The 72,089-nt window shown below is 42.7% G+C and overlaps 1 protein-coding gene across 1 annotated transcript; it reads left to right on the forward strand.

Moving 5' to 3' along the window:
* The first annotated feature begins 293 nt into the window (after positions 1-293).
* On the forward strand, positions 294-30,572 carry LOC311102815 (calpain-1 catalytic subunit-like). The gene is made up of 22 exons (XM_084144240.1): positions 294-373; positions 1,311-1,567; positions 1,695-1,764; positions 1,855-1,973; positions 2,198-2,331; positions 2,414-2,588; positions 2,899-2,973; positions 3,806-3,891; positions 7,580-7,654; positions 8,230-8,390; positions 8,504-8,670; positions 8,998-9,009; positions 9,246-9,454; positions 9,971-10,010; positions 10,112-10,180; positions 10,376-10,433; positions 10,637-10,701; positions 19,616-19,684; positions 19,788-19,866; positions 27,857-27,973; positions 28,229-28,281; positions 30,435-30,572. Exons 2-22 carry the CDS (start codon positions 1,331-1,333, stop codon positions 30,459-30,461), a joined length of 2,097 nt encoding a protein of 698 aa, XP_084000366.1. The 5' UTR covers positions 294-373; positions 1,311-1,330; the 3' UTR covers positions 30,462-30,572.
* Positions 30,573-72,089: the final 41,517 nt, after the last annotated feature.

A 72,089-nucleotide genomic window follows, 5' to 3' on the forward strand; every position in this document is an offset into this window, starting at 1 on the left:
CTATTGTTAAGCGTATCAATTGTTAACCATTAATATTAAACAAATCAGGTAAATACATGATCTTTCTCTCACAGCATAATATAATATATATTCCCCATCACAGAGAACACCGATTAGAGCCAATGGCATTTAACCAGAATTACACTTTCCATTAGAATAGCCTAACAAATGGAAAGCTGTGGTGAAAAGGGAAATGGCTCACAGCCAAAGCAATGTGTGTGCTGCGGGTGGTGCTTGTGCACATATTACATCATAGCTTACTGTACAGTACAATTGGTCAGCAATCTTGGCAGCTTTCAGGTATATAAGAAGACCATTACATTATTTGTTTTACAGAAGCTGAAAACCCTGGTTAAAATAGTGATATTCTGAGGTAAGAAACTTTAACCAACTCTGATAGCTTAAGTCCCCGGTGCGGTAAGATTAGAGTACCCTGGTCTTATCTTATTGCTGCTTTGTTATGGTTTTTGCACCAGCGCATCAGACATGATCATGTTTCCATTTGCAATTATTGAATCAATTGTAATTGATGAAAGACCAATTTACTTAATCTAGCATGATAAAGGATCATGTGGGTAGAATTACCTAGTTAGTATGATAGACGATCTTGTGGGTAACATTACCTAGTTAGTATGACAGAGGGTCATGTGGGTAGAATTACCTAGTTAGTATGATAGAGGATCTTGTGGGTAACATTACCTAGTTAGTATGACAGAGGGTCATGTGGGTAGAATTACCTAGTTAGTATGACAGAGGATCTTGTGGGTAACATTACCTAGTTAGTATGACAGAGGATCATGTGGGTAGCATTACCTAGTTAGTATGGTAGAGGTTCAGGTGGGTAGCATTGACTTAACCTGTATGATAGAGGTTCATGTGGGTAGCATTACCTAGTTAGTATGATAAAGGATGATGTGGGTAACATTTGGAATCATGAAATAGCCAAACATGTCAGGTTGTGTAATTTGTGCAGGAGCACTGAACTTTTAATTACACTGGTGAACTTGCAGCACCCACCCTTACATATTTTCTACATGTGTTGCCGTGTTTCATCATTTTCAATTACATTTTTGATTTGGATGTTAACATTTATTACATGAATAAGACATTTAAATAATATAAAGCAATTTCTGGAAAGACACATTTGCAACACTATGGAAAGTAGCCTACAATATGCTGAAGGATGTGCTTTTTATAAATTTGCATAGTAGTTTTGCATATCTGTTATGTTGTCAGCACTTAATAATGCACTATGCTATTTATATTTCGGCTCCACCTATTAGTATTTCATAATTTCACCCTGCTAACAGATCCTGCAAACAGTACAACAATGCCTCCTCCCGGTGTGTGCGTGAGTATAATGCAGGAGCGCCACAAGAAAGAGGGTGTTGGGAGCCTTGCCAACCCAGAGAAACACAGCAACCAAGACTTCCAGCAGCTGAAGCAATACTGTTTGGTCAGGGGGGTAAGGTATATCGATGAGATGTTCCCCCCAGACCACAACTCCATTGGTGATGGGCTACTTTCCCCTGATGACATGGGCAGGGTGGTGTGGTTGAGACCAGCGGTATGTTCAAGTCTTCATTCAGATCTGCACACATTACAACACAGGGTATTAACTGATTTTATTTGTAATTATGAATAGAAATTATAAATATTATTAATAGTTTTAACGTGTGTATTCACTCTTCCAGAAAATGGTACGGAATCCAGATTTTATTGTTGATGGAATTTCAAGGTTTGACTTTGGGCAAGGAATAGTTGGTAAGTGGATTTGGTTGTAAACAAGCGTCAACATATACCACACCGTGCCCCTTGCATTATAAATGTCATGATGTACAACATTTCTTTTAGGAGATTGCTGGTTTCTTGCTTCCATTGGGGCTTTGACGTTCCAGAAGCACATCCTGGAGCAAGTAGTGCCCCTAAAGCAGAGCTTTAAAGATGACTACTGCGGAATATTCCACTTCCGGGTAAATAACCTCAGCCTCAGTACATTATCTTTGTGAGAAATGCATTGACCTATTGCAATAACTGTCATTCTTAAAGGATTATTAATACATTGAAAAGGTTCTCAGTGGTATTGAGAATTATTAAATGACCATGAATTACGCTCTACACTTATGCTGCACCTTTCTCAAGCCCCATAGAGAATAGTCTGTTTTAGGAATCATTGTCCTCTCCTCCTATCTTTCAGTTCTGGAGGTTTGGGAGGTGGGTGGACGTTGTGATCGATGACAAGCTACCAACAGTTGACGGCAGGCTCATTTTCGTTCATTCAAAAACTCCCAATGAGTTTTGGCCCGCCTTGCTGGAGAAAGCCTACGCCAAGTATGTGAGCCACATCAGTTGGTTATAAGACAGTTAAACAACTCCTCAATGTAGGACTTAATGACCTGTCTTCTTCTGGCAGGGTGTGTGGCTCCTACGCAGACATGAATTTAGGGACCCCTTCAGAGGCTATGATGGACTTCACTGGAGGTGTTCACATCACGTTCAAGCTCACTGACGCTCCACCAAATCTGTGGGACCTCCTGTTCAGAGCTGCCAAGTCAAAATCTCTGATGGGGTGTAACACACCTCAAGGGGTGAGCGGCACTACCACCCTCCGAAACACCATGTTGAACCTTTAAACAAACCAGTTGGTAGAGAGCGCCATATTAGTGTCAGTAATGCATGTGTAACGCACTGATGTCAAGATCTAAGGGAATATGAGTTATTAGGGCGAAGTTGAAGTTAAGATTCATCCTTTAACTGTGTAAAACACAAAAGAGATGAAGGTTGTGTTCATATTGTTCATATTCAGCCATGTCCTATTTTGTGACTGAAACCTCTGTTATGTTATGGTCCGATTAGTTTACTTATGATACCTAATAACCTGTGTCTGTTGTAATGTAGGAAACATCAGCGAACACGGTGGCACCCAACGGATTAGTGAGGGGACATGCCTACACCGTCACAGGAGTTAGCCAGGTACTGTATGGAACTAACTATCTGAGGGAAAAGGTTTGCAATACAGGTTTGTACTCCTGAGTGGCGCAGTGGTCTAAGGCACTGCATCGCAGTGCTAACTGTGCCACTAGAGATCCTGGTTCGAATCCAGGATCTGTCGCAGCCGGCCGCTCATGAGCCGGGAGACTCATGGGCGGCGCACAATTGGCCCAGCGTCGTCCAGGGTAGGGGAGGGAATGGCCGGCAGGGATATAGCTCAGTTGATAGAGCATGGCGTTTGCAACGCCAGGGTTGTGGGTTCGATTCCCACGGGGGGCCAGTATAAATATATATGTATTCACTAACTGTAAGTCGCTCTGGATAAGAGCGTCTGCTAAATGACGTAAATGTAAATGTTTGGAGCTAATATCTTTTGGCAGTATGCTCTCTATTCTTTACTGCCAAGAAAAAAACATTGTTCGGTTCGTCAGAATAGAGCCAAATATTTACTGTAGTTCCACCCGGAGGGAAATGGGAGAGGATGTGTGGGATAGCTTCTGCAATGATGGAAAATGAACCCAGTCTTGAGTTGGTCTCGTGGTCTTGTGATGAGGCAGCCTTGCCTGAGACTTCAAAATCAGTGTCAGCCTTCGGTCCACCATGGAATTCCTCTTGGATCTAATGGTTAAGATGCTGGTTGGTTCCATCGGGGACCCCGGGTTCATTTCCTGCTGTGAGATTACAAGCTGGTGTCTCGTGTGAAAAAAGTGTGAAAATGTATGCACTCACTAACTGTAAGTCGCTCTGGATAAGAGCGTCTGCTAAATAACTAAAATGTCAAATGTAAAATGTGTCATTCTGGTTTCTTCCACAGATCATGAGACAAGGCAGGCCAGTGAATCTGATACGCCTCTTCAACCCCTGGGGCCAGGGAGAGTGGAAGGGAGGCTGGAGTGATACGTAAGAACTCAATATTCACAACAGATAACTTTGTTTATTAGATTCTTCCTCAGTATATGTAATTGTTCTGTTTTGCTGTATCCACAGTACAGTCCACATATTTTGTTTATATATATATATATATATATATATATATATATATATATATATATATATATATATATATATATATATATATATATATACACTACTGGTAAAAAGTTTTAGAACACCTACTCATTCAAAGGTTTTTCTTTATTTGTACTATTTTCTACATTGTAGAATAATAGTGAAGATATCAAAACTATTTCCTTCTTAATGCGTTTGAGCCAATCAGTTGTGTTGTGACAAGGTAGGGGGGTATACAGAATGTCACGCCCTGGCTCTGGGGACTCTTAAATGTTGAGCCAGGGTGTGGACTTGTTATGTGTAGTTTTCTATGTTTGTTTTCTAGATCGTTTATATCTATGTTGGCCAGGGTGGTTCCCAATCAGAGACAGTTGTAGCTCGTTGTCTCTGATTGGGGACCATACTTAGGCAGCCCGTGTGCACTAGTTTATTGTGGGATCTTGTTCCGTTAAGGTTTGTGTTTAACCTAGGACTTCACGTATCGTTTTGTTGTTTTGTTCTAGTGTTGTGTACGTAATAAATAATGTACGCTTATCACGCTGCGCCTTTGTCCACCTCTTGTAACGATCGTGACAGAAGATCCCACCAAAAGAGGACCAAGCAACGTGCCGAACTGGAGAAGTTGGCGATGTCCCAGGTGGGCGAATGGTGGTCTTGGGAGGACATGTTCGCGGTCAGAGGGCCATGGGCAAAAGTTAATGCCCTGGCAAGAGAGGAGAAACGGCGCCAACCGGGTTGACGACAGACACGCGAGAGGCAACCCCAAGACATTTTTTGGGGGGGGCACACGGCGTGGACGACGGGGCTGCTGGAGGCAGCTACAGGACGGATCGGCGGACTAGGAGAGGAGGCCACCAGATTTGGGGGGCTGGAAGGGTGGTTGGCGGAGCCTAGAGGTAGAGCAGAGCCAACTCCCCGTACTCAGGCTAGGCAGCGTGAGACTGGGCAGGTTCCGAGTTATGCGGAGCTAAGTACTGTGCCGCGAGTGTTCCGGCACAGTCCTGTAAGTCCTGTGCTTGCACCACGCACGTGTCGTGCTAAGGTGGGCATGCAGCCAGGACGGAGTGTGCCGGCTCAACGCTCGTGGCCTCCAGTACCCCTCCTCGGTCCCGGATATCCTGCGCCAGTGCCACGTGCTGTAGTGCCAGTACGAGTGCACAGCCCTGTACGTCCTGTGCTGATGCCTCACACAGAGTGTGTGGAGATAGGCATTCAGCCAGGACGGGTTGTGTCAGCTCTTCGCTCCAGACCTCCAGTCCGTCTCCACAGTCCAGCCCGGCCTGTTCCTGTCCCTCGCACCATGCCTGTGGTGCGCGTCGCCAGCCCGGTCCGGCCTGTTCCTGCCCCTCGCACCAAGCCTGTGGTGCGCGTCGCCAGCCCGGCCCGGCCTGTCCCTGTCCCTCGCACCAAGCCTGTGGTGCGCGTCGCCAGCCCGGCCCGGCCTGTTCCTGTCCCTCGCACCAAGCCTGTGGTGCGCGTCGCCAGCCCGGCCCGGCCTGTTCCTGCTTCTCGCACCAAGCCAGTGGTACGCGTCATCAGCCCGGTACGGCCCGTTCCTGCTCCCCGCACCAAGCCAGTGTTGCGCGTCGTAAGCCCGGTCCGGCCCGTTCCTGCTCCCCGCACCAAGCCAGTGGTGCACGTCGTCAGTCCGGCACGGCCCGTGCCTGTTCCCCGCACCAAGGCAGTGGTGCGCGTCGTCAGCCCGGTCTGGCCCGTTCCTGCTCCCCACACCAAGCCAGTGGTGCGCGTCGTCAGCCCGGTCCGGCCCGTTCCTGCTCCCCGCACCAAGCCAGTGGTGCACGTCGTCAGTCCGGCACGGCCCGTGCCTGTTCCACCGGTGTCCAGTCCAGCTCCGGCCAGCGGGACCAGACCAGGGGCGCTACGGGGGGGTAGAAAGAGAGTGGTGGTCACGCCCGGAGCCGGATCCGCCTCCGAGGCGGAATGCCCACCCGGCCCCTCCCCAGTTGTGTTTGGTTGGCGCGGTCGCAGTCCGCGCCTTTGGGGGGAGGTACTGTCACGCCCTGGCTCTGGGGACTCTTAAATATTGAGCCAGGGTGTGGACTTGTTATGTGTAGTTTTCTATGTTTGTTTTCTAGATCGTTTATATCTATGTTGGCCAGGGTGGTTCCCAATCAGAGACTGCTGTAGCTCGTTGTCTCTGATTCGGGACCATACTTAGGCAGCCTGTGTGCACTAGTTTATTGTGGGATCTTGTTCCGTTAAGGTTTGTGTTTAACCTAGGACTTCAAGTATCGTTTTGTTGTTTTGTTCTAGTGTTGTGTACGTAATAAATAATGTATGCTTATCACGCTGCGCCTTGGTCCACCTCTTGTAACGATCGTGACACAGAAGATAGCCCTATTTGGTAAAATACCATTTTATGGCAAGAACTGCTCAAATAAGCAAAGAGAAACGACAGTCCATCATTACTTTGAGACATGAAGGTCAGTCAATATGGACAATTTCAAGAACTTTGAAAGTTTCTTCATGAGTACTCACAAAAACCATCAAGCACTATGATGAAACTGGCTCTCATGTGGACCGCTACAGGAATGGAAGACCCAGAGTTACCTCTGCTGCAGAGGATTAGTTCATTAGAGTTACCAGCCTCAGAAAATGCAGCACAAATAATTGCTTCACAGAGTTCAAGTAACAGACACATCTCAACATCAACTGTTCAGAGGAGACTATATGAATCAGGCCTTCATGGTCGAACTGCTGCAAAGAAACCACTACTAAAGGACACCATTAAGAAGAAGAGACCTTCTTGGGCCAAGAAACACGAGAAATGGACATTAGACTGTTGGAAATCTGTCATTTGGTCTGGAGTTGAAATTTGAGATTTTTGGTTCCGACCGCTGTGTCTTTGTGAGACGCGGTGTGGGTGAACGGATTATCTCTGCATGTGTATTTCCCACCGTAAAGCATGGAGGAGGAGGTGTTATGGTGTGGAGGTGCTTTGCTGGTGACACTGTCTGTGATTCATTTAGAATTCAACACTTAACCAGCATGGCTACCACAGCATTCTGCAGCGACACGCCATCCTATCTGGTTTGGGCTTAGTGGGACTATCATTTGTTTTTCAACAGGACAGTGACCCAACACACCTCCAGGCTGTGTAAGGGCTATTTTACCAAGAAGGAGAGTGATGGAGTGCTGCATAAGATGACCTGGCCTCCACAGTCCCCAGACCTCAACCCAATTGAGATTGTTTGGGATGAGTCGGACCGCAGAGTGAAGCAAAAGCAGCCAACAAGTGCTCAGCATATGTGGGAACTCCTTCAAGACTGTTGGAAAAGCATTCCAGGTGAAGCTGGTTGAGAGAATGCCGAGAGTGTGCAAAGCTGTCATCAAGGCAAAGGGTGGCTATTTGAAGAATCAAAAAAATAAAATATATTTTGATTTGTTTAACACTTTTTTGGTTGCTACATGATTCCATATGTGTTTTTTCATAGTTTGGATGTTTTCACTATTATTCTACAACGTAGAAAATAGTAAAAATAAAGAAAAACTCTGGATTACTACCACTAACTAACATTACAGTGTCTGACTATTGACATGATGTCTGTACTTCAATCAGGTCCTCCATGTGGCAAACAGTGAGTCCTGACGAACGGAAGATGTGTCTGTCAGCGAAAGAGGATGGGGAATTCTGGTAAGCAATATAGTGCAGAAATGTGTTCGCAGACCATGTCAATATTTTATTGTAAGCGATTAACACATTCAATACAGTGTCATTACACAGCTATACTGATGTTTCAATACCAGTACCAATTACAGTGTCAGTACACAACTATACTGATGTTTCAATACCAGTCCCAATTACAGTGTCAGTACACAGCTATACTGATGTTTCAATACCAGTCCCAATTACAGTGTCAGTACACAGCTATACTGATGTTTCAATACCAGTACCAATTACAGTGTCAGTACACAGCTATACTGATGTTTCAATACCAGTACCAATTACAGTGTCAGTACACAGCTATACTGATGTTTCAATACCAGTACCAATTACAGTGTCAGTACACAGCTATACTGATGTTTCAATACCAGTACCAATTACAGTGTCAGTACACAGCTATACTGATGTTTCAATACCAGTACCAATTACAGTGTCAGTACACAGCTATACTGATGTTTCAATACCAGTACCAATTACAGTGTCAGTACACAGCTATACTGATGTTTCAATACCAGTACCAATTCACAATTTAGTTGTCTTCTCAGGATGACAATGGAAGACTTCTGTCAGCACTTCACCGATGTGACTATCTGCTGTCTGTGTCCTGATTTTCTTGACGGCAACTCTGAAGGTCATTGGACGCCCTCCTTCCATGATGGCAGATGGGTTGCAGGAACCACTGCTGGTGGTTGCATGAATTTCCCAGGTACATTACATCTTGATTGATAGGTTTTGCTTTCAACAAGGAATAATTAGCAGTTGATGACTATACATTTCCAGAATTTACCGTCAACATATCCATATTTTTTTGTCTCTCAGACAGTTTCTGGACAAATCCCCAGTATCGGGTGAAGATTGAGGGATTAGACAGGGACTGCTCTGAGACACAGGGGGACAACAACATGTTGGTGTCTCTGATGCAGAAGCCTGACAAGAGAAACAGACGCCTGGTCAAAAGTCTCCACATTGGCATCAACATCTTCGAGGTCAGTGCCCTTCTTTGGTTCCTTTCATTATTCTGTATACAGTTTATCTCAACATTTACAGATTGAAGCAAAGCTAAGTGCTTCCTCTGAGGCCTTTGTCACAGGTAGGACTGTTATGTTGCCATCAACTGTCATATCAGTAATGTAAGTTACACTGGAGATCTCTTTGTAAGTTCCCCTTACGTATGTTGTCACTGTGCAGTTCTCAATGCAAATATGCCTCTTTGTGAACCTACATGTATGATGTCATCCCAGAGGAAGAAATTCAACAGCCCAGATATGCTATTGTTTCTGCTATTGAATTGTATTTGTTTTACTTTCTAACAGGTGCCTGCCCAAGTAAGTAACTTTTATACATCATTTTCACAATTAATAATAATAATATAATAATAATAATATAATAATATAATATAATAATATAATAATAATAAGGTTATACTAGTTAGAGAGGCCACTAGAGTATCTGGCCAATATAACGGATCCTCACATGTGGTGGAACTGGCTTCAAGGTCTGGATTTGAATTTGAAATGGCCCACAGCCTTATGTAAATCATTATATATTATTGTGATCTCAGTTCAAAGGCCAGAGGGGGAAGTTTCCTGCCTCCTTCTTCAACACCAATGTGCCTGTCGCCCAATCCAAGAAATACCTGAACGCTCGGACAGTGGTGCTATTCTCCAGGCTGAAACCTGGTGAATACCTGATTGTGCCATCATCCTTCCAACCAAATGAAACCGCCTCCTTCATCCTGTCCATCCTCTCCAAAGTGAAGTCCCAAATCCAGTAAGGACAGCCCCCCCCCCCCATTAATAGTAGAGGGATTGTTCATCCAAGTTACAACATTTCATATTGGTTTCGTACCAATTAAGTTAGTTTAAGATGATTTGGACATGAAGCGTGAATAATATATCCAAAGCATGGATTGCTGTCCTAGTTCGTCAATAGACGGCTTACAGGGAAGCCAATACAGAATTTTGTAACTTGGGTGAACTATGTCCTTAATTAATGTCACAGGTAAGAAATTACATTTAGATTTTTGACAGTCAGTGATCATAGCCAACATTAGGACCGGGATTCAATTCCCATCGCGCCTGTAAACAATGAACCATTTAAAGGTAATTTTCAATTGAACCGAGATCTGCAATGTTTTACTGTGAATGCAATCTCTGCGAACGCGGTAACTTTGCCTTTAAAATCCGCATTATCAACAACCCGCGATGAGATTGAATCCTGGCCTGAGTTTCACTATAATTTATGTTTTCCTGACAGAAACAAAACAGTCTTCACTTTTTTCCTCAGTGAAAATTCGAATGACCAAGATATGGAGGAAATCCCAAAGGTATTTAAGGCAAACGGTATTTCAGCTCTCATATGTATTTCTGTTAATCTTTAGCTATTTCTCTTCATTTTTTTCTTATTGCAATATATTTAAATTTTTAGCCCACGCCTACTCACAATAAAGAAGATATGGACAACAAACAAACTCTGTTTCGGCAATATTCTGATCAGGCAAGTTACCAATATTTTTCATTTGAACACAAAACGAGGCAATGTGAAATTAAAACACATAACCTGAAAAAAGGGATAGCATTTGAGAATATTACAATTTTTTAACAATTGTTAAACTATATACAGTATATATATATATATATATATATATATATATAAAAAATCAATAACACTAATTTTATTTTCACTGAAAAGTTTGAGGAGGTGGATGCCGAACAACTTCAAAGGACTCTGAATGAAACTCTCCTCCAGGGTATGTAGAGAGAAAATCAATCATCATGGAGATTTCCAGACATTTATGACCAAAAGCTGGACTTTGAACAGACTGACAGTAGTTGTGATGAGATTAGAATCACTCACAAGTATATGGTGGGTGTTTGGTGAGCAATGTGTTGCTTGGTGGGATCTGTACGTTTTTTTTTTTTTTATGTGTCAACCTTTTCACATTTTACACAGGAAATGCAAAGAAAACACAAGGCTTCAGCTTGGAGTCCTGTCGAAGCATGGTGGCCTTGATGGATGTATCCTTCATGAGCTTAGTGACACTCTACCGTGTCTTCTGTTGTAAAACACCTTGAACAGTACTTTACAAGAGTAAAGCGTTAAACACTCCCACATAACAGTAAAATCTGTGAATGAATGTAGGAGTTTTGGCAAGGACTCTTAGGCCCTGTTTATACCTGGCGCTAACATGCACCCTTTGTCCTGATTGTTTCTACATCCTGATTGTGCCCACATTTGTAGACTGGTGTATGCTATTAAAATACACATTGTGATCTGACAGCGATCAGATCTTCCTGACCACCTCCGGAGGTAGTCAGACATGCATTGTGTCTGGATATCCTACAAATTTAGACGGATCTGGACAGTGAAACCATTTAAATTATAATTATCCTGCCTTCTTAAATCATTGACAGGTGGCACGATTGACTTATGACATCAATGTGTCTTAAAATAAATAACTGCATAACATTTTGAAAGAATATCCGTCAAATGATTTGCATACAGGGAGGGACCAGGAAATGTGGTCACAATGCAGACATAGTGGACGGATATGAGACAATACCATACAAACTGGTTAAATCAACGTCATTTGTCCATGTACTGTGACGTGAAATCTACGTGGAAAATACGTTGGATTTGAAAAAGGTCTGTTGCACTGTTGTTTTGAGGGTCAAATTTCCACAGGATTATCAATCAATCAATTACATTTGATTTGTAAAGACCTTTTTACATCAGCAGATGTCAAAAAGTGCTATACAGAAACCCAGCCTAAAACCCCAAACAGCAAGCAATGCAGATGTAGAAGCACGGTGGCTAGGAAAAACTCCCTAGAAAGGCAGAAACCTAGGAAGAATATGTCATTACGGTAACCAATTTTCAACATAGACAAACCTTGTATACAATATGTTGAATTTGTACCATTTAAACAACGTCAGATCTTCAGCGTAATATCCACTATAGGAAAAAAAACAATAGACTGGGCAGCGCCTCCTACTGGGGAGTTGATCTATTTACAGCACCTCCTACTGGGGAGTTGATCCTTCTACAGCACCTCCTACTGGGGAGCTAATCCAGCTACAGCACCTCCTACTGGGGAGTTGATCCATCTACAGCACCTCCTACTGGGGAGTTGATCCATCTACAGCACCTCCTCCTGGGGAGTTGATCCATCTACAGCACCTCCTACTGGGGAGTTGATCCATCTACAGCACCTCCTACTGGGGAGTTGATCCATCTACAGCACCTCCTCCTGGGGAGTTGATCCATCTACAGCACCTCCTCCTGGGGAGTTGATCCATCTACAGCACCTCCTCCTGGGGAGTTGATATATCTACAGCACCTCCTCCTGGGGAGTTGATCCATCTACAGCACCTCCTCCTGGGGAGTTGATCTATCTACAGCTACCATTTGGTCTACCAGTCAGGGCTATAACGAAGCCCCAGCCCTGCTTATCAAATAACATCTAATTTTATTGGTTGCATATACATATTTTGCAGATGTTATCCTAGCGCCAACAGGGCAGCAATACCTAGCTAAATGCTTGTGTTCCTAGCTCCAAAAGGGCAGTAATACCTAACAATACACAACAATACACGAAGACCCCACAACATAAAGAAATTAGTCCAGAATACAAATATATACAGTGAGGGAAAAAAGTATTTGAGCACCTGCTGATTTTGTACGTTTGCCCACTGACAAAGAAATGAGCAGTCTATAATTTTAATGGTAGGTTTATTTGAACAGTGAGAGACATAATGGTCCTCTGTAGCTCAATTGGTAGAGCACGGCGCTTGTAACGCCAGGGTAGTGGGTTCGATCCCCGGGACCACCCATACGTAAAAATGTATGCACACATGACTGTAAGTCGCTTTGGATAAAAGCGTCTGCTAAATGGCATATTATTATTATTATTATTATTATAATAACAACTAAAAAATCCAGAAAAAAAAATGTCAAAAATGTTATAAATTGATTTGCATTTTAATGAGGGAAATAAGTATTTGAACCCTCTGCAAAACATGACTTAGTACTTGGTGGCAAAACCCTTGTTGGCAATCACAGAGGTCAGAAGTTTCTTGTAGTTGGCCACCAGGTTTGCACACATCTCAGGAGGGATTTTGTCCCACTCCTCTTTGCAGATCTTCTCCAAGTCATTAAGGGTTTGAGGCTGACATTTGGCAACTCTAACCTTCAGCTCCCGCCACAGATTTTCTATGGGATTAAGGTCTAGTGACTGGCTAGGCCACTCCAGGACCTTAATGTTATTCTTCTTGAGCCACTCCTTTGTTGCCTTGGCCGTGTGTTTTGGGTCATTGTCATGCTGGAATACCCATCCACGTCCTATTTTCAATGCCCTGGCTGAGGGAAGGAGGTTCTCACCCAAGATTTGACGGTACATGGCCCCGTCCATCGTCCCTTTGATGCAGTGAAATTGTCCTGTCCCCTTAGCAGAAAAACACCCCCAAAGCATAATGTTTCCACCTCCATGTTTGACGGTGGGGATTGTGTTCTTGGGGTCATAGGCAGCATTCCTCCTCCTCCAAACACAGTGAGTTGAGTTGATGCCAAAGAGCTCCATTTTGGTCTCATCTGACCACAAAACTTTCACCCAGTTCTCCTCTGAATCATTCAGATGTTCATTGGCAAACTTCAGACAGGCATGTATATGTGCTTTCTTGAGCAGGGGGACCTTGCGGGCGCTGCATGATTTCAGTCCTTCACGGCGTAGTGTGTTACCAATTGTTTTCTTGGTGACTATGGTCCCAGCTGCCTTGAGATTGTCGTAGAAATATTTGACTCAAAAAGTAGTCAACTTAAAATATTTCTCAAGAGACTGGAACTTGTGAATTTAGACTTTTATTATTTGCATAACAAATCATAGCATATACAGTCCCTCCCCTTAGGGCAAATGATTAACTTATTTTAGTGCCACTCTACCCTTATCTTTCAACGTCCAGATGTCACATGTAATTCACTCCAAAAGGTCATGGGTGCTTTTCCACAGGAAGCCTCTTCCCTAATCTCATTATATTGGTAGCAGACCCTTTCCATAATCTCATTATATGGTTGCAGACCCTTTCTTTACAAATAATACACGTACATACATTAAGGCATTTATCATTTACCATCCTCCCTGGCCCTTGAGATTATGTGCATGTGGCCATGTGTCAGGTCATAGGGACATAAGCAAAACAAATGATAACACTAGGTCCATTGTTACTCCAATCTCCACACAGCCATCACATGTCATTGACATACCCAGACCAGCTGCAGGGAGTTTATGAAAAACACATAAATGTCTCTGCTCTGTATTAACCCTTCAACTGGTTCTCAATCCATAAACATTTTAAGGCATATAGGTGTTTAATTCTACAACATATGTACTTGAAAATCATCCATAAGATCATTGACAAGATCCTCCCGTGTAGTTCTGGGCTGATTCCTCACCGTTCTCATGATCATTGCAACTCCACGAGGTGAGATCTTGCATGGAGCCCCAAGCCGAGGGAGATTGACAGTTATTTTGTGTTTCTTCCATTTGCGAATAATCGCACCAACTGTTGTCACCTTCTCACCAAGCTGCTTGGCGATGGTCTTGTAGCCCATTCCAGCCTTGTGTAGGTCTACGATCTTGTCCCTGACATCCTTGGAGAGCTCTTTGGTCTTGGCCATGGTGGAGAGTTTGGAATCTGAATGATTGATTGCTTCTGTGGACAGGTGTCTTGTATACAGGTAACAAGCTGAGATTAGGAGCACTCCCTTTAAGAGTGTGCTCCTAATCTCAGCTCGTTACCTGTATAAAAGACACCTGGGAGCCAGAAATCTTTCTGATTGAGAGGGGGTCAAATACTTATTTCCCTCATTAAAATGCAAATCAATTTATAACATTTTTGACATGCATTTTTCTGAATTTTTATTGTTGTTAATCTGTCTCTCACTGTTCAAATCAACCTTCCATTCAAATTATAGACTGATCATTTCTTTGTCAGTGGGCAAACATACAACATTAGCAGGGGATCAAATACTTTTTTCCCTCACTTGCGAAAGTATTCACCCCACTTGGCATTTTTCCTGTTTTGTTGCCTTACAACCTGGAATTAAAATTATTTTTTTAGGGTGGTTTGTATCATTTCATTTACAGAACATGCCTACCACTTTGAAGATGCAAAATATTTTATATTGTGAAACAAACAAGAAATACGACAAAAAACTAAAAACTTGAGCGCGCATAACTATTCACACCTCCAAAGTCAATACTTTGTAGAGCCACCTTTTGCAGCAATTACAGCTGCAAGTCTCTTGGGGTATGTCTCTATAAACTTGGCACATCTAGCCACTGGGATTTTTGCCCATTCTTCAAGGCAAAACTGCTCCAGCTCCTTCAAATTGGATGGGTTCCACTGGTGTACAGCAATCATTAAGTCATACCACAAAATCTCAATAGGATTGAGGTCTGGGCTTTGACTAGGCCATTCCAAGACATTTAAATGTTTCCCCTTAAACCACTTGAGTGTTGCTTTAGCAGTATGCTTAGGGTCATTGTCCTGCTGGAAGGGGAACCTCCGTCCCAGTCTCAAATCTCTGGAAGACTGAAACAGGTTTCCCTCAAGAATTACCCTGTATTTAGCCCCATCCATCATTTCTTCAATTCTGACCAGTTTCCCAGTCCCTGCCGATGAAAAAAACATCCCCACAGCCTCGGGGTGATGAGATGTGTTGGGTTTGCGCCAGATGTAGCGTTTTCCTTGATGGCCAAAAAGCTCAATTTTAGTTTCATCTGACCAGAGTACCTTCTCCATATGTTTGGGGAGTCTCCCACATGCCTTTTGAGGAACACCAAACGTGTTTGCTTATTTTTTTCTTTAAGCAATGGCTTTTTTCTGGCCACTCTTCCATAAAGCCCAGCTCTGTGGAGTATACGGCTTAAAGTGGTCCTATGGACAGATACTCCAATCTCCGCTGTGGAGCTTTGCAGCTCCTTCAGTGTTATCTTTGGTCTCTTTGTTGCCTCTCTGATTAATGCCCTCCTTGCCTGGTCCGTGAGTTTTGGTGGGTAGCCCTCTCTTGGCAGGTTTGTTGTGGTGCCATATTCATTCAATTTTTTTATAATGGATTTAATGGTGCTCCGTGGGATGTTCAAAGTTTCAGATATTTTTGTATAACACAACCCTGGTCTGTACTTCTCCAAAACTTTGTCCTTGACCTGTTTGGAGAGCTCCTTGGTCTTCATGGTGCTGCTTGCTTGGTGGTGCACCTTGCTTAGTGGTGTTTCAGACTCTGGGGCCTTTCAGAACAGGTGTATATATACTGAGATCATGTGACACGTAGATTGCACACAGGTGGACTTTATTTAACTAAGTATGTGACTTCTGAAGGTAATTGGTTGCACCAGATCTTATTTAGAGGTTTATAGCAAAGGGGGTGAATACGTATGCACTCACCACTTTTCCGTTATTTATTTTGAGAATTTTTTTTAACAAGTTATATTTTTTATTTCACTTCATCAATTTGGACTACTTTGTGTATGTCCATTACATGAAATCAAAATCAAAATCTATTTAAATTTCAGGTTGTAATGTAACAAAATAGGAAAAACGCCAAAGGGTATGAATACTTTTGCAAGGAACTGAATGTATATGATGGAGTGTATAGACATTATGGACAGTATATGAATAGAAAAGGTGTGTACAGCAATAGTTATATAGGAAGAGCCTTGACTAGAATACAGCAGGTGTAGACCTTTCCGTGAAATGCTTACTTACAAGCCCTTAACCAACAATGCAGTTTTAAGAAAAATAAGAGTTAAGAAAATATTTACTAAATAAACTAAAGTAAAAAAGAAAGTAACACAATAAAATAACGAGGCTATATACAGTTGAAATCGGAAGTTTACATACTTAGGTTGGAGTCATTAAAACAAGTTTTTCAACCACTCCACACATTTCTTGTTAACAAACTATAGTTGTGGCAAGTCGGTTAGGACATCTATATTGTGCATGACACAAGTAATTGTTCCAACAATTGTTTACAGACAGATTATTTCACTTATAATTCACTGTATCACAATTCCAGTGGGTCAGAAGTTTACATACACTAAGTTGACTGTGCCTTTAAACAGCTTGGAAAATGATGTAATGGCTTTAGAAGCTTCCGATAGGCTAATTGACATAATTTGAGTCAATTGGAGGTGTACCTGTGGATGTATTTCAAGGCCTACTTTCAAACTCAGTGCCTCTTTGCTTGACATCATGGGAAAATCAAAAGAAATCAGCCAAGACCTAAGAAAAAAAATTGTAGACTTCCACAAGTCTGGTTCATCCTTGGGAGCAATTTCCAAACGCCTGAAGGTACCACGTTCATCTGTACAAACAATAGTACGCAAGTAAAAACACCATGGGACCACACAGCCGTCATACCGCTCAGGAAGGAGACACGATCTGTCTCCTAGAGATGAACGTACTTTGGTGCGAAAAGAGCAAATCAATCCCAGAACAACAGCAAAGGACCTTGTGAAGATACTGGAGGAAACAGGTACAAAAGTATCTATATCCACAGTAAAACGAGTCCTATATCGACATAACCTGAAAGGCCGCTCAGCAAGGAAGAAGCCACTGCTCCAAAACCGCCATAGAAAAGCCAGTCTACGGTTTGCAATTGCACATGGGGACAAAGATTGTACTTTTTGGAGAAATGTCCTCTGGTGTGATGAAACAAAAATAGAACTGTTTGGCCATAATGACCATTGTTATGTTTGGAGGAAAAAGGAGGATGGCTTGCAAGCCAAAGAACATCATCCCAACCGTGAAGCACGGGGGTGGCAGCATCATGCTGTGGGGGTGCTTTGCTGCAGGAGGGACTGGTGCATTTCACAAAATAGATGGCATCATGAGGAAAGAAAATTATGTGGATGTATTGAAGCAACATCTCAAGACATCAGTCAGGAAGTTAAAGCTTGGTCGCAAATGGGTCTTCCAAATGGACAATGACCCTAAGCATACTTCCAAAGTTGTGGCAAAATTGCTTAAGGACAACAAAGTCAAGGTATTGGAGTGCCATCACAAAGCCCTTACCTCAATCCTATAGAAAATGTGTGGGCAGAACTGAAAAAGCGTGTGCGAGCAAGGAGGCCTGCAAACCTGACTCAGTTACACCAGCTCTGTCAGGAGGAATGGGCCAAAATTCACCCAACTTATTGTGGGAAGCTTGTGGAAGGCTACCCGAAACGTTTGACCCAAGTTAAACAATTTAAAGGCAATGCTACCAAATACTAATTGAGTGTATGTGAACTTCTGACCCACTGGGAATGTGATGAAAGAAATAAAAGCTTAAATAAATAATTATCTCTACTAATATTCTAACATTTCACATACTGAAAATAAAGTGGTGATCCTAACTGACCTAAAACAGGGAATTGTTATTAGGATTAAATGTCAGGAATTGTGAAAAACTGAGTTTAAATGTATTTGGCTAAGGTGTATGTAAACTTCCGACTTCAACTGTATGAAGTAGGTATAAACAGTATGTTAACATTGTTAAAGTGTTCAATGACTATGTACATAGGGCAGCAGTCTCTAAGGTGCAGGGTAGAGTGCTGGCTAGTGGTGACTATTTAACAGTCTGATGGCCTTGAGATAGAAGCTGTTTTTCAGTCTCTCTGTCTCAGCTTTGATTCACCTGTACTGTCTCAGCCTTCTGGATGGTAGTGAGGTGAACAGACCGTGACTCTGGTGGCTGAGTTGCTTGATATTTGCCACTGATTATTACCAATGTGCTGTTGTGAGAATGATAGTTGAGAAAACTCCACTTACTGGTGTAATGTTGCTATTGAAGTCATTACAAATGGTAGGTTCAACAGAGCAAATAAAATGTAACCATTCTTTATCAATCATATATCATCAATGATGCTATTTAGGCCTATGTAGTATTTGGGAAGTCAACAGCCATTGTTTAAATTCATCCCAGGATTCAACAGAAAATAGACAATACTTTTAGGCCTAAAGTTTCAAGGTTCGGTTGATTTCAAATGGAATCTACAAGTTAATAATAAATATGTTTGATTCACGTCTCCATCTAGATCAAAAATAAAAGAATATAATTAAATCAAATCAAATTGTATTTAAAGTGCATTTAAAGTTTGATTAGATTTAGTCCTATTCTTTGACTTAGATTTCTGGTTTTAATGGAGATGCCCAACGTATCAATTATTAATTTGTAGAGAAACTGGAATTAAAGCCAGATTCAGTGGCGTAGATGGAACTATCCAAGCAGAAGATACAGCTCCTTCAAAAGTTATTTGGTTCACAATTCAATATGACTTTTGCAATATGGTAAATTGCCAACAGGTTAACAAATTATATATTGGATTCACGTTTCTATCTCAACCAAAAAGAAAAGTTAAACAATAGGATGAATGAAGCCAGGGGCTCAGCTGGAACTGCCCAAGCAGAAGACACATCTCCTTTAAATGTTGATATTTTGTCAACCAACTTTTTATGTAATCAATGTTCAGGTAGCAGTTCTGTGGAAATATTCACAATTGCCATAATAATCTGCAGAGAATCTCAAATGGCATTGATCACTTGCACCATGTACTTTAATGAAATCTTAACTAACTGTAATCCATGTCATTTGGTTGTGCTATTAGATGAAGCACAGTGATAACACATTACGTTTTTGTTTAAAAAAACAAAAATCTGACATTGCTTTTCCATTAGAATTTGGTTTTTGCTTTTAGATGGTTGAAAGCATAGTGATAACACATTGGGAATTTAACAAATTTGTTGGCTGTCTTTTTGAGTGGTTGAAAATAGGTTTAAATCTCATTGATCAACATATCTACCAAATCAATGGAGGCTACGGAGGGGAGGATGGCTCATGTACAGACTTTTTATATTCTGCCTTTATAGATTTCCTTAACCTTTCCTTCTCCAGACATCAATCACTGGAAAACTGAACTGTGCTGAATTTATGTGTCTGTGGAGAAAAGTTACCATGTACAAGGTAAATTCATTTGCAAGTGTGGTAAAAGGATATTAAAGAACTCATTACTAGTTCGAATTTTTCAAGAATATAAATTACCTGAAAATATTCTTACATCTTCCAGGATATCTTCTTCCGTTCAGATGTGGACCGTTCTGGAATGTTGTCATTGAGTCAACTGAGGAACTCAATCATGGCTACAGGTAACTTTTGCCTAGACCAACAAACATGGCCTGCCACTGACCTTAGATAACCGTACCTGCTTACAGGGCCTAAAATATGATCACCTAACTAGCACTCTCCCACTGACATCAATGCACGATTGAAGAGTTAGGATTGTCAAATTAGGATGAGCAGATGGGATTAGAGTAACCTCTGCCATTACGACTAAACAGCAGTCTGTTTTATTAGTCAGATGTATGGGATACACATGGTAACACCGTCTAACGAGATGCTTACTTGCAGGTTCCTTCTCCTCAATGCAACAACAATAAGAAATAATAAAAATATATAAAACTAGGAACATAAAGTAAATGGCTCAGTAGAATAGAATAAACATTTAAGCATCAGTATAATACAGGAAGGCACAATTTATAGTCCAATATTTACATGTGGTTTGGGGAAGGAGGAATTGGGGACAAGTGTTTAAATTGTGCAGTATTTAGCAATCATAATAAGAGAGTCTGGTGTTAAGGTGAGGAGAATCAGAGCAGGTGGTCAGTCCAGTTGGAGTGTTCAGCAGTCTGATGGCTTGTACATAGAAACTGTCTCTGAGCCTGTTGGTATCAGACCTCATGCTCCGATACCATCTAACGGACTGTAAGGGAGAGAACGGCTCGTGGCTGGGGTGTGTGGGGTCCTTGATGATGCTGCGGGCCTTCCTCAGGCACCGTTTCATGTAGATGTCCTAGATGGGGTGGAAGCACGGTCCCAGTGATGTACTGGGCCGTCACCACCCGCTGGAGGGCCTTGCAGTCATGGACGGAGCAATTCCCGCACCAGGCCACGATGCAACCGGTCACGACACTGTCAGTTGTGCAGCGGTGGAATTTGGAGAGAAGCCAAGGAGTCATTCCAAATTTCTTCAGCAGCCTTTGAAGTAGAGACGCTGTTGCGACCTCTTGACAAGAGTGGTGGTGTTGTTGGTCCATGTCAAGTCCTCGGTGATGTAGACGACGAGGAACTTAAAACTGCTGACTCTCTCTACTGCAGTCCCGTTGATGTGGATCGGGGCATGTTCCCTCGTTTGATTCCTGAAGTCAACAATCAACTCCTTTGTTTTTCTGACATTGAGGGAGAGGTTGTTGACCTGGCACCACAATGCCAGTTCACTTACCTCCTCCCTATAGGCTGACTCGTTGTTGTTGGTTATCCGGCCTACAACCGTGATGTCGTCAGCAAACTTCATGACGGAGTTGGTGTCGTGCCAACCCACACAGTCGTGGGTGAACAGGGAGAGTCAGTGTGGAGGAGGTGTTGTTTCCAATCCTCACAGCCTGTGGTCTGCCCATCAGGAAGTCCAGGATCCAGTTGCATTGGGTGTTGTCCAGACCCAGGGCTCTGAGCTTGGTGTCGAGTTTGGAGGTAACAATAGTGTTGAATGCTGAACTACAGTCTATGAACAGCATTCTCACATAGGTGTTCCTCTTGTCCAGATGTGTTACGGCCGTGTGAATAGCGATGGACATGGAATCTTCCGTGGATCTGCTGGAGCGGTAGCAGATTGGAGTGGGTCCAGTGTGCCTGGCATGATGGCCTTGATGTGGGTCATGACCAGCATCTCGAATCACTTCTTTATGACCAGGGTGAGAGCGACGGGGTGATAGTCATTGTGTACCTTGTTTTTCTTGGGCACTGGGACGATGGTGGTCTCCTAAAAGTAGGTGGGGACTAGAGCCTGGGACAGGGACAGGTTGAAGATGTCCGAGAGGATGCCCGCCAGCTGGTCAGCACACAGTCTGAGGACGCGGCAGGGATGCCTTCTGGGCCGGAGGCTTTGTTGAGTATTCACTCTTTTGAGAGTTTTCCTCACGTCAGTCTTGGTGAGAGAAAGACCCTGGTTGTCCGGAGCAGCCAGAGCCTTCCTGGATGGCTCGGTATCGTCTGCCTCGAAGCGAGCATATCATGTGTTAAGCTCGTCTGGGAGGGAGGCTTTGGTGGGCACCGCACAGCTGGATTTGCCTTTGTAGTTCTGTGATCCTTGCCAAATTGGTCGCGAGTCAAGTTCAATTCAAATTTGAGTCTTATTGTCTTTTTTTTTTCCCCTAATGGATTTGCAGAGCTCGTACCTGCTTGCCTTGTACTCGCCGCGCGCCATCGAGTCATCAGGGTTTGTTCTGCTGACATTGAATACTGCAGTACGGGACCTCAGCATGGTACGGATATCTCCGTTCATCCAGGGTTTTTGGTTGGGGTATGTCCGGATTGTTATTGTGGCTACAACATCATCAACACATTTCCTAATGACTGACAATGTATATTCCCCAATGTTGATGAATGAGACCTTGGTGGATGAATCTTTGAACATATTCCAGTCAGTATTCTCGAAACAGTTCTACAGCATTTGTTCTTGTGGGGCAGGACACATTTTGGTGATTTTTTGGGGAAAAATGTGTTTTAAACGTGCTTGGTTAAAATCATCTGCGACAATAAATACTGCTTCCGGGGGAGAGGACTTTGCTGGGTAATGATCTTGTATAGTTCGCTGAGTGCCGACTTGGTGTTTGCGTGTGGCAGTGTGTGGCAGTATGTACACAGCTTTGATAACACACGTGAATTCCCTCGGCATATAGTGGGGGCGGTATTTTAACATCAGAAACTCCAGATTGGATGAACATGAGCTCGAGATCTTTTCAACTTCGGTACACCAGGAATTGTTGATGAGGAAACATACCCCTCCCCCCTACTCTTAACAGAAGCCGCCACACGATCCATACAGAAAATGGAAAAGCCATCTTGTTGAATGTTGTGGCAAATTCGTCCTTATACTAATCAAAGAACCAAAGTATTTCAGAGTTTTTGTAGAATTAAGATAGACTTTATCACATACGTAATAGAGCCGAGGTGGTTTGCAAAACATCTCCTTCTACCTCTCAGCTCTTAGTTTATATAGTCCTATTTACATACATTTAAGCTTAAAATCCTCCCTCTTGGGTTCCCCCACCACTGTTGGTGGTGTGACCAATCAAGCTTTGTCATGCACAAATAACAGCCCTGTCATATAAAAATAATAATGTTCAGTTTGAACTTTGTTCAACCCTGGCTCAATCTGGCTTGACCTGGAGATTGATTGTGTACAACATGGCAGGCCCACAATCAATCTCTCAAACATACCCAAGCCAAACCCCTCTGTCCCAGCCCGTCATGCTATAATTGAATCAGGAAGACGCTCAAGGAGAGACAAACCGTTCAGCCTGGTTTCAGTCACTGATAAGATAAGACAACCAAAGACAGGTCAGCAGACCAGAGAACAAACACATGAACCCAGTCAGAGAAACCAATTACGTTCTTGCCTAGAAACAGAGATGTATCAATATTTAACCCTGGCTCTGTGTTTGTTGATTAACCATGTCTATCCCATAGACCACTGAAAAATCATATCATATATGGTTAAAATCTAACAGAGCTATTTCCTGGCTCTGTTTGACAATTCCCTGAGCTATTTCCTTGCTCTGTTTCAGGCCTATTCTTGTCATGTTGTGATTAACTATTTAACCATACATTGTTAGCTTGTCATGATGTAATTAACAATGCTTACTATGCTTAACTGGAAAAAACCACATCAATCCCTCCTCTGGGACTTAATAGATACATCAACATACTTCACATGTATATAGTGACTAATATATGAATACTGTGACATAAAAATCAACATGTTCATGATATAAGGCACAATCCTTGCATTAAGATCATATTTTTCAAACAGTAAGATTCTAAAGTTTCTAATTGAAATAAACCATGTAAGTGTATCCTAACACATTAAAACTAATGTAGCGTTGTTTAAACCATAATATCTATTTAAGGAAATTATCTTATGATTGTATAAGCAATACCAGGGCATGCTGAGAATAGTGTCAACATCTTTAGCTCACATAATTTCTTTACCCATGTCACACGTAGTATAACAATGAAAATAATCAATATCAATATCTAGTACATTAACTGCAGTGTCAACATCTTTAGTTATTAACATACAGTATAATTATCCATAATTCTAGTATAAGCTTCCTCATAAGGAGAATAACTACAGATCAGTATCTCAATGCATTCTTAGTCTAAATTACTATAAATGTAGCAGTGTGTAGGCCTCCTTAATCAACCTGATACCCCAAATAAGAAACCCTTCCTTCCCCGGCACTCAATCTTCTGGCGTCTCTTCATTATGTTCTTCAGATAGCTTCATAGTTCAACTTGGATTGGCCATGACAATGTCCCAATTTCAATGTCTCACCTGAGCCGCCACCACCTCTACCCCCCATTATGTTTTGTCCATTTGCCAACCAGTATAACAGCATCATGAGATATGTTTTATTTGAGCAGATCTGTCTTCATGAGAGAAAAGGCAGTTGATAGCTTTGATTGGATGCTGGTTCTGATTCAGGTCTCTTGGTAGAAGTGGTGCTGGACAGGACCCTATTCAACGGCTTTGTTGCTCCTCTTCAGCCGGTTAGAGGTTTTTATTTATTTATTGAGGTTCACACCGTTCTTGACCGAATGATCACTGTTATGCATGAAGACACCATCTGTAGTAACCTCGAGAGAGGACAGATCATAACAGTTTAGTTGAGTTCATTTCCAATCCCAAAAATTCCATATAAGCATTGACTATATGACAAATTATTTTACCAATTATTCTTAATACCAATTTCTAATATACTCCCCTTATCACGCTGTCGACTCCACCACAGAGTCACAGGATCAGCAAGTTAGATCTCAATTTCTGTTAGGGGAACTAGACAAAGACAGAGAAATCAATGGTGGGGAAGTCAGGTGATTCTTGAAGGTCTGGAAGATGTTGAAATTCTTGAATGTTCTTGGAGGTCTGTCCCTCCTGTGCCTCCCTCGAGGGAATCAGCCAGCGCACGTAGCTCATCAGTAGCATTCCCATTGCCATCCTCCCCCATTTCCTGATCCTTGTCAGCTCCAGCATCCTCAGCTCCCTCATCTCTAGGTCGTCGGTTTCCTCGTGGTACTCTGGTGCAATGGTTTAGATGATACCAGGTCGAGCTCCCCTCTATCCGTACAGCCATCGGTGCAGCCTGGGTGATGACGTATGGTCTCTTTGGCTCGGGACCTTCTTCCGTCACTAGGGTCTCCGGATCAGGCAGAGTCCCTCTCAATCCATCGACATCAGTTTGCGGAGAGTGTCCTTCTGGCAGCGTATCAATAGGGAAGCTCGTAATCACTACTGCAAAGACACACAGACACAGACAGACACAAAAGAAAACCATGCTACCCAATGGCGGGGCCATGTTCCTCTTCTGGGGTTGGAACTCTCCTACAGTGGGACACATGGATCTAAGTATCTGTCTCTGCCACTTTCACCGTCATTGAGGTAGCCAGCAATACATGGTATGGGCCTCTCCACCTAGGGTCTTTCCAGCTCTTTCTTCTGTAGTATTTTACCGCCACAAAGTCTCCAGGGTGCAGACAATGCTCAGATTCTCCTGCTCGGTTGGGCAAAGAAGCCTTCACCCGTGGGAAGAAAGTCTTAAGAACATTGTTAGGTGAGACACAGTATGCTACTTTACCATGTCTTCTCATCAGTCAGGAGAAGCCTTGCAATTTTGAAGTGCACATTCTTGCAGCTTGTTGCAGTCCACTAGTTTCAGAGACAGGTCCCCTTTGTACTTTGTCTCTGGCCACAAATATATTTGCACATAACACATTCCATCTAACCCATAACACATTAATTACTACTGCTGATATTCTTAATACAATTTTCGTATTTACCAAAAGGCCCCAGGGGACCAGTAATTCCCCCCTTTGGACACGACTCACATCGTGATTCATGCGGTCACAACATTGCCTGTTAAACCAAAATAATAAATTAGATAATAAATTAGAATGACAACCTTTGATAATATCTTAACTTAATTGTATCCCATAAGGTAATTCAAGTAAATAGTAAAATTGACAAATTTCCCTCATTCAAGGCTAGCGCTCTTTCTCTGTCCTTGTCAAGGCTATGAACTATAACCTCCTTCTTAATTATCAGTGTTTACATATTACATTAAATCTCACTCAATGTTTTAGAGTCTCTAGTGAGGGTGATCAGGCCTCACCAGAAAGTCAGAACAGAGGTCTGAGGTCATTCAAATCCTTCAAATAAGTGTTTCATTCTATAGTAGACTAATCATTAACAACAGTCAAAACATTTCATAAATGTTGTATCCGAAGTTGTACAGTAAGTCTTCAGTACAGTTATTTTCAAAATAAATCATGTGTTTACTTAAAACTCACTCAGAAAAACCTCCATGTGTGTGCCCCTTTAAGATACAGTTGAAGTTGGACGTTTACATACACCTTAGCCAAATACATTTAAACTCAGTTTTTCACAAATCCTGATATTTAGTCCTAGTAAAAATTCCCTGTCTTAGGTCAGTTAGGATCACCACTTAATTTTAAGAATGTGAAATGTCAGAATAATAGTAATGATTTATTTAAGCTTTTATTTATTTCATCACATTCCCAGTGGGTCAGAAGTTTACATACACTCAATTAGTATTTGGTAGCATTGCCTTTAAATTGTTTAACTTGGGTCAAACGTTTCAGGTAGCCTTCCACAAGCTTCCCACAATAAGTTGGGTGAATGTTGGCCCATTCCTCCTGACAGAGCTGGTGTAACTGAGTCAGGCTTGTAGGTCTCCTTGCTCGCACACACTTTTTCAGTTCTGCCCACAAATGTTCTATAGGATTGAGGTCAGGGCTTTGTGATGGCCACTCCAATACCTTGACTTTGTTGTCCTTAAGCAATTTGCTTGGGGTCATTGTCCATTTGGAAGACCCATTTGCGACCAAGCTTTAACTTCCTGACTGATGTCTTGAGATGTTGCTTCAACATATCCACATAATTTTCCTTCCTCATGATGCCATCTATTTTGTGAAGTGCACCAGTCCCTCCTGCAGCAAAGCACCCCAAAGCATGATGCTGTCACCCCCGTGCTTCATGGTTGGGAAGGTGTTCTTCGGCTTGCAACTAGCACCCTTTTTCCTCCAAACATAACGACGGTCATTATGGCCAAACAGTTCTATTTTTGTTTCATCAGACCAGAGGACATTTCTCCAAAAAGTACGATCTATGTCCCCATGTGCAGTTGCAAACCGTAGTCTGGCTTTTTTATGGCGGTTTTGGAGCAGTGGCTTCTTCCTTGCTGAGCGGCCTTTCAGGTTATGACGATATAGGACTCGTTTTACTGTGGATATAGATACTTTTGTACCTGTTTCCTCCAGTATCTTCACAAGGTCCTTTGCTGTTGTTCTGGGATTGATTTGCACTTTTCGCACCAAAGTCCGTTCATCTCTAGGAGACAGAACGCGTCTCCTTGTTTGGAAATTGCTCCCAAGGATGAACCAGACTTGGGGAGGTCTACAATTTATTGAGGTCTTGGCTGATTTCTTTTGATTTTACCATGATGTCAAGCAAAGAGGCACTGAGTTTGAAGGTAGGCCTTGAAATACATCCACAGGTACACCTCCAATTGACTCAAATGATGTCAATTAGCCTATCAGAAGCTTCTAAAGCCATGACATCATTTTCTGGAATTTTCCAAGCTGATTAAAGGGACAGTCAACTTATTGTATTTAAACTTCTGACCCACTGGAATTGTGATACAGTGAATTATAGCCTAGTCTTTTTAGCCTAGCTTTGAGTCCCCCTCTTCCTTGTTCGCCGCAAGCAACCGATAAGCCCATGTGCGGGGAACAAAGGAGCGAATAGAATATTTCAGATCTGGGAGGCTGAGAGATAAAAGTGTGTAGCTTTGGATTCATGATCCAGAAGTGTTTCTCAGTCCTAGGAGATTATTGCACAAACATTCTGAGCCCAAAACATTTATAATTAATGCAAGAATAGCCATAAAAAAGCAAAGTTGAGCAGGAACCGTCAAGACACGCTCCCTCCTGAGGGCCTCCATCTTAATACCTGTGAAATAACTGTGGAATAAAGGTGTGAGGCATGTCTGTCCTCCACAGGGATCAGGCTGAGTGATAATCTGCTGAACCTCATTGCTCTGCGCTACGGTGGATCTTCCGGAAACATCAGCCTGGAGAGTTTCATCAGCCTCGTCCTACGCATGGACCGCATGGCCAGTAAGTACACAACTAAAATTAAAGGGGACCAATTTTATTTCACTGGGATTTTTCATTTTCCATCTGTCGCATTTTAATGAGCATTTACAGTTTACAGTTAGAGAAATAGTTGAAAAGACAACACATATTTCGCCTTTTTGAATGGCTTTCATGGCACTCACAGGCTGATGATAGCTAGTTTGCTTGATGATGGTTTGAGGCCTTTGTACTGTTCACCTAAATTCCAAATAGTGTCATTCATGCCCCGTTCAACAGAAATATTCAGACAACTCAACGATGGAGGGACCATATCTCTTCGAGACAATGAGGTAATGAACTGTTAATAATACACCAAGGATTTTCAACTCTGTTCCTGCAGTCCTAGGTGTGCAGGCTTTCGCTCTAGCCTTGCCTTGCAGTAACACACCTGATTCAGTTAATCATGGTCCAGGCTGAAGACCATGATTGGCTGAGCATTTGCGTCAGGTGTGGGCTGTGCTGGGCTGGAACAAAAGCCTAAAGCCCTAAAGCCTTGCTTCGATTGGTCTAAATCGCAGCAAACCTTCCAATGATTGTAAACAACATAAACATTTGCCTTTACTAAAGGTCAAGTGTGTGCAGGCAGCATAATCTTATCTGAGAGATACACTATATTTACAGTACCAGTCAAAAGTTTGGACACGCCTACTCATTCAAGTGTTTTTCTTTATTTTTTACTATTTTCTACATTCTAGAATAATAGTGAAGACATCAAAAGATGTAGTAACCAAAATAGTGTTAAACAAATTAAAATATATTTTAGATTTTAGATTCTTCAAAGTAGCCACCCTTTGCACACTCTTGGCATTCTCTCAACCAGCTTCACCTGGAATGCTTTTCCAACAGTCTTGAAGGAGTTCCCACATATGCTGAGCACATATGCTGTTTTTCCTTCACTCTGCTGTCCAACTCATCCCAAACCATCTCAATTGGGTTGAGGTCTGGTGATTTTGGAGACCGGGTCATCTGATGCAGCACTCCATCACTCTCCTTCTTGGTTAAATAGCCCTTACACAGCCTGGAGGTGTGTTGGGTCATTGTACTGTTGTAAAACAAATTATAGTCCCACTAAGCGCAAACCAAATGGCATGGTGAATCGCTGCAGAATGCAGTGATAGCCATGCTGGTTAACTGTGCCTTGAATTGTAAATAAATCATAGACAGTGTCACCAGCAAAGCACCCCCACATCATACAGCTCCTCCTCCATGCTTCACAGTGGGAACCACACATATGGAGATCATCGGTTCACCTAATCTGCATCTCACTAAGACACAGATGTTACTTGAACTCTGTGAAGCATTTATTAGGGCTGCAATTTCTGAGGCTGGTAACTCTAATGAACTTATCCTCTGCAGCAGAGGTAACTCTGTGTCTTCCTTTCTTGTGGCGGTCCTCATGATAGCCAGTTTAATCATAGCGCTTTATGGTTTTTGCGACTGCACTTGAAGAAACGTTCAAAGTTATTGAAATGTTCCGGATTGACTGACCTTAATGTCTTCAAGTAATGATGGACTGTTGTTTCTCTTTGCTTATTTGAGCTGTTCTTGCCATAATATTGACTTGGTCTTTTACTAAATAGGGCTATCTTCTGTATAGCCCTACCCCCCCCCCCCTACCTTGTAACAACACAACTGATTGGCTCAAACGCATTAAGACATAAATAAATTCCACAAATTAACTTTTAAGAACAGGAAGCAAGCAATGCATTGCATCTAGCAAGTCCGACGGTCGAATCAGAGTTCGGCGGATGCCAGTAGAACGCTTCCTGCCCCAATGCATAGCGGCAACTGTAAAGTTTGGTGGAGGAGGAATAATGGTCTGGGGGCTGTTTTTCATGGTTCGGGCTAGGCCCCTTAGTTCCAATGAAGGGAAACCTTAACGCTACAGCATACAATTACATTCTAGACGATAATGTGCTTCCAACTTTGTGGCAACAGTTTGGGAAGGCCCTTTCCTGTTTCAGCATGACAATGCCCCCGTGAAAAAAGCGAGGTCTTGACTGGCCTGCACAGAGCCCTGACCTCAACCCTCATCGAACACCTTTGGGATGAATTGGAACGCCGACTGCGAGCCAGGTCTAAACGGCCAGCGTCAGTGCCCGACCTCACTAATGCTCTTGTGGCTGTATGGAAGCAAGTCCCCGCAGCAATGTACCAACATCTAGGGGAAAGCCTTCCCAGAAGAATGGAGGCTGTTATAGCAGCATGGGTGGGGGTGGGGGGGGGGCAACTCCATATTAATGCCCATGATTTTGGAATGAGATGTTCGATGAGCAGGCGTCCACATACTTTTGGTCATGTGGTGTAAGAACCTGTAATACACAGTCTGAGATGCAGTAAAAACCTTAGCAATGTGTTAAGATGTAATTTCATTGTTTCTAATTTATATGACTAATGAATGTGTTTAGTCAAATCTCACTGCTGTTTTTTATTCCTTTTTCAGTGGATGTACATCACTATGTATGCTTAAACTACAGACCAAATGGGATGGACAGAAGACCGTTAGAATCGTAAGGCTTGAAAAAAGTGCTACGGTTGTGCTTTGCTGGACAAATCATTAATTTCTGCAATGTTTTCTGGCTTTTTCATTGCACTTAGACTTGATAGTGTATCTTGATTAAATCCCACAGCACTTTTTCTTAATAAAGAAATAATAAATAATAATCATTTTTCTTAATTTTCTTTGCACCTTGAACTCGTCTTTTCTTACTAGCACTGTCTTTGCTGATAGTTGCTACTTTAAGGAAAAATGTATTTAGGCTGCTGTGACTGATATGTGGTTGTCTCACCTAGCCATCTTAAGATGGATGCACGAACTGTACGTTTCTCTGTATAAGAGCGTCTGCTAAATGACTCACCACTGTACATTTCTCTGTATGAGAGCATCTGCTAAATGACTCACCACTGTCCATTTCTCTGTATGAGAGCGTCTGCTAAATGACTCACCACTGTACATTTCTCTGTATGAGAGCGTCTGCTAAATGACTCACCACTGTACGTTTCTCTGTATAAGAGCGTCTGCTAAATGACTCACCACTGTACATTTCTCTGTATGAGAGCATCTGCTAAATGACTCACCACTGTACGTTTCTCTGTATAAGAGCGTCTGCTAAATGACTCACCACTGTACATTTCTCTGTATGAGAGCATCTGCTAAATGACTCACCACTGTACATTTCTATGTATGGGAGCATCTGCTAAATGACTCACCACTGTACATTTCTCTGTATAAGAGCGTCTGCTAAATGACTCACCACTGTAAATTTCTCTGTATGAGAGCGTCTGCTAAATGACTCACCACTGTAAATTTCTCTGTATGAGAGCATCTGCTAAATGACTCACCACTGTACATTTCTCTGTATAAGAGCGTCTGCTAAATGACTCACCACTGTACATTTCTCTGTATGAGAGCATCTGCTAAATGACTCACCACTGTACATTTCTCTGTATGAGAGCATCTGCTAAATGACTCACCACTGTACATTTCTCTGTATGAGAGCATCTGCTAAATGACAAAAATGTAAGTGATATAAAGCTCCTTCAGTTTAATACATTTTTTAAGCAGTGGTGTAAAGTACTTAAGTAAAAATACTTTAAAGTACTACTTAAGTAGTTTTTGGGGTATCTGTACTTTACTTTCCTATTGATATTATTGTCAACGTTGACTTTTACTTCACTACATTCCATACACAGGAGTCGCCAGCGTTACAGAGACAAGGGGGGGGGGGGGTATCCTGGTGATATTAAGGCGAAGGGAAAACCGGCCACCTCTTCCCTCAATTCTACAAGCCAATATACGGTCACTTGATAAGATGGATGACCTTCGATCGCAGATATGCTACCAACAGGACTCTCGGGAACTGCAATACTCTTTGCTTTTCTGAAACATGGTTCTCGGACAAGATACCCCCGATGGCTATCTAACTCGATGGATTCTCCATTCACCGGGCGGACAGGACAGTGGTTTTGGGGGAAATGTTTAGCCTCTACATCTACTGGTGTGCTAACTCCAGCGTGGTGGAAATGCCAACCCACTATCCACCCGTCTTGGAATACCCGATTGTCAAATGCCGAACCTTCTACCTCCCGAGGGAGTTTTCAGCTGTTATCGTGACGTTATACCTCAAGACAAGAAAAATAAGAAGCCGACACTTAACGAACTGTACAACGCTATAAACAAGCAAGAAAACCTACATCCAGAGTCTGCTTTTCTGGTTGCCAGCGATTTTAATTCAGCGTCACTAAGACACACGACGCCCAACTTCCATCAACACGTCTCCAACGCCACTAGGGACGATAAAGTCCTAGGCCACTGTTATTCTACCCACAAGCAAGCATACAAGGCTATTCTTCAAACAGCCACCCTTTGCCTTGATGACAGCTTTGCACACTCTTGGGATTCTCTCAACCAGCTTCACCTGGAATGCTTTTCTAACTATCTTGAAGGAGTTCCCACATATGCTGAGCACTTGTTGGATGCTTTTCTTTCACTCTGCCGTCTGACTCAAGCCATCTCAATTGGGTTGAGGTCGGGGGATTGTGGAGGCCAGGTCATCTGATGCAGCACTCCATTACTCTCCTTCTTGGTAAAATAGCCCTTTCACAGCCTGGAGGTGTGTTGGGCAACTGTCCTGTTGAAAAAAACATGATAGTCCCACTAAGCGCAAACCAGATGGGATGGCGTATCGCTGCAGAATGCTGTGGTAGCCGTGCTGGTTTAGTGTGCCTTGAATTCTAAATAAATCACATACAGTGTCACCAGCAAAGCACCCCCACACCATCACATCTCCTCCTCCATGCTTTACGGTGGGAACTACACATGAAGAGATCATCCGTTCATCTACTCTGCATCTCACGTGGTGGTTGGATCCAAAAATCTCAAATTTGGACTCATCAGACCAAAGGACAGATTTCCACTTGTCTAATGTCCATTACTCGTGTTTCTTGGCCCAAGCAATTCTCTTCTTATTATTGGTGTCCTTTACTAGTGGTTTCCATGAAGGCCTGATTCACGAAGTCTCCTCTGAATAGTTGATGTTGAGATGTGTCTGTTACTTGAACTCTGTGAAGCATTTATGTGGGCTGCAATCTGAGGTGCTGTGATGGGTGATTTGAAGGAGTCAGGTGCAGGAGGGTAAATCACAGAATACAGAATTTATTCCAGAATACAGAGTTACGCAGAAATGCGTCAAACAGTCCAGTGTGCAAAACAGGCGCACTGGAACCAAACAGGCACACAGGGAAAATATACCCCGGCAATACAAAATACACGGAGCTCAACCGAGCTACACTCTCCTCACAATAAACAATCACACACAAGGACAAGGGGGCAGAGAGAACACTTATGCAAGTACTAGTGAGGGGATATGAACCAGGTGTGTGTAATAAACAAGACAAAACAAATGGAATGATGAGATGAGGAGTGGCAGTGGCTAGAAGGCTGGTGACGACGAACGCCGAAGCCTGCCCGAACCAGGAGAGGAGGCAGCTTTGGAGGAAGCCGTGACAGGTGCAGTTAACTCTAATGAACTTATCCTCTGCAGCAGAGGTACCTCTGAGTCTTCCTTTCCTGTGGCAGTCCTGATGAAAGCCAGTTTCATCATAGTGCTTGATGGTTTTTGCGACTGCACTTCTAGAAACTTTAAAAGTTATTGAAATTTTCCGGATTGACTGACCTTCATGTCTTAAAGTAATGATGGACTGTCATTTCTCTTTGCTTATTTGAGCTGTTCTTGCCATAATATTGACTTGGTCTTTTACCAAATAGGGCTATTTTCTGTATACCTCCCCTACCTTGTCACAACACAACTGATTGGCTCAAACGCATTAAGAAGGAAAGAAATTCCACAAATTAACTTTTAAGAAGGCACACCTGTTAATTGAAAAGCATTCCAGGTGACTACCTCATGAAGCTGGTTGAGAGAATGCCAAGAGTGTTTAAAGCTGTCATCAAGGCAAAGGGTGGCTATTTGAAGAATCTCAAATATAAAATATATTTTGATTTGTTTAACACTTTTTTGGTTACTACATGATTCCATATGTGTTATTTCATAGTTTGTCTTCACTATTATTCTACAATGTAAAAAATTGTAAAAATAAAGACAAACTCTTGAATGAGTAGGTGTGTCCAAACTTTTGACTGGTAGTGTATGTATATACATTTATACAGTGATGCTTGAAAGTATGTGAACCCCTTTTGCAATTACAGATTTTTTCAGTTTCTACCATTAAATATTCATTTAATCAGAACCAGTCTTTTTGATCTGACATAACAGGTTTATATTTACCAATACCATATGTTGGTGTAAAGGAAATCATGCATGTAGTAGAAAAACACAATTAAAAAGGAATTATTTCAGGTGCAAAAAATAAGTGAACCCAAAGTTGCAGTGGTTAAATCAAGTAGGTAAGTACAATCAGGTGGGTAAATAATTAACTACAAAATGAACCAATCAAAGGAGAGATCGTTAGGAAAGAGTTTGGGTGGGACTCTGCTAAATAGAGATAAGAAACCTGGTCAGTTTGGTGTTACCCATCCAGGTAAATTCAAATCATACCATGCCAAGAGGAAAGGAGAGCTCAGAGGACTTCAGGACGAGGGTAGTGAGAGCGCATCAGTCTGGGGAAGGCTATAAAATCATTTAAAAAAGATTTGAGCTCCATCAGTCCACTGTGAGGCAAATAATTTACAAATGGAGAGCGTTTAACATGACAGCAACTCGGCCTAGAAGTGGACTCCCTTCCAAAATATCCCCAAGAGCCACAAGAACAATAATAAATCAGGTAAAACCAACTCAAACATAACACCTAGAGATTTGCAGACCTCCCTTGTTGCATCTCAGGTAACTGGGCATGCTTCAACAATAAGAAGAACACTGAATCGAAATGCCATTCAAGAGAGGGTTGCTAGGAAGAAGCCTCTGCTGTCAAAAAATAACCAAACTACCCGTCTTAACTTTGCCAGTGACCACCTGGACAAACCTGAATGTTTCTTGAAGTCCATTCTCTGGAACGATGAGTCAAAAATTGACCTTTTTGGTCACAATCAACACTGCTATGTTTGGCGAAAACCCAACACTGCCTACCACCAAAATAACCTTATCCCAACAGTCAAGCAATGTGGTGGGAATGTCAAGATCTGGGGCTGATTTTCCTCCTCTGGACCTGGACGACTCCACATCATTAAGGGAACCATGAATTCGGAAGTATACCGGGAGATTCTTGAACAGAACGTCAGGCCACCAGTAAAGGAGCTAAAGCTGGGCCGAAAATGGGTCTTCCAACAAGACAACGACCCAAAGCATTCAAGCAAATCTACCAAAGAGTGGCTCAGGAGAAAGAAGATTTGTGTTTTGGATTGGCCAAGTCAAAGTCCTGACCTAAATCCAATCGTGATGCTGTGGCAGGACCTGAAGCGGGCAGTTCATGCCAGACACCCCTCAAACCTCACTAATTTGGCTGAGTTCTGTAAGGAGGAGTGGGCAAAAATCCCTCAAAACAGATGTCAGAGATTGATTACTGTCTACAGGAAATGTTTAGTCCAAGTTATTACTGCTAATGGAGGTGCCACAAGCTATTGACTGAAGGGGTTCGCATATTGTTGCACACATCAAATCTGAGTTTCTGTTAAATAAATCATTTTTGTTAAATAAACAATGCAAATATATCATATTGTTTTGTTTCTGTCATTTACTTGGAATGTCTCTATTACGAATTGGGGTTTAGATAAGGATTTTATGTTTATTTAAATATATTTATAGCAAAATAATGACCAGCCCTGTACAGTTCACATAATTTCAAGCAGCACTGTATATATGATGGGATGTATAGACATTATGGACAGTATGTAGATAGAACATTTCGTATCTGTAAAATACGTAGGATAGGATATATACAGCAGTAGTTGAATAGGATGGCTTTGACTAGTATACAGTATATACCTATGACATGAGTAAAACGGTATGTAAACATTATTAAAATGACCAGTGTTCCATTATTAAAGTGACCAGTGATTCAATTTCTATGTACATAGGGCAGCAGCCTCTAAGGTGCAGGGTTGAGTAACCGGGTAGTAGCCAACTAGTGATAGTGACTAAGGTTCAGGGCAGGGTACTGGGTGGAGGCCGGCTAGTGATGGCTATTTAACAGTCTGATGGCCTTGCGATAGAAGCTGTTTTTCAGCCTCTCAGTCTCCTGACGTCCACAATCAGTTCCTTCGTTTTGTTGACGTTGAGGGAGAGGTTATTTTCCTGGAACCACTCCACCAGGGACCTCACCTCCTCCCTGTAGGCGGTCTCGTCATTGTTGGTAATCAGGCCTACTACTGTTTTGTCGTCTCCAAACTTGATGATTGAGTTGGAGGCGTGCGTGGGCACGCAGTCATGGGTGAACAGGGAGTACAGGAGGGGGCTGAGCACGCACCCTTGTGGGGCCCTTGTGTTGAGGATCAGCGTAGTGGAGTTGTTTCCTACCTTCACCACCTGGGGGCGGCGCGTCAGGAAGTCCAGGACCCAGTTGCACAGGGCAGGGTTCAGACCCAGGTCACAGAGTTGAATGATGAGTTTGGAGGGTACTATTGAAGGCTGAGCTGTAGTCAATAAACAACATTCTTACGTAGGTATTGCTCTTGTCCAGATGGGATAGGGCAGTGTGCTGTGTGATCGCATCGTCTGGATCTATTGGGGCGGTATACAAATTGAAGTGGGTCTAGGCTGTCAGGAAAGGTGGAGGTGATATGATCCTTAACTAGCCTCTCAAAGCACTTTATGATGACAGAAGTGAGTGCTATGGGGCAATAGTCATTTAGTTCAGATACCTTTGCTTTCTTGGGAACAGGAACAATGGTGGCCATCTTGAAGCATGTGAGGACAGTAGACTGTGATAGGGAGAGACTGAATATGTCCGTTAGCACTCCAGCCAGCTGGTCAGTGCATGCTCTGAGGACGCGGCTAGGGATGCCGTCTGTGCCACAGGAACAAGCCTTGCGAGCCTTGTTAACTCACGGTTCCTTACTAGGATCGTTCTGCTCTTCTAATGCGCTACAATATTATATATACTGCTATTATTATTATTATTATTATTATTATTATTATTATTATTATTATTATTATTATTATTATTATTATTATTATTACTACTATTGCAGCCCATTAGTTCAATAAAGGGAGAATCCATCCATTAATATATTCCAACAGCACCTCAGATTAGCTGCTTCGCGCATGTAGGATTGGTCCTTCAATTGCCTCTCCTCCCACAGACACGTTTGTGTAAAATCCCTTTTTCATTGTTAATACCTTCCGCAGCCGTTGGCAGTGTTGGGGTGTGTCGTAGTAAATATTAAAAATGTTATAGCTTGGTCTGACTAAAATCTTGTGCATGACCCATTTTAATGTTAGGAGCTTGTTTTCAATCAATGCTGTTCCTATGCAAGAACAATGGACAGAGCCAATATCTTCTCAAGGACAACACCCACGCCACAGGCCACAATCTGGTTGCTCCCCACGAGTCTTTCCTTTGAGAACATACACACATTCACACACACATCTCCATGCATACGCACACTCATCCTCATGCCTCACGAGTTACGCACACACACAAACTGCACTTCTTTCTACTGGTCGGGTGCCTAGGGCAGAGGACTCTGCCGTGCACAAAATGGGGCTTCTACTCTGGACAGAGCAGACCCGCCTCCTACGCCTCCGGAACCAATCAAGGGACTAGAAGAAGGACCCCTTCCTTTGTGTTGCATTGTATAAAGTAATGCTGAAAACTCTGTTTTTGATCCCTTTTCAACTGTCTCCATAAGAGGCAACTGAATGGGTCCATGCATGTAGCTTGAGCAGTACCAGCTATCTCTGTTGTTTAATAAACTGCCTTTTGCTTAAGCATATTCCTCTCTGTCTAGCGTCGTTGGTTTGTACTTCCTCTCCTTATGGTTCCACCAACAGGTGTAACGGATTATATGTGATCCGTTACATGTAATGGATTACCCCAAAAAACTGTAACTGTAATCCTTTACGTTACCAAATTATTATTTTTTAAAATCAGATTACTGATACTTTTGAAAAAGTCGATAATTACTTCTAGGATTACTTTCAAATTTAGAAGGGACGTTTGCAGAAAAAAAATGTTTCCATCAAACAATTGCCTGTTTTCGAAAATTACTTTTCATATTAACGTCAGTCATTAACCGAAAAAGTGCTACTTTGATCTTCCCGCCTGAGCAACATACACCGTCACAAAATAACAAAGTATGGTGCGCCAACGCAGTGCATTCTTTGGATGGTATTTCAAAGAACAATTTGTGTTCAAAGAAGAAAAGGGCAGGAATGTAACAGTTCAAACTATGTTTGCCCACGGTAAAGCTGCTGTCGACATCCAGAGACTCCACTTCCAACCTGAAGAAACACTTGGAGGTAAGGATGAAGATTGGCAGGTGTGGCACGTTAGCTTGCTTAGCTAGCTAGTCTCTAGAGACAGACAGGTTGTCTTCACAATGTTACCAATGTTCCAGCATAGGTCGGAGATTTCAGAGAGTACTAGCTAGCTAATTAGATTTCTAGCTAGCTAGCCTGTTTAGATTGCTAATTTGCTTGCCAACTCTCCTACACTATGTGGTATGCTCCTCACTTAAGGTTGCTCTGTCGGTTGCTAGCTACTGTAGTTAGCAAGATATCATAGCAAGTATGCTATTGTGCTAATTTATTAACAATTTTGCTAATTAAATCTATTTTAACTAAGATAAGTCAGTTGTAGATAGTTGGGTTAGATTCAATGGGCGAGATTCACTGGGCTACATAGCCTAGCTAGCTAAATCAAAAGTAAAAAAAAAATGTTTTGAAAGCTCCTTGCACTCTGTAACATAACAAGATGCTCACTGTCAGGGTTGTTGCTAACTTAGTTAGCTAGCTAGCTAGCTATGGTTTCAGAGTAACCTGCTACACAATTTTTCCTGCTGTTCAATTGTTTTTTCAAATCAAATAAATGCCTGTATTGTTCAATCATAACTCAAAGTGTAATACTGTATTAGTCTATTTTTTTTAATTTGAGTATTTGAGTATTTCTAGACAAACAATATAAACCACCATAGACATCCTTGCATCCACAGCTTTGTCCATGTGTGAATGGTTACATGTTCCAACCCCAGCCCTGTGTTCATCAGACAAGGGCAGACTGTAGAAAGTGAAACCTACAGTGCCTTCGGAAAGTATTCAGACCTTTTGACTTTTTCTACATTTTGTTACGTTACGGCCTTATTCTAAAACGGATTGAATAAATACAAATCCTCAGCAATCTACACACAATACCCCATAATGACAAAGTGAAAACAGGTTTTTAGATTTTTTGGCAAATGTATTAAAAATTAAAAACAGAAATACCTTATTCACAAAAGTATTCAGACACTTTGCTATGAGACTCGAAATTGAGTTCAGGTGCATCCTGTTTCCATTGATCATCCTTGAGATGTTTCTACAACTTGATTGGAGTCCACCATTGGAAAATTAAATTGATGGGACATGATTTGGAAAGGCACACACCTGTCTATATAAGGTCCCCAGTTGACAGTGCATGTCAGAGCAAAAACCAAGCCATGAGTTCGAAGGAATTGTCCGTAAAGCTCAGAGACATGATTGTGTTGAGCAACAGATCTGGGGAAGGGTACCCAAACATTTCTGCAGCATTGAAGGTCCTCTGTAGCTCAGCTGGTAGAGCATGGCGCTTGTAACGCCAGGGTAGTGGGTTCGATCCCCGGGACCACCCATACACAAACATTTATGCACGCATGACTGTAAGTCGCTTTGGATAAAAGCGTCTGCTAAATGGCATATTATATAATTTTTATTATAACACAGTGGCCTCCATCATTCTTAGATGGAAGAAGTTTGGAACCACCAAGACTCTTCCTAGATCTGTCTGCCCGGCCAAACTGAGCAATTGGGGGAGAAGGGCCTTGGTGAGGATTGGTGACCAAGAACCCGATGGTCACTCTGACAGAGCTCTAGAGTTATTTTGTGCAGATGGGATAACCTTCCAGAAGGACAACCATCTCTGCAGCACTCCACCAATCAGGCCTTTATGGTAGAGTGGCCAGACGGAAGCCACTCCTCAGCAAAAAGGCACATGACATCCCGCTTGGAGTTTGCCAAAAGGCACCTAAAGACTCTCGGACCATGAGAAACAAGATTCTTTGGTCTGATGAAACCAAGATTCAACTCTTTGGCCTGAATGCCAAGAGTTACGTCTGGAGGAAACCTGGCACTATCCCTATTGTGAAGCATGGTGGTGGCAGCATCATGCTGTGGGGATGTTTTTCAGCGGCAGGGACTGGAAGACTAGTCAGGATTGAGGCAAAGATGAACAGAGCAAATTACAGAGAGATCCTTAATGAAAACCTGCTCCAGAGCACTCAGGACCTCAGACTGGGGCCAAAGTTCACCTTCCAACAGGACAATGACCCTAAGCACACAGCCAAGACAATGCAGGAGTGGCTTCGGGACAAGTCTCTGAATGTCCTTGAGTGGCCCAGCCAGAGCCCGGGCTTGAACCCGATCGAACATCTGTGGAGAGACTTGAAAATAGCTGTGCAGCAACACTCCCCAACCAACCTGACAGAGCTAGAGAGCTTCTGCAGAGAAGAATGGGAGAAACTCCCCAAATACAGGTGTGCCAAGCTTGTAGCGTCATACCCAAGAAAACTCGAGGCTGTAATCGCTGCCAAAGGTGCTTCAACAAAGTACTAAGTAAAGGGTCTGAATACTTATGTAAATGTGATATCAGTTTTTAATTTTTTAATAAATTAGCAAACATTTCTAAAAACCTGTTTTTTCTTTGTCATTATGTGCTATTGTGTGTAGATTGATGAGGGGGAAAAAACAATTTAATCAATTTTAGAATAAGGCTGTAACCTAACAAAATGTGGAAAAAGTCAAGGGCTCTGAATACTTTCTGAAGGCACTGTATGTTTCAGAAGGGTGGGCAAAAGTTGGGTAAAGCTACAATCCTTAATTGAAACAATAACAAGGTGCTCACTCCACTGTTAATTTACTTATACTGTAGTGTCATAGTTAAGCAATTACATTTTGTTTTTTCAGAGGATGCATAACAATCAATGGAAGACCCTGAGCAGGAAAAGGCAGCCAGATGACATGGAGGAGTGGAGAGATGCACAGCCATTTACAGATGGGCAAAAAGGGACATCTTGTAACAAGAAACAAACAGGAGGACAACACACCTCACAACGCCGGGTTAATCACCTGGCATTTGACTTCATCAAAGAGGATGTGCAACCCTTTTCACTAGTAGAAGTGCCTTCATTCCGCAAGCTAGTAGAAGGAATCAGTGGTGGGAGAAAGGTCATGTGTAGAAAGACTTTGATGCAACGAATTGAAAGGGAATTTGAGTCCATTATAAAAGCTCTCTCCACCAAACTCCAGAGCGTAAAGACAGTCTGCACCACAGCAGACATCTGATCTGCCCATAACAGAACCTTCTTCGGCATGACATGCCACTGGATCAAGGAGGACACTTTAGAGAGGAAGTCAGCTGCTTAGGCTTGTGCGATACTGAGTGACGTCATACCTACGACGTGATTGCTGCCATGTTAAGTGAAATACATGCAGACTTTAAAATTCTGCACAAAGTGAGGACTACAGTGACAGACAATGGAAGCGACTTTGTAAAGGCATTCTGGGAGTTCAGTGGACATGAAGAGGAGCAAGATGAGACGGATGATGCAGTGAGGTTTGATGATGGAGTGAGGTTTGATGATGGAGTGAGGTTTGATGATGGAGTGAGGTTTGATGATGATGGAGTGAGGTTTGATGATGATGGAGTGAGGTTTGATGATGATGGAGTGAGGTTTGATGATGTGGGGCAGAATCTTGAGGAGGTTGAGCAAGAGCTGAACATTTTTCTCCCTCCACATCAACGTTGTGTTACACAAACCCTCAACCTCATCGCCACCAATGACGTGGACAAAGCTGCATCCCAAGGTCCATCACGAAAAATTGTACAGAAGTGCAATGTCAAAATGTTCCAGCACTTGGAACAAAGCACACAGGTCCACATTAGCTTCAGAGGCAATTGCAAGCATGAAAGTAACTCTGCCATGTGTGACAAGATGGAGCTCAGAGTATCGTGCCATTTCCAAACTCATAGCCCTCACAGATGACCAGCTGGGACAAATCTGAGAAGACCTGGGTGTGAGCAGCAAACTACATCCTCGTGAGATTGCTTTTCTCATGGAGTACAGTACAGTCCTACAGCCACTCGCATTCTCTATTGATCTTCGTCAGGGAGAGAAGAAGTGTTTCCTTGCCTTTCTTATCCAAACAATCCTAAGTTTGAAGTCTAAGCTCTCAGAGAAAATAACTCTTGCGACATTCTCTGCGCACATCATCACTGTGGTCATTGAGGCTACAGACCACCGGTTTGGACCTATGCTAAGCACCCATGAACCAGAAATGGCAACTGCTACCGTGCCAAAGTTTCAACTGTGTTGGGGTCAACCCTGGAAAGAGAGAGGAGATGCAGAGCATGTTAGTACATGAAGCAGCTTCTATGGAGAACACACACTCTGAAGAGGTTGATGAGGGAGCACAGAGCGAGTCTGATTAGTCAGAAGACAATTTTTTTTTGTGTGTTCGGAGGTGCAACAACAAGGGCCAGCGGCACTGCAGAGGATGAGGTAAGGAAGTACCTCGAAGACAAAAGACAAGTCTTTGGACTTCTTGAAATCGTTCCCCGTAGTCCGGAACTTGTTTCTGAAGTACAACACTACACTGCCCTCCAAGGCGCCCCCAGTTGAGCACCTTTTTCAGCTATGGTGGAAACCTGTTTACCCCTCGGCGAAACAGGATGTCTGATGCTCATCTAGAGCATGTCCTCTTGCTGCAATACTACAGTAATTTCTGCCTTCAATCATCTGAGTAGGCTAGCTTCAGAATAGGCGTACTGCAATGCCATGTCTGATATGTGGGTTTATTGCACCTAGCTGCACTTTGTTTTGCTTAAACTCAAAAAACTACTTGATGGACTAAATGTGTGATTAATCAATCAATCAATCAATCAATTTTATTTTATATAGCCCTTCTTACATCAGCTAATATCTCGAAGTGCTGTACAGAAACCCAGCCTAAAACCCCAAACAGCTAGTAATGCAGGTGTAGAAGCACGGTGGCTAGGAAAAACTCCCTAGAAAGGCAAAACCTAGGAAGAAACCTAGAGAGGAACCAGGCTATGAGGGGTGGCCAGTCCTCTTCTGGCTGTGCCGGGTGGAGATTATAACAGAACCATGCCAAGATGTTCAAAAATGTTCATAAGTGACAAGCATGGTCAAATAATAATCAGGAATAAATCTCAGTTGGCTTTTCATAGCCGATCATTAGAGTTTAAAACAGCAGGTCTGGGACAGGTAGGGGTTCCATAACCGCAGGCAGAACAGTTTAAACTGGAATAGCAGCAAGGCCAGGCGGACTGGGGACAGCAAGGAGTCACCACGGCCGGTAGTCCCGACGTATGGTCCTAGGGCTCAGGTCTCTCAGTTGGCTTTTCATAGCCGATCATTTAGAGTTGAAAACAGCAGGTCTGGGACAGGTAGGGGTTTCGTAGCCGCAGGCAGAACAGTTGAAACTGGAATAGCAGCAAGGCCAGGCGGACTGGGGACAGCAAGGTGTCATCATGCCCGGTAGTCCTGACGTATGGTCCTAGGGCTCAGGTTCTCAGAGAGAAAGAGAGAACGAGAGAATTAGAGAGAGCATACTTAAATTCACACAGGACACTGGATAAGACAGGAGAAGTACTCCAGGTATAACCAACTAACCCCAGCCCCCCGACACATAAACTACTGCAGCATAAATACTGGAGGCTGAGACAGGAGCGGTCCGGAGACACTGTGGCCCCATCCGAAGAAACCCCCGGACAGGGCCAAACAGGAAGGATATAACCCCACCCACTCCGCCAAAGCACAGCCCCCGCACCACTAGAGGGATATCCCCAACCACCAACTTACAATCCTGAGACAAGGCCGAGTATAGCCCACAGAGGTCTCCACCACAGCACAAACCAAGGGGGGGGGGGGGCGCCAACCCAGACAGGAAGATCACGTCAGTAACTCAACCCACTCAAGTGACGCACCCCCCCCAGGTACGGCATGAAAGAGCACCAGCAAGCCAGTGACTCAGCCCCTGCAACAGGGTTAGAGGCAGAGAACCCCAGTGGAGAGGGGAACCGGCCCGGCAGAGACAGCAAGGGCTGTTCGTTGCTCCAGCCTTTCCGTTCACCTTCACACTCCTGGGCCAGACTACACTCAATCATATGACCTACTGAAGAGATAAGTCTTCAGTAAAGACTTAAAGGTTGAGACCGAGTCTGCGTCTCTCACATGGGTAGGCAGACTGTTCCATAAAAATGGAGATCTATAGGAGAAAGCCCTGCCTCCCGCTGTTTGCTTAGAAATTCTAGGGACAATTAGGAGGCCTGCGTCTTGTGACCGTAGCGTACGTATTGGTATGTACGGCAGGACCAACTCGGAAAGATAGGTAGGAGCAAGCCCATGTAACGCTTTATAGGTTAACAGTAAAACCTTGAAATCAGCCCTTGCCTTAACAGGAAGCCAGTGTAGGGAAGCTAGCACTGGAGTAATATGATCAAATTTCTTGGTTCTAGTCAGGATTCTAGCAGCCGTATTTAGCACTAACTGAAGTTTATTTAGTGCTTTATCCGGGTAGCCGGAAAATAGAGCATTGCAGTAGTCTAACCTAGAAGTAACAAATGCATGGATTAATTTTTCTGCATCATTTTTGGACAGAAAATTTCTGATTTTTGCAATGTTACGTAGATGGAAAAAAGCTGTCCTCGAAACAGTCTTGATATGTTCGTCAAAAGAGAGATCAGGGTCAAGAGTAACGCCTAGGTCCTTCACAGTTTTATTTGAGACGACTTTACAACCATCAAGATGAATTGTCAGATTTAACAGAAGATCTCTTTGTTTCTTGGGACCTAGAACAAGCATCTCTGTTTTGTCCGAGTTTAAAAGTAAAAAGTTTTCAGCCATCCACTTCCTTATGTCTGAAACACAGGCTTCTAGCGAGGGCAATTTTGGGGCTTCACCATGCTTCATTGAAATGTACAGCTGTGTGTCATCCGCATAGCAGTGAAAGTTAACATTATGTTTTCGAATAACATCCCCAAGAGGTAAAATATATAGTGAAAACAATAGTGGTCCTAAAACGGAACCTTGAGGAACACCGAAATGTACAGTTGATTTGTCGGAGGACAGACCATTCACAGAGACAAACTGATATCTTTCCGTAACTTCCCCTAACTGGGAGGGGGCCAGAGACAATTACTCGATGCCGACACATCTTTCTAGCTGATTTACACGCTGAAGCTATGTTGCACTTGGTGACCTCTGACTGTTTCATCCTAACATCGTTGGTGCCGACGTGGATAACAATATCTCTATACTCTCTACACTCGCCAGTTTTAGCTTTAGCCAGCACCATCTTTAGATTAGCCTTAACGTCGGTAGCCCTGCCCCCTGGTAAACAGTGTATGATCGCTGGGTGATTCGTTTTAAGTCTAATACTGCGGGTAATGGAGTCGCCAATGACTAGGGTTTTCAATTTGTCAGAGCTAATGGTGGGAGCCTTCGGAGTCTCAGACCCCGTAACGGGAGGAGTAGAGACTAGAGAAGACTCAGACTCAGACTCCGACTCGCTACATAATGGGGAAAACCGGTTGAAGGTTTCTGTCGGCTGAATGAGCGACACCGGTTGAGCATTCCAACAGTATTTCCCTCCAGAAGCCATGAGAAAGTTGTCCGGCTGCGGGGACTGTGCGGGGGGATTTATACTAACGTTACTGTCTGTACTTACTGGTGGCACAGACGCTGTTTCTTCCTTTCCTACACTGATATTACCCTTGCCTAACGATTGCGTCTGAAGCTGGGCTTGTAGCACAGCTATTCTCGCCGTAAGGCGAGAATTCTCCTGTATATTATGAGTACAGCGACTGCAATTAGAAGACATCATGTTAATGTTACTACTTAGCTTCGGCTGTTGAAGATGTTGATGAACCATGTCCAGATAAAGCGTCCGGAGTGAAAAAGTTGAATAAGGGAAAAAAGTTGCGATGGAAAAAAGGAAAATAACGTAAAGGTGGCAGCTAGAACGCACAGGAAAATGACTCTTCTGTCTCGGGATAAACGTCCGGGGTGAAAAAGTTTAACGAAAAAAGATGAGTGAGGACAAAACTAAAAAGTTGGTAAATTTGTTGAACACAGAGATTGATTAAACGTTTATTAAAAGTAAAACGTGAATAGCTTGGCAGGTAGCCAAGTAGCAACAAACAGCAGAGCAGCACGGAGACAATGCGGAAGCGAGACGGAAGTGATTACACTGTGCATGTTATAAAAAAATGTATCTTCATATTTCTATTTGTCATTTTAGTCATTTAGCAGACACTCTTATCCAGAGCGACTTACAGTAGTGAGTGCATACATTTTTCATACTTTTTTTTGTACTGGTGTCCCGTGGGATAAGTGTTTAGCACCATCCATGTTGCGGTGTTACTTAAGCCCTTACTTATACCTGGTTTTAACATGTTTCCTTTGTCCTGCACATTGTGTTTGTGCCCACATTTTTAGACAGCTGTACATGATTAAAAGACGCACTGTGGTCTGACTGTGATCAGATCTTCTGGGTGTAAATGGACAAGATGAGGATGAACGGGCGCATGTTAGAGGCAGGCATACAGGCCTTAAATACGTTTTTTTTTGTCACAATGTTTTGTGTCGTGTTCTAATGTGGCTCTGCTTAGTGGCTCAAACATCCTGCAATAAATGTTGTTAAATGGGTAATTATCTTTTTTTTTTTTTATCTTCTTATGTATTTTACGGGTGATGTAATCCAAAAGTAAATGAAAGTAATCCGATTACGTTACCGAGTTTAGGTAATCCAAAAGTTACGTTACTGATTACAATTTTAGACAGATAACTAGTAACTGTAACGGATTACATTTAAAAAGTAACCTACCCAACCCTGGCCGTTGGATAGGCCTATAATTTACTTTCACTTGCCCACTGTAATGTACGATTAGCCTACCGGTTAGGGTACTCAATCTAGTCTACCACTGTAGGTTCATAATGGGCTGTAATCTAGTGGGCCACTGTAGGTCCATAATGGGCTGTAATCTAGTCTACCACTGTAGGTTCATAATGGGCTGTAATCTAGTCTACCACTGTAGGTTCATAATGGGCTGTAATCTAGTCTACCACTGTAGGTTCATAATGGGCTGTAATCTAGTCTACCACTGTAGGTTCATAATGGGCTGTAATCCAGTCTACCACTGTAGGTTCATAATGGGCTGTAATCTAGTCTACCACTGTAGGTTCATAATGGGCTGTAATCTAGTCTACCACTGTAGGTTCATAATGGGCTGTAATCTAGTCTACCACTGTAGGTTCATAATGGGCTGTAATCTAGTCTACCACTGTAGGTTCATAATGGGCTGTAATCTAGTCTACCACTGTAGGTTCATAATGGGCTGTAATCTAGTGGGCCACTGTAGGTTCATAATGGGCTGTAATCTAGTCTACCACTGTAGGTTAATAATGGGCTGTAATCTAGTCTACCACTGTAGGTTCATAATGGGCTGTAATCTAGTGGGCCACTGTAGGTTCATAATGGGCTGTAATCTAGTCTACCACTGTAGGTTCATAATGGGCTGTAATCTAGTCTACCACTGTAGGTTCATAATGGGCTGTAATCTAGTCTACCACTGTAGGTTCATAATGGGCTTTAATCTAGTCTACCACTGTAGGTTCATAATGGGCTGTAATCTAGTCTACCACTGTAGGTTCATAATGGGCTGTAATCTAGTCTACCACTGTAGGTTCATAATGGGCTGTAATCTAGTCTACCACTGTAGGTTCATAATGGGCTGTAATCTAGTCTACCACTGTAGGTTCATAATGGGCTGTAATCTAGTGGGCCACTGTAGGTTCATAATGGACTGTAATCTAGTCTACCACAGTAGGTTCATAATGGCCTGTAATCTAGTGGGCCACTGTAGGTTCATAATGGGCTGTAATCTAGTGGGCCACTGTAGGTTCATAATGGGCTGTAATCTAGTGGGCCACTGTAGGTTCATAATGGACTGTAATCTAGTCTACCACTGTAGGTTCATAATGGCCTGTAATCTAGTGGGCCACTGTAGGTTCATAATGGGCTGTAATCTAGTCTACCACTGTAGGTTCATAATGGGCTGTAATCTAGTGGGCCACTGTAGGTTCATAATGGGCTGTAATCTAGTGGGCCACTGTAGGTTCATAATGGGCTGTAATCTAGTGGGCCACTGTAGGTTCATAATGGGCTGTAATCTAGTGGGCCACTGTAGGTTCATAATGGGCTGTAATCTAGTCTACCACTGTAGGTTCATAATGGGCTGTAATCTAGTCTACCACTGTAGGTTCATAATGGGCTGTAATCTAGTGGGCCACTGTAGGTTCATAATGGGCTGTAATCTAGTGGGCCACTGTAGGTTCATAATGGGCTGTAATCTAGTGGGCCACTGTAGGTTCATAATGGGCTGTAATCTAGTGGGCCACTGTAGGTTCATAATGGGCTGTAATCTAGTGGGCCACTGTAGGTTCATAATGGGCTGTAATCTAGTGGGCCACTGTAGGTTCATAATGGGCTGTAATCGAGTGGGCCACTGTAGGTTCATAATGGGCTGTAATCTAGTGGGCCACTGTAGGTTCATAATGGGCTGTAATCTAGTGGGCCACTGTAGGTTCATAATGGGCTGTAATCTAGTGGGCCACTGTAGGTTCATAATGGGCTGTAATCTAGTGGGCCACTGTAGGTTCATAATGGGCTGTAATCGAGTGGGCCACTGTAGGTTCATAATGGGCTGTAATCGAGTGGGCCACTGTAGGTTCATAATGGGCTGTAATCGAGTGGGCCACTGTAGGTTCATAATGGGCTGTAATCTAGTGGGCCACTGTAGGTTCATAATGGGCTGTAATCTAGTGGGCCACTGTAGGTTCATAATGGGCTGTAATCTAGTGGGCCACTGTAGGTTCATAATGGGCTGTAATCTAGTGGGCCACTGTAGGTTCATAATGGGCTGTAATCTAGTGGGCCACTGTAGGTTCATAATGGGCTGTAATCTAGTGGGCCACTGTAGGTTCATAATGGGCTGTAATCTAGTGGGCCACTGTAGGTTCATAATGGGCTGTAATCTAGTGGGCCACTGTAGGTTCATAATGGGCTGTAATCTAGTGGGCCACTGTAGGTTCATAAGGGCTGTAATCGAGTGGGCCACTGTAGGTTCATAATGGGCTGTAATCGAGTGGGCCACTGTAGGTTCATAATGGGCTGTAATCGAGTGGGCCACTGTAGGTTCATAATGGGCTGTAATCTAGTGGGCCACTGTAGGTTCATAATGGGCTGTAATCTAGTGGGCCACTGTAGGTTCATAATGGGCTGTAATCTAGTGGGCCACTGTAGGTTCATAATGGGCTGTAATCTAGTCTACCACTGTAGGTTCATAATGGGCTGTAATCTAGTCTACCACTGTAGGTTCATAATGGGCTGTAATCTAGTGGGCCACTGTAGGTTCATAATGGGCTGTAATCTAGTCTACCAATGTAGGTTCATAATGGGCTGTAATCTAGTGGGCCACTGTAGGTTCATAATGGGCTGTAATCTAGTGGGCCACTGTAGGTTCATAATGGGCTGTAATCTAGTGGGCCACTGTAGGTTCATAATGGGCTGTAATCTAGTGTTATAGTAGCTTGACACGGGATACACATAGCCCCCCGTCTACAGGATCCCAAGATAATTCGCTTCATTTGGTGTGCCCATGTAGTTTACTAGAAAGATAGTTGCCTTATACACAGATTATTTCCAAGGTGTTCGCTTAGGCTACACAGCAGAACGTTGTAGCCAATTCAGAAGGGCAGACTGACAGGGACTCAACGCCAGGTCTCTTCGCAGTCAGTGACAGTGCCAAGAATTGTTTGTGCTTAACATGGCAATTAGAAGAGTGTAGGACTGGTTTGAAATTGCCAGGGAAAATATTTTGTGTGCGTGCGAGTCATTAGATCATTAGATTGATAAGCGTGAGTGCGCAGTGACGCCTGTTTGAACAAATGTATTAGATCATTAGATTGATGGACATTTGTTTCCCTCTACCTTTTATCGCCCCCACACACACACACACACACACACACACTAACCTCCATACACATACAATCCACCCGTCTCTACCTACTGTATGTCTTGTATGTAACCACACAGTGTGGTTCCTCCTTCTGAAAAGACCCAATCTGTGGCACAACCTCTTTCAGGACCTAATACTTATAATATGGTTATCATGTGATAATAGAGCAATAGTTTTCTTGTTACTAAAGCCAATTCTAAAGTATAGTTTCACCAGTTATCTAACTCAGGCATTTCAACAGGGGGCGTGCAAAGCAACAGGGATCCAAATCCCGTACCTTAATCTATAACTGCGATTTTTATTCCCAAAATGTGACTTTATTCTCAAAAATAAAATGTTAGTTTTTTCTCAAAATATTGTCACTTTATTCAAAACATTGACTTCATTCCCGAAAAGGTATTTCAACTTTATTCTGGAAATTTCAACTTTATTCACACAAAGTATTCCAAGTTTTTAAAGTACTGTTTATGCAAAATAAAAATCCAAGAACCACCACCCCATCACTGTTTAATTTCTCTTCACTTGTCCCTAATACCCTTCCGTAGTGTTTGTGTTGTACCCAGGTAGGGACTGATGAGTTGGGAATATGTTGTTGTATTAGTGGTACGCTGTGAGCTAAAGGCAGTCTTGGTGATGTCATATAGAGAACTCTTCTGCTCAGTGGTGCAAGAGGGGCACATCCAGGGAATCGGCATTTCTAAGAAGATAAATGAGAAACGTACATAATTTAGTTGACAGGGATATATGTTTGTCAATTAGCTATTGGCATTTCTATGATCATACAGTGTATATAGGTTTACTGTTTAGCTGACATATTGTCTCATTGTTATCCAGGACTACAGTTTAGCTGACATATTGTCTCATTGCTATCCAGGACTACAGTTTAGCTGACATATTGTCTCATTGTCATCCAGGACTAGAGTTTAGCTGACATATTGTCTCATTGCTATCCAGGACTACAGTTTAGCTGACATATTGTCTCATTGTCATCCAGGACTAGAGTTTAGCTGACATATTGTCTCATTGTCATCCAGGACTAGAGTTTAGCTGACATATTGTCTCATTGTTATCCAGGACTACAGTTTAGCTGACATATTGTCTCATTGCTATCCAGGACTACAGTTTAGCTGACATATTGTCTCATTGCTATCCAGGACTACAGTTTAGCTGACATATTGTCTCATTGTTATCCAGGACTACAGTTTAGCTGACATATTGTCTCATTGCTATCCAGGACTACAGTTTAGCTGACATATTGCCTCATTGTTATCCATGACTTGGTAAACGGAACTGTGAAATAAATCACTAGCAGTTTTTTCCTAAGCAGATCAGATATTCTCACTTTAGGCTGTCTGATGTAATGTCTTCAGTACGCTCACGTCCAGATAACACCGACTAGAGCTAATGGCATTTAACTCAAAGCGTCCCAAGGAGTTACCTCTACATGTCCAAGTATTTTGTGATGATTGCCTTGCTCTAAATGCATCAACAGAGAGAGACCTGCACAAAGTACAAATGTCTCTTCCCCAAATATACTTTTGCTGATTCCTATGAGTCCATCGTTGGAGTCCATCAGTGCTGACAGTGTATTGATGTTGGTGACTCTCCACTTTGTGATGTCATCAAGTGGCCACACGAGACATGGGCCCCAGCACCTGGAGCTGCTAGTCAACAATGCCTGATCGAAAAGCCATTTTAACTAATGAATCAAGGAGTCAGTTAAAAAAAACTGGACTGGTCTTCCTAGAGTAGAAACATTGGCATACCTATCCCTTCACATTATGCATCGCCATAGTCATAGTTTCCATTCTGTTTCTGAGAGTCAAAGAGGCAAACTTCAGACGGCCATATTGATATAATTATTAGCTGGATTAGTTTAACTGAAATCATCTTCTGGAAGTCGTCATCATCCACTTTTTCAGTGACCGCATCAAGATTGTCTAAAAACGCTGGTATCCAGGCAGAGGTCAAACTGGGTCACGTCATAGCCAAAGGGGAACTAGGCTTCTGCGATGGTCGACTGGGTGATGTTGCCAGTGGTGCATCCTTTTGATGGTGAGAAAGAGAAGTTATATGCACACACACAAACATAGACACCTACCATTATGCAAGCATGAGATAGCAAACAGGAGGAGATAGCAAACAGGAGGAGATAGCAAACAGGAGGAGATAGCAAACAGGAGGAGATAGCAAACAGGAGGAGATAGCAAACAGGAGGAGATAGCAAACAGGAGGAGATAGCAAACAGGAGGAGATAACGGACAGGGGGAGATAATGAACAGGATGATATTTACTATAGAGTGTCTGAGGGATAGTCTGTAAAGTTCTGGGAGAGGTTGTCTTTCAGTAAACTGTACATGCAGGTCAACTGTGGAAAAATTAGTCAATCATGTGTGAGATCTATTAGCTATCATCATCATCATCACTGCTCTGACTTCCTGTCTCACGGACCTGTGTTTCTTTCAGCACCACTTACTCCCTAGGGATCCTCAGTCTGCAGGCATGAACCAGCCTGCGAACCTTGTTGACCATCATGGACTGCACTGATGTACACGTGAACCCTTGCAACACGGACGTAGAGAGCCTGTTCGTAAGAGGATAGCACAAGAGAGAGAAAAAACATGGAATAGTAAAGGGAGAGAGAGAATGAAAAAAAGTACAACTCACTGAAATGTTAAATGTTAAACTTAGAGGCCAATTCATAACGTACTCCTCCGAGTTGATGCTCGCATTGCTTTGCTACGAATCCAACAGCCTAGAACACAAAAACAAGGCAAGCGTCTTGGTAATGACAGTTAATAATATTTACATTTGTAGAGTGCATTTCATAGATTCAGAAGTTGCACTAGACAGTGACCATTATTACCTCCTAGCAGGACAATAAAGTAACGGAATGTAACTCTGTTTAACTATTTTTTTTTGAAAATTCCTAAAATGTTCATAAGTGATGTCAAGACCATAACCTGCTCTTGCTTCCGTGTCGTTCTGTTGATCGTCTGCACGTTCTCCTGAGAGATGATCAGATGGCCCTAAGGATCAGTAAGGCATCAGGTACTTTCACAACCAACGCGTTGGGGCTTTGGTTGATGGTGATTATCTAATAGGGAATGAGAATGGAAAACAACGGAAAGACAACTGTTTTGTTATAACAAAGAATGTGTCCCTTCATCATGTTGTAGAATTTAGGAGTGGCTGCTGAGTGGTGCAGTGGTCTAAGGCACTGTATCGCAGTGCTAGCTGTGCCACTAGAGATCCTGGTTCGAATCCAGGCTTTGTCGTAGCCGGCCGCGACCGGGAGACCCATGGGGCGGCGCACAATTCGTCCAGGGTAGGGGAGGGAATGGCCGGCAGGGATGTAGCTCAGTTGGTAGAGCATGGCATTTGCAACGCCAGGGTTGTGGGTTCGATTCCAGTATAAAAAAATTAAATAATGTATGCGTCTGCTAAATGACTAAAATTTAAATATATCAGTGTGACCCACAAAACTGTAACTGTAGCCAATACAACTACAGAGCTGTAGTAACTGTAGCCAATACAATATCCTCTGATCCACCTGGTACCTTGCTGACGTAGGTTTCCCGTACAATCTGTGGGGCAGCCAGCATTTTTTTTATTTAACTAGGCAAGTCAGTTAAATTCTTATTTACAATGACGGCCTACCCCGGCCAAACCCTACCCCGGACGACGCTGGGCCAATTGTGCGCCGCCCTATGGGACTCCCTATCACGGCCAGCACGGGATCGAACCAGGGGGTCTGTAGTGACGCCTCTAGCACTGAGATGCAGTGCCTTAGCCAATAGGGCACTGTGATACAGCCAGTCGGGAGCATGTTGGTGACAAACAGAGCTCGGGGATGCTGTCAACAGCTCAGTGGCTGATATGTTCGTTATCGTCGCTGACTGAATGCCCCCAAGGAGAGTGCCCAATGAGATCGGGGAGGAGGCAGTGTTTATCTGTCAATCAAATAGTAATCTGATCAGGCTCATTCAAGTGTGATTATAGGCTCATTTACAGTGTCTTGCAAAAGTATTCATCCCCCTTGGCGTTTTTCCTATTTTGTTGCATTACAACCTGTAATTCAAATGGATGTTTATTTGGATTTCATGTAATGGACATACACAAAATAGTCAAAATTGGTGAAGTGAAATGAAAAAAATTACTTGTTTCAAAAAATGCTGAAAAATAAATAACGGAAAAGTGGTGAGTGCATACGTATTCACCCCCTTTGCTATGAAGCCCCTAAATAAGATCTGGTTTAACCAATTACCTTCAGAAGTCACATAATTAGTTAAATAAAGTCCACCTGTGTGCAATCTAAGCGTCACATGATCTCAGTATATATACACCTGTTCTGAAAGGCCCCAGAGTCTGCAACACCACTAAGCAAGGGGCACCATGAAGACCAAGGAGCTCTCCAAACAGGTCAGGGACAAAGTTGTGGAGAAGTACAGATCAGGGTTGGGTTATAAATATCTGAAACTATGAACATCCCATGGAGCACCATTAAATATATTATTAAAAATTGGAAAGAATATGGCACCACAACAAACCTGCCAAGAGATGGCCGCCCACAAAACTCACGGACCAGGCAAGGAGGGCATTAATCAGAGGCAACAAAGAGACCAAAGATAACCCTGAAGGAGCTGCAAAGCTCCACAGCGGAGATTGGAGTATATGTCCATAGGACCACTTTAAGCCGTACACTCCACAGAGCTGGGCTTTACGGAAGAGTGGCCAGAAAAAAGCCATTGCTTAAAGAAAGAAAAAAACAAACATGTTTGGTTTTCGCAAAAAGGCATGTGGGAGACTCCCCAAATATATAGAAGAAGGTACTCTGGTCAGATGAGACAAAAATTGAGCTTTTTGGCCATCAAGGAAAACGCTATGTCTGGCGCAAACCCAACACCTCTCATCACCCTGAGAACACAGTGAAGCAAGGTGATGGCAGCATCATGCTGTGGGGATGTTTTTCATCAGTAGGGACTGGGAAACTGGTCAGAGTTGAAGGAATGATGGATGGCGCTAAATACAGGGACATTCTTGAGGGAAACCTGTTTCAGTTTTCCAGAGATTTGAGACTGGGACATAGGTTCACCTTCCAGCAGGACAATGACCCTAAGCATACTGCTAAAGCAACACTTGAGTGGTTTAAGGGGAAACATTTAAATGTCTTGGAATGTATGAAAAATGTATGCACTCACTAACTGTAAGTCGCTCTGGATAAGAGCATCTGCTAAATGACTAAAATTAAAAAAATGTAAAATGAATGGCCTAGTCAAAGCCCAGACCTCAATCCAATTGAGAATCTGTGGTATGACTTAAAGATTACCGTACACCAACTTGAAGGAGCTTGAGCAGATTTGCCTTGAAGAATGGGCAAAAATCCCAGTGGCTAGATGTGCCAAGTTTATAGAGACATACCCCAAGAGACTTGCAGCTGTAATTGCTGCAAAAAGTGGCTCTACAAAGTATTGACTTTGGGGGTGTGAATAGTTATGCACGTTCAAGTTCCGTTTTTTTGTCTTATTTCTTGTTTGTTCCACAAGAAAAAATATTTTGCATCTTCAAAGTGGTAGGCATGTTGTGTAAATCAAATGATACAAACCCCCCAAAAAATGCATTTTAATTCCAGGTTGTAAGGCAACAAAATAGGAAAAATGCAAAGGGGGGTGAATACTTTCGCAAGCCACTGTAAGTGTGCTTATCAATATTTAACCAGGAAAGTCCCATTGAGACACAGGGAGACTTTTTATATTTTGTTATCAAACAGACGTTGATCCATCCAAACAATGCAGCAGAACTCAGAGTCAAAATAACAGGCTGAGACAGACTATGATTCTATGAGTATGAAGGAGATGGTGCCCTCACCTGGAAGCCTCCGGTAGTGATAACTGCACTGGCCTTGGCCTGGTTACAGCCACTCACAGAGCCGAGCGTTGACAGGGACGACACAAGCACTGAGGAAGAGACCGAGGAGATCTGGGTGGTCGACAGGCCATTGCTGGTGTTCCCCATGGTTGCTATGGTGCTCATCGTCTGGATATTAGACGCCAGTGCAGCAGATCCCTGACTGGAAAACATTGTTTAGTCTTGAAACACAAAGTAGAGTTGATGACATCATATCAATGATGCTCTCCCTGTTCTATTTCTAAGCATGTACCCGAGGGTCCTCAGTTCAATTTCTAAGCATGTACCCGAGGGTCCTCAGTTCTATTTCTAAGCATGTATCCGAGGGTCCTCAGTTCTATTTCTAAGCATGTATCCGAGGGTCCTCAGTTCTATTTCTAAGCATGTATCCGAGGGTCCTCAGTTCCATTTCAGAATAGCTTCAGACGGTCCAGGATGTCCCTACTGGCTGTCTGGCCCAGAGAGTCACAGGTCGTACTTGGGACCTCACACAAGACAGGAAGTCTGAAGGAAAACAAAATATCAAGACCAACTATTGTTAGTGTCATTTCAGTTCGGTTCTAACCATTATCGACATAATGATATTACTAGAGAGATGCTACTACAACAATAACTACAATCTTTACTTACTTACAGTGCCTTCAGAAAGTATTCACACCCCTTAATTTTTTCCACATTTTGTTGTGTTACAAAGTGGGATTAAAATGGATTTAATTTTCATGTTTAGTCAACGATTGTCACGTTCGTTGAATACAGGATTGGACCAAGGTGCAGCGTGGTATGCGTACATGTTCGTTTATTAAATAAACACAGAACAAAAGCAACGTAACGTGAAGTTCTAAAGGCTAACATCAAACAAGCCAAAACACACAGAAACAAGATCCCACAACACAGGTAGGCAACATGGCTGGCTAAGTATGATCCCCAATCAGAGACATCGATCGACAGCTGCCTCTGATTGGGAACCACACCCGGCCAACATAGAAATACACATTCTAGAAACTATCAACATTCACACCCTGACCAAACTAACAATAAACAACAGGCATTAAAGGTCAGGGCGTGACACTACCCCCTACCCCCCCCCCCAAAGGTGCGGACTCCGACCGCAAAACCTAATTTAACAGGGGAGGGTCCGGGTGGGCATCTAGCCTCAGTGGCGACTCCGGCTCCGGACGTGACGTCCTCTCCCTTACTGCCTCCCCGTTGCACCCCTGGTCCGGTCTGGACCTCGGCACGATGCTTCCCCTCTCAGTCCTCCCATGATGCACCAAGCCCTGTCTGGACACTGATGTGGGAGGCCCCGACCCTGGAGAGGGGCTGATGTCTGGGCCTGGACCGGCAATCCCCCCGCGATGCACCAAACCCTGTCTGGACCCTGGTGTGGGAGGCCCCGACCCTGGAGAGGGGTTGACGTCTGGTTCTTGGGTGGAGCCGCTGACCGGAGCTGAATTGGACCCCGGTGGAGTGGACTGCTCTGGCTCTGGACTGGAGCAGCTGACCGGGGCTGGACTAGGCACCGGTAGAGCGGACTGCTCTGGCACTGGAGTGGAGCAGCTGACCGGAGCTGGACTGGGCACCGGTGTAGAGCATTTGACCGGAGCTGGACTAGGCACCGGTGGAGCGGACTGCTCTGGCACCAGCCGTACCGGGCTGGGGACACGCACCACTGGTCTGGTGCGAGGACCAGGCACAGGCCTTACCTGCCTCTAATTGGGAACCACACCCGGCCAACATAGAAATACACATACTAGAAACTATCAACATTCACTCCCTGACCAAACTATCAAGAAACAACAGGCATTAAAGGTCAGGGTGTGACAACAATCTACACAAAATACAGTGTGGTGGAAGAAAGATTCTAACATTTGTATAAATAAATAAAAACTAATATATCTTGATTAGATTCAAACCCTGAGTCAATACATGTTAGAATCACGCTTGGCAGCGATTACAGCTGTGAGTCTTTCTGGGTAAATCTCTAAGAGCTTTCCACACCTGGATTGTGCAAAATGTTCCCATTATTCTTCAAATAATTATTCAAGCTGCGTCAAATTAGTTGTTGATCATTGCTAGACATCCATTTTCAGTTCTTGCCATAGATTTTCAATCAGATTTAAGTCAAAACTGTAACTCAGCCACTCAGAAACATTCACCGTCTTCTTGGTAAGCAACTCCAGTGTAGGTTTGCCTTGAGTTTTAGGTTATTGTCCTGCTGAAAGGTGAATTCATCTCCCAATGTCTGGTGGAAAGCTTAGCTCCATTCTGTTTTATTTCTTTTTTTTTATCCTGAAAAACTTCTCAGTGTAACAGGTAGGAAATACCTGTTTTTGTAGGGTTTTCCTCAGATCAGCCTTGGGAGGTTGAGCAACAAACAGAGCTTTGTCACTGTTGCCCAACACATTTAACCTCACCACAGTACTTAGTAGAAGTGGCACATTTCCTAATAGTATAGGGTGAAAAGATACAAATAACTCACTGTATGCAGCCCCTCAGATTATGTGGTTAATAGCATAGAGCATCCACCTGCAATAAATCCCAATAACTAAGACAGGTTAGTCCCCCTACCCCAGGTTAGTCCCCCTACCCCAGGTTAGGCCCCCTACCCCAGGTTAGTCCCCCTACCCCAGGTTAGGCTCCCTACCCCAGGTTAGGCCCCCTACACCACGGCAGTAGTAATGAAAAGACAGTTCTGCTTTAAAATAATGAAAATATATTGTCAGTTTTAGGCAATAACACAACAGGTACAATTTCACAGTTCACAGAATAGCCTACTGTAACCTACCTCACGTGCACGTGTAGTCTAGCTTGAAGACAAACCAATGAAAACATAGCAATACAACCTAGCAGTCTTACAGCATTTATATCAGATATCCCAATAACAAACAAAGAAATACAATTAAAGAGTGACACTCGTTACTGTGTTCATGGAGTCTGTACGAGGGCTGGCAGGGACTCAAATAATAGAAGTAGCCTGCAACGTTGTCATGGTAATATTATTCTCCTTTGAAGGGCTAACTAGGCCTAAATGTTCATTATTAACAGGGTCCCTTCTTATCCTTGCACTACTATGTAATGTCAAACAACTGAAAAGTCCACAACTTAAGATGTCCTCTTCTTTCAGGACATAAACAGAAAGTTCAATTACTTCCACAGGAATCTTTTATAACTAAATCACTTCAACTCACGGTTCTCCTCTGGTGTCGGTAACAATGTCCATCACTCTGGCTGGTAGCTAGCTCCATCGATTGAACTCACGTTAATCCTGAAGACGAAAACGATATGGGACAATCCTCTTCCAGATCTAGCATGTCCTCTTTCTCCAACGATACTCGGTATGGAACAATCCTCTTCCAGATCTAGCACGTCCTCTTTCTCCAACGATACTCGGTATGGAACAATCCTCTTCCAGATCTAGCACGTCCTCTTTCTCCAACGATACTCGGTATGGAACAATCCTCTTCCAGAACTAGGACGTCCTCTTTCTCCAACGATACTCGGTATGGAACAATCCTCTTCCAGAACTAGGACGTCCTCTTTCTCCAGCGATACTCGGTATGGAACAATCCTCTTCCAGAACTAGGACGTCCTCTTTCTCCAACGATACTCGGTATGGAACAATCCTCTCTACTCATTATCGTTCTCTCTCTCTCTCTCTCTTTGCAACACACTTGCCTACTCACTCCCTTGCGCCACCTCTCCCCAGGACCTTTTTAGAGCTGTCCCGTGACGTCACCTGGCTCATAGTAGTCTTGGAAAGTCACTGAACAGAACAGCAAAAGCCATATCCTTAGACTCCGCCACACAAGCATACCCATAACATGATGCAGCCACCACTATGCTTGAAAATATGGAGAGTGGTACTCGGTAATATATTGGATTGGATTTGACCCAAACATAACACTTTGTATTCAGGACACAATGTTTTTTTGTTTATTTTTGCAGTATTACTTTAGTGCCTTGTTGCAAACAGGATGCATGTTTTGGAATATTTTTTATTCTGTACATGCTTCCTTTTCACTGTCAATTAGGTTCGTATTGTGGAGTAACTACAATGTTGCCATTAAACTGTTTTAAAGTCACCATTGGCCTCATGGTGAAATCCCTGAGTGGTTTTCTTCCTCTACTGCAACAGACTTAGGAAGGACGCCAGTATCTTTGTAGTGACTGGGTGTATTGATACACCATCCAAACTGTAATTATTTTTAAAAAAATGTATTCACTAACTGTAAGTTGCTCTGGATAAGAGCGTCTGCTAAATTACTAAAATGTAAATGTAAATGTAATTAATAACTTCACCATGCTCAAAGAAATATTCAATGACTACTTTATTTGTATTTTTACCCATCTACCGATAGGTGCCCTTCTTTGCGTAGAATGCCAAGAGTGTGCAAAGCTGTCATCAAGGCAAAGGGTGGCTATTTGAAGAATCTCAAATATAAAATATATTTTGATTTGTTTTACACTTTTTTGGTTACTACATGATTCCATATGTGTTATTTCACAGTTATGATGTCTTCACTATTATTCTACAATGTAAAAACAATTTTAAATAAAGAAAAACCCTTGAATGAGTAGGTGTGTCCAAACTTTTGACTGGTAGTGTAAGTATTCAGACTCTTTGCTCAGTACTTTGTTGAAGTATCTTTGGCAGCGATTACAGCCTTAAGTCTTCTTGGGTATGAAGCTACAAGCTTGGCACACCTGTATTTGTGGAGTTTCTCTCATTCTTCTCTGCAGATCCTCTCAAGCTCTGTCAGGTTGGATGGGGAGCGTCGCTGCACAGCTATTTTCAGGTCTCTCCAGAGATGTTCGATCGGCTTCAAGTCCGGGCTCTGGCTGGACCACTCAAGGACATTCAGAGACTTGTCCCGAAGCCACTCCTGCGTTGTCTGGCTGTGTGCTTAGGGTTGTTGTCCTGTTGGAAAGTGAACCTTCGCCCCAGTCTGAGGTCCTGAGCGCTATGGAGCAGATTTTCATCAAGGATCTCTCTGTACTTTGCTCAGTTCATCTTTCCCTCGATCCTGACTAGTCTAACAGTCCCTGCCACTGAAAAATATCCCCACAGCATGATGCTGCCACCACCATGCTTCACCGTTGGGATGGTACCAGGTTTCCTCCAGACGTGACGCTTGGCATTCAGGACAAAGAGTTCTAAACTTGGTTTCATCAGACCAGAGAATTTTGTTTCTCATGGTCTGAGTGTCCTTTAGGTGTCTTTTAGAAAACTCCAAGCGGGCAGTAATGTGCCTTTTACTGAGGAGTGGCTTCCGTCTGGCCTCTTCCATAAAGGCCTGATTGGTGGAGTGCTGCAGAGATGTTTGTCCTTCTGGAAGATTCTCCCATCTCTACAGAGGAACTCTGGAGCTCTGTCAGAGTGACAATCGGTTTCTTGGTCACCTCCCTGAGCAAGGCCCTTCTCCCCCGATTACTCAGTTTGGCCGGGCGGACAGCTCTAGGAAGCTCTCTGAGCTTCCATTTAAGAATGATGGAGGCCACTGTGTTCTTGGGGACCTTAAATGCTGCAGAAATATTTTGATACCCTTCCCCAGATCTGTGCCTGGACACAATCATGTCTTTGAACTGTGCGGACAATTCCTCCAACCTAATGGCTTGGTTTTTGCTCTGATATGCACTGTCAACTGTGGGACATTATATAGACAGATGTGCTTTTCCAAATCATGTCCAATCAATTGAATTGACCACAGGTGGACTCCAATCAAGTTGTACAAACATCTCAAGGATGTTCAATGGAAACAGGATGCACCTGAGCTCAATTTCGAGTCTCCTAGCAAAGGGTCTGAATACTTATGTAAATAAGGTATCTGTTTGTTCAATACATTTGCAAAAATTCTACAAACCTGTTTTTGCTTTGTCATTATGGGGTATTGTGTGTAGATTGATGAGGAAAAACATTAATTTAATCAATTTTAGAATAAGGCTGTAACGTAACAAAATGTGGAAAAAGTCAAGGGGTCTGAATACTTCCCGAATACACTGTAGCTGTGTATATGAAGAGCTATATATATATATATATATATATATATATATATATATATATATATATATATATATATATATATATATATATATATATATATATTGGCCTGGTTCTCCAAGAAGATGCTGATCTTCAAACACAAAATAACAATTATTCATGCAATATCTTATTACGCTTCTAGTGGAGGATTCCTGTTTCATTTATAATAGGGCAACATTTACATTTCCACCTAAATAGACGTAGCCAAACATAATGATTTTTCATGAGATGGCCAAAACAATAACTGTTGACGTTGCATAATTTTAGAAAGTTCTGGAACTCAACTTTCTGGTATTTTTTTATTTTTTAATAGGAAATGCTGAGGTGTACTCACTTCAAGTCAGCCCTGCTGAGATTTGGAGCAGAGAGGAGACAGATGGGCTTTCTGGCACTATAAGGCTTTCACAGGGCACTTTGTACACCAAAATGTCAGTTGGAACCGGGCCAGAACCACTTAAAGTCCCCCATTTTGGGGACTGAACATCTAAAAGGTTTTAAATCTGTAGTGTGTTGTATTTTTGTAATTCCCCTTAAATTATATCTAGCGCCTAGTCCTCATAACAGCCTAAATCAGGGATAGATCTGACTGGTGGTGACAAAGGTGTTGAAGTCCTCCCGAGAGAGGTAAGTCAAACACACTGATGTAGTTCAGAGACATGGCAGCGGAGTTCAGCTCTGGGACTTTGGCACCGTAGTACTTAGGTCCAAAGCCTTACAGAGACAGAAGAACAATGCACTTACATCATACCATCACATGCTGTCATCATCCCAAATAAATGTTAACAACCTGAAATGGATAAAAGCATTCTATGACAGAGGAATCATCGCAGATGAGGATTTACATGAGATATTCATATCTAAACAGGAATATGTTTGCGTGCTTAGTGGAGTGTTTATCCCAGTGTCAGAGCTTTCAGTGACAAAAAGTCTCACCTGTGCAAAGTAAAGTCTTAATGGTGGTGTACACCCTCTGTCCAAAGTCAGCGGTTGTATGAAATCGACTTCCAAGGACTGAGACTCTGAAGGAAAACACAGACGATGTGATCAGGCTACGTATTACGTTTTATATAATCTAACGTGTAAAGAAAGTATTCATGATAATTAACAAAGGCAAAAATAATAATAAGCCCTTACAGTTCACCTCTGACCTATTGCTGCTGTTCAGGCCTAAAGAACAGACACAGGGAAGGGTCAGATGCTTCACAGCATCAGGGACATCCTCCTGAGGAGAAAAAACGGGATGGGTTAGGGTGAAAATATTGCATATTCTCAACACTTTTCTTTTCAATTCAAATTGGGCTGACCACAACACAGGAGAAAAATGTGTAAAAATGCTCAAACCAAGTACAATCAAAAACAAGAATACAATTTAAGATGTAGAAGAGCAGCATCCTTTTCCAGGAAGACCGGTGTCTCTGCGTAGTTGTTGAAGACAGTACATATGTTGGAACCGTTGTCAACCACGTCGACTTGACTGAGGACGTGACTCTGCGCCGAGGAGGTTATGGAATTCAGGAGCTGCAACGCCAGGAGAATGACCGATTACCGATCGATCATTAAAGCAGGGGGAGAGCCACTTGGGTGGTTCGAGCCCTGAATGCTGATTGGCTGTGTTCTATTATTGAAGACAAAGAAGACTATTAAGAAGTCTTCATTACTTCAGGTTGGCGTGCGTCTGGCATGAGAGTGAAAAGCTTTGACAGGTCGGGGAATCCGAAGCCAAGGAACGTGGTTCTCAAAAAACGAGTTTTTTTTTTGTATCACTGTGGCCCGGCATTAAACAAACACCTGAATTACAGTAGGTCCCTAGAACCGGATAGAAGAACAGTTTCAGACTCATACCTTTCAGGAAGAGCAGAGTATTGCTGTATATTTCCCTCTGTCCCACTGTGAAAAAAACTGGTTGAATCAACGTTGTTTCCACGTCATTTCAACCGGAAAAATACAATGCGAAGACATTGAATCAACGTGGAAAACTGACTGGATTTGCAAAAAGTTAACAAAAGGGAATTGCGTCTTTTTTCACCAAACATTTAACCTAAATCCATTAACACGGTGCATTTTGTTTTATTTTCAAGTTGAATTCACATTAATTGACAACTCAACCACATTTTTTAAATCAAAACTAGACATTGAACTGATGCCAGTGGGCTATTTCTCCAATCAGTGTAGAGAGCAGTGTCTAATAATGCGATTCTGAGTGTTTCTTCAGTCAGTGTAGTGTAGTGTAATGAGATTCTGAGTTTCCAGAGAAAAAACAGGAGATCTTAATGCAAAAATAATGAGCTTAGTGGCCCAGTTTCAAAAGGCAAAGGCTTGCTTGAGAGACAGAAACAGACCATTGTACAATTGGCAGCAACACGCTGAATTGTGAGTACATTTGGATTAAAAAATTGGCAATACTAACTAAAACACAATAAACATTACTTTAGTAATGCCTGTCAAAACAATTTCAGCATTGTAGAACAACTACAATTCTAATCCGAAATGTCAATGCTGTTTACCTGAAAGGTTAGTAGAGAGATACGTACCTGAATAGCAGGTGAGTGCATGTCAATGAACAGTCCAACGTTAGCCGGACTGATGGCTGCCATGTGCCCCTTTTAGTTGGGAGGGAATTTTTGCGAGCTGAGCCAGCTGGATAGGCTTGAGGAGATTTTAGGTTATTACCTCTTCAATTAAGGAACAGCTGATGCTTAGCTCATTTAATGTAAAATCTAAAATAGCTTCAGACTAATATGTTTTCACTGACAATGCCTTGTGACTTACTCCATTGAAAATCACTCTTCAGGGTCACAAAAGTCCAAATATGAAGCATAGATCCGGAATTGTCCAAAAGTTGCTTCCAAGCCAATCCCTGTCATCAGTCTTCACACAGGTGAATACTTGGGGGAGAGCGACCAAAGGAATTCAACACTAGCACAGTATTCTGTTGACAATCTACCTATTCATCATTTATAGCTTTAGTTATTCCATCAGTCCAATAGATGGCGATGTTACTCTGTTATGTGGTGATAGGGAAGCAACAAGTTTAATACTACATGCAACATCTGGGTCACGTTCAGTTGCCAAACGTTGAATGTTGCAGATATAAATGCCATGAAAAGAGCCAATTCGATTCCTTATTATACATGTTAGAGATGAGATGAGTGTTCTACACATATTTATATCTGAACATTCCAAAACATAGTCTACTGCTGAACGCACCCCTGCTATCTGCATTCAAAGGGAATATGGAATGTGTGTCACAATTGCTAAATGTGTACACTTGTCATTTTTGGAGACAGGTGTTTGACGCGGCAACAATACAGCAGCTGTTAACTTTAGCTGGCTAGCTAATCATGTTGACTAACTGTGGGGTGAAACAATTCCCTTATTTACTGTTAATTAGCTAGCAACCGTAAATCTCTTTGCTAGAAATGCGACGCTGTCTCCAAAATTACTAGCTAGGCAGGTGTCTAAATGTTTACTTGTTGGAGTTTGTGACATCTCTCAACTCTCCAAGGTGCTGGTTTATGCCGTGTTCAAGACACCTGGGGGGGAGGGGAACGAGCGCCGACTGAAATTAATTGTTTTGAACGGTCGTCCAACTCGGAATTCCAAGTCGAAAACTCTGGCATTTGAGCTAATTATTTTTTTCTGAGTTCCCAGTTCTCTTGAAAGCACCAATATACAGTGGGGGAAAAAAAGTATTTAGTCAGCCACCAATTGTGCAAGTTCTCCCACTTAAAAAGATGAGAGAGGCCTGTAATTTTCATCATAGGTACACGTCAACTATGACAGACAAAATTAGAATTTTCTTTCCAGAAAATCACATTGTAGGATTTTTAATGAATTTATTTGCAAATTATGGTGGAAAATAAGTATTTGGTCAACAACAAAAGTTTCTCAATACTTTGTTATATACCCTTTGTTGGCAATGACACAGGTCAAACGTTTTCTGTAAGTCTTCACAAGGTTTTCACACACTGTTGCTGGTATTTTGGCCCATTCCTCCATGCAGATCTCCTCTAGAGCAGTGATGTTTTGGGGCTGTCGCTGGGCAACACGGACTTTCAACTCCCTCCAAAGATTTTCTATGGGGTTGAGATCTGGAGACTGGCTAGGCCACTCCAGGACCTTGAAATGCTTCTTACGAAGCCACTCCTTCGTTGCCCGGGCGGTGTGTTTGGGATCATTGTCATGCTGAAAGACCCAGCCACGTTTCATCTTCAATGCCCTTGCTGATGGAAGGAGGTTTTCACTCAAAATCTCACGATACATGGCCCCATTCATTCTTTCCTTTACACGGATCAGTCGTCCTGGTCCCTTTGCAGAAAAACAGCCCCAAAGCATGATGTTTCCACCCCCATGCTTCACAGTAGGTATGGTGTTCTTTGGATGCAACTCAGCATTATTTGTCCTCCAAACACGACGAGTTGAGTTTTTACCAAAAAGTTATATTTTGGTTTCATCTGACCATATGACATTCTCCCAATCCTCTTCTGGATCATCCAAATGCACTCTAGCAAACTTCAGACGGGCCTGGACATGTACTGGCTTAAGCAGGGGGACACGTCTGGCACTGCAGGATTTGAGTCCCTGGCGGCGTAGTGTGTTACTGATGGTAGGCTTTGTTACTTTGGTCCCAGCTCTCTGCAGGTCATTCACTAGGTCCCCCCGTGTGATTCTGGGATTTTTGCTCACCGTTCTTGTGATCATTTTTACGAAACGTAACATATCTTCAAACCATGCAATCCAGCTTTTCGAACTGCGGGAATTGAATGCTGATGATGGTAAACGGCCGATTCATCACCACATTTCTAACGACTGGATGGATGTCAGGAATATGTTAAAACACATGACCAGAGGTCATCAACACTGCACAACTCATCATGACATTCCATCGAGCTTTGCCGGTTCTATATTAAATTAAAGTTCAAGATTGATAGGTTGCTTATTTGTTGTCTTTCACATTCCACAAAAGGAGACACAAGAAGACATGGGAAGACACAGGAAGACATGGGGAGACAGGGAGACACAGGAAGACACAGGAAGATAATGGGGAGACACAGGAAGACATGGGGAGACACAGGAAGACATGGGGAGACAAAGGAAGACATGGGGAGACAAAGGAAGACATGGGGAGACACAGGAAGACATGGGGAGACACAGGGAGACACAGGAAGACATGGGGAGACACAGGAAGACATGAGGAGACACAGGAAGACATGGGGAGACACAGGAAGACATGGGGAGACACAGGAAGACATGAGGAGACACAGGAAGACATGGGGAGACACAGGAAGACATGGGGATTGCTATTTGTCAATTCCCCCCCCCCCCCCAGGAGCTCAAACACAAGGTTGAGGTCATCTGTGTCATTCAATGCTCCAGAGCTCAATGTCAACTGTGCCACTTTGGTTGAGATAAGCAGCGACAATGATTCCTTCTACAAAAAAAAACGGAAATGAAAAATAAGTGGCGCATGTCAGTGCGTGGCACAGTAATATTATTGGGAGTTTAACCATCCAGACAAACATTCAGGCCACTTTCGCTGGAGAAGTTGGGATTGAGGACTTGTAAACTCATGCAGTTCGGCAAAAACAGAAAAGATGCCAAAGTTCCTCTGGAGACAGTCCGTTCTTCCACTGGTGTTTGAGACAGATGGGATCTGAAACAAAACACTTAAAATCCCCGTAAGCAGATGACTTCAGTGGATTGTCCCAGATACGTGTGGAGGTGTCTGTGCTATCCAGAACCATTTATTACCTAATGAGTCATTTCTCTAAAGGAATGGATGAAATGAGTGAATATCACTCTGTTGTTCTCTGTCCACGGAGGCTAATTGGCTGCTTAGAACATCAGTGCGGAAACAGAGAACAGAGCCTATGTTACCTTGACTTCTTATTCAATTGTAGGCATATCATTGAACATTGAACATGGCATTGGGTATCATGGCATTACATACACAATCGGGTAGGTCTGACAGCTGAAGTTCTTGGAGCTGAGACAGGAATGGACATTCCTGGATGGATATGCCAAGAATGGTTGGTGCTTCTTCTGGAATCACTTGTCAACAAAACCAGCGTTTTTCAGCTGTGCATTACTGAAGATGTTGATTTTGAGCTTTTCTGATGGCATCAAGGACATGTGGCAAAGCTGAACTGCTGATGTTGGGGTTCTAGAAAGGTATAAACAGTTCCCATTGACAAAGTCTACACATATTGTGTGGAGGCTTTTGTGGTCCTCTGTAGCTCAATTGGTAGAGCACGGCGCTTGTAACGCCAGGGTAGTGGGTTCGATCCCCGGGACCACCCATACGTAAAAATGTATGCACACGTGACTGTAAGTCGCTTTGGATAAAAGCGTCTGCTAAATGGCATATTATTATATTGCCAACATTTTGTTCTAATTCTGAGATTCAACATACAATGCTGGAGTACTCTAGTAGAGCCTTATACAGAACAGAACCATTGTTTTTGGAAGAACAGTTTCCACATTTTCAGCAGCATCACTAAGTTGTCCGCTGAGAGACGGGTTGTCTTAAAGAAAAATAACACAAGGCGGCGAACAAAATTAGACAACTTGTGACATCATCAACACGAGTAACAACAAATAAGATGTGAGGAAATGTGTCTGTTGCCACTGACAACATTCCCTGATGAATTTGAAAAGCTAACGGGAGGAACAGGCACATTCGGAGATGTTCAAATTGCAAAGGGATTCAGAGGAATTCCCAGACAACAGGTGTTGCTCCAGTTGTGAGCTGTGGGAAACGGTAATGAAAAATACCTTTGTTTACAAATGATAACTCAGTGGGTCTCAATTACCTACACCATGCACTATACAAGAAAGTACTGAACCCACCTGTTTATTCCAGCACAAAGTTGTTCCTCTGAAAAAGATAATGAAAAAAAACAATAGTTCTTTAGACACAAAATAAATTGCCAATCTGATGAAAGAAAATCTAAATGACCCAGTTAGCATCAACTTACAATTAACCAATCTGTCTTTGCACAGATATCTGAACAATGCAGATATCTGACGTATGGCCTTTCCATGTATCGTGTAAACAAGTGTCTAATTTTAGTAAGATCCCATTCAGAGAGTACTTACCACAATAAAATATGGAGGCCTTGAGCAACCTTTGGGAGGTAGTTGAAATAAGGACACTCAATTAACGGGAAGACTTATGAGAAAACAAAATAAAAAGACATTGACTGCTTTAGTGACGCCCCAGTGTAGTAGGTAAAATACATTGACTGCTTTAGTGACACCCCAGTGTAGTAGGTAAAATACATTGACCGCTTTAGTGACACCCCAGTGTAGTAGGTAAAATACATTGACCGCTTTAGTGACGCCCCAGTGTAGTAGGTAAAATACATTGACCGCTTTAGTGACACCCCAGTGTATGTATATAATAATAATGACCTACCTAATGGAGCAACCACAGAGCAGGCTACTTAAATGCCATAAATTGTCCGCCTTTCACTTGAACAATGGGGAGGAACCAGAAATATCAGTATCAGGATTAATTTAGCTCTCGAGTACCCTAGTGGGGTACCAGTTTACAGCCGGCCGGCTTCTCAGCTGATGTTACCTACCTAACCGAACCTCGTGGACTAGAATCCTGACGCTCTGTTTAATCCCGTTTCTCTTTCTAAATGCAAATACGCCTCACTTGCGTTAGGCCTACAGTTTTGAAAACATTTTGGGATTTAACAGTCACATGCAAGATTTTTGTTTCCAAATACAAAAGATCAAATCAAATCAAATGTTATTGGTCACATACACGTGTTTAGCAGATGTTATTGCGGGTGTAGCGAAATGCTTGTGCTTCTAGCTCCGACAGTGCAGTAATATCTAACAAGTAATATCGAACAATTTCACAACATATACCCAATACACACAAATCTAAGTAAGGAATGAATTAAGAATATATACAGTACCAGTCAAAAGTTTGGACACACCTACTCATTCAAGAGTTTTTCTTTATTTTTACTATTTTTTGCATTGTAGAATAATAGTGAAGACAACAAAACTATGACATAACACATATGGAATCATGTAGTAACCAAAAGATAGCCCTATTGTAGTATACAGAAGATAGCTCTATTTGGTAAAAGACCAAGTCCATATTATGGCAAGAACAGCTCAAATAAGCAAAGAGAAACAACAGTCCATCATTACTTTAAGACATGACATGAAGGTCAGTCAATACAGAAAATGACAAGAACTTTGAAAGTTTCTTCAAGTGCAGTTGCAAAAACCATCAAGTGCTATGATGAAACTGGCTCTCATGAGGACCGCCACAGGAAAGTAAGACCCAGAGTTACCTCTGCTGCAGAGGATACGTTTATTAGAGTTACCAGCCTCAGAAATTGCAGCCCAAATAAATGCTTCACAGAGTTCAAGTAACAGACACATCTCAAAATCAACTGTTCAGAGGAGACTGTGTGAATCAGGCCTTCATGGTCAAATTGCTGCAAAGAAACCACTACTAAAGGACACAAATAAGAAGAAGAGACTTGCTTGGGCCAAGAAACACAAGCAATGGACATTAGACCGGTGGAAATCTGTCCTTTGGTCTGGAGTCCAAATGTGAGATTTTTGGTTACAACCGCCGTGTCTTTGTGAGATGCGGTGTGGGTGAACGGATGATCTCCGCATGTGTAGTTCCCACCGTAAAGCATGGAGGAGGAGGTGTTATGGTGTGGGGGTGCTTTGGTGGTGACACTGTCTGTGATTTTTATTTATTTATTCAAGGCACACTTTAACCAGCATGGCTACCACAGCATTCTGCAGTGATACACCATCCCATCTGTTTTGGGTTTAGTGTGACTATCATTTGTTTTTCAACAGGACAGTGACCCAACACACTTCCAGGCTGTGTAAGGGCTATTTTACCAAGAAGGAGAGTGATGGAGTGCTGCATCAGATGACCTGGCCTCCACAATCCCCCAACCTCCACCCAATTTGAGATGGTTTGGGATGAGTTGGACCACAGGAAAAGCAGCCAACAAGTGCTTAGCATATGCGGGAACTCCTTCAAGACTGTTGGAAAAGCATTCCAGGTGAAGCTGGTTGAGAGAATGCCAAGAGTGTCCAAAACTGTCATCAAGGCAAAGGGTGGCTATTTGAAGAATCTCAAATATAAAATATATTTTGATTTGTTTAACACTTTTTTGGTTACTACATGATTCCATATACGTTATTTCATAGTTTTGATGTCTTCACTATTATTCTACAATGTAGAAAATAGTAAAGATAAAGAAAACCCTGAATAGGTTGTCCAATCTTTTGACTGGTACTGTAGCTGTACCATGATATTTGCATTGCTACTAAGTAACCCACCAATTGTTCTCCACTATTCCACCTGCTAAAGCCCCTCCCCATCCCAAGTTGGGTTGTCATGCCAGTGACCGGCAGACCACCCCCGTCCCCCTTGATCCCTAGGCCCCCCGAGAGGCCGGGACCCATTCTTCAAAAACATTACACAGTGCCACCCATAGAACAGAAGCAGATCAACCTCTAAAAGTATTTCCAATGCTCTCACCTCAATTTGCTTTATATATAGCTATTAATATTCTAATAGAATATCTTGCGTATTTTAACTTCCATCATTAACAATTCATATGCGTAATAATGTCGGCGGTTCATGCAAAGGATCGTTACCTATAACCAGGATTGCCATTGCAAACAGTTACAGCTGTTTGAGAAAGCATGCAAGATTGAGCAGAAATTGGAGGAAAAAAATGAGATTTGATTAACCAATGCCAAGTCCTAGGTGATGGAGATCAGATCCACCCCCCTCCCATGAAACACACACATTGTCACGGTCATTGAAGGACGGGTCAGACAAAGGCGCAGCGTGAAATGCATACATGTTTATTATCAAAATAAACACACAAACAAAACAACAAAACAACGTAACGTGAAGTC

This window comes from Coregonus lavaretus (assembly GCF_964263955.1).
Source record: "Coregonus lavaretus genome assembly, chromosome: 27".
NCBI lineage: Eukaryota > Metazoa > Chordata > Actinopteri > Salmoniformes > Salmonidae > Coregonus > Coregonus lavaretus.

Coding starts and splice junctions, on each gene's coding strand:
- LOC311102815 (XM_084144240.1), top strand. CDS start 1,331: ATGCCTCCTCCCGGTGTGTGCGTGAGTATAATGCAGGAGCGCCACAAG. Junction 1,974..2,197: donor GCGGAATATTCCACTTCCGG/GTAAATAACCTC, acceptor CCTATCTTTCAG/TTCTGGAGGTTTGGGAGGTG. Junction 7,655..8,229: donor AAAGAGGATGGGGAATTCTG/GTAAGCAATATA, acceptor TTGTCTTCTCAG/GATGACAATGGAAGACTTCT.